Here is a 72,089-nt window from a genome sequence, read left to right as displayed (position 1 = left end):
TTGCGGAATGATTGTAAACATTTCAGAGTCTTATTGCGAAAACACTGTACTCAAACCCGTTGAGTCATTTTTTGTTTGTTGCAGTTTGAAACTGTCTGAATTAAAGTCTTTCACCCGCCAGCTACTTCTTCAAATTTCAGAACAAATCATAGTCTGAGAGACGCAAGTCTGGAGAACAGTGGGATGTGAAACGAGGGGGAACACTATTTCTATTCATTTAGCGACCACAACTGCTCAGGTGGCCTGTCTCAGGTGGGGCTGGTGCGTTATCGTGATGAAACACACAAACCACTAGATTTCCTCGATTTAAGCGAATGCAAAACAAAAAGAAATAGACCGATCTGGCAGAAACTTGGTGCGCGTTCTTCCAAGAGATGCTATTAACTAAACAAAACTTCGATATACGCCAGTACTGCCATTTCTCCGGCATTGCACGAACTTTTTAAACGGCTCTCGTATGTGCCTATATTGGTTTTGGTTTTTGTATGTACGGTACTTCTAAAGTCAAATTCGACCGAATCTTTAATTTTTTGGGCTATATCGGTAGTTCAAGTATGAACTCTGAGTAAACATCACCCTTGATATGGCTTTTTTCTCATTACTGAATAGGATAAATTATACAAAGCAACGCTTTATGAGGATCTCAGTGAAAAAAGTAAGAATAATAAGGTTTTGGAAACCAATTTACCTACTTCTTTGCTGAGCAGGCTATGAATGCTTCAACTAAATATCATAACATATAGACGTGACGTTTCCTGCTTTAAAAACAAATGCCTAAATACCTTTTTTCCTAAAGATATATCCTGACTCTCATTTGCTACATTTGCATGACACTGATTGAAAAAAAAATCTCAGAAAAGTAAGTCTTTAAAATTAAAAAAAAAATTTAATACTAAATTTAAAATTTTAAAGTCGTTTTTCTCGTTATATTCGCCTTTGGAATCTTGACAATCTTGCCCCAAACGTGCGCTATGTTTTACGTCAGAAGATTACAGTACCAACAGAAATTTGAATACAATTTGCCTTACGAAACAACATAGAGGGTAATTACAAAAATTATTTTGTGTCAATAATAAAATTTGTTGCTATATTATACTTACGTTTTCTACGCTGGTATTTGGCATAAGCAACTTACCCTGGAAATAGAATACGATTCCATCTTCATCGTTCCAAAATGTTCTTTATTACTCAAACTTAAATAGAATTCTAAAAAAGAAAACCTCAAAAATTGCATATCGGATTAATATTTAAAGATGCAATCCTTTTAATCTGGATTAGGCTATGTTATACTTAGCCAAGCTTTAAATTTATCCAGTTTGCTTTCAGGTTAATAAATACATATTAACATATACTGGGGTATTCATACAAAAAAATGGAATAAGTTGCCCCTTTCAAATACATACAAAAATATGCAAAGTGCGTACCAACGTGAAGGAAAGACATCTACATACCTGTACATACCTGTCGAGTTTAAGCGTTTGCCCTCCTATCAGCTTCTTTATTGCCTTTGGCGGATTTGCTAATAAAATCAGTCCCGCACGTTGAAGCATAAAATGAAAAAAAATGCACAGCAAGGAACTGAGCAGATTTCGCGATTATCTGAGAACAACCGAACATACATACATAAAAGTGTATGCTAATGTGGATGTAAAGGAGTATGTACAAGTACATCTAACTCTATGAAGCAGATAAAAAAATGGCGGAAGAAGATGCGGTCTAGGTTACTTTGTGGACAAGGCGCACGGGCACATATACATATGCACATATATATGTTAATATATGGTTTCTTATAAGCGTTTGCATCTGTGTGCGTGTGACTATTGGGACTTTGACATTGCTTAAAGACTCTGCAGGTGGGTCGCCCCCAAATGCTGTTCATTTCGTTAAGCAGGCTATGGGTGTATATACATATTTATACAGGGTTACTGGGATATTTAAAGAGATTATTAACTAAGTCGTTCTCGATTAATTTGGGTATACGGTATGATGTCCAAATCTTCGGTACCTATGGTACCAGGGAGGAACAAAGGGACACAACAGAGTTAAAAACGCCTGTTGGAAAAAGTTTTAAATTCACGGTTTTTCATCAATTGTTTCCTACATCACTTCATTAAAACTATTCTGTAAATTATTTTTAATACTATTTTGTCTTCTTAGCTATCCAAAAGTGAAAATACAAGATAGCGCAAAATTAATCATCAAATTTAGCTTTTGAATAACTCTTTTAAATAAATAAAACAAAAATTATTTTGTGTAATCGGAATCTTTTATCTTTTGACCTTAACGCGCTCTATTGCTTGTTTACTTATATGCAGCAGCTCTCTATTTCACAAGTGTCAAATATGACTATCATTCGACGCCATTTGCAATAATTATAAATTTTCCGTTAGGGTGATTAATTTTGTACCACCTGTTATTTAAATTAAATAAGTAACCCATAGGCAGTTTGGTGCTCAACTAGTGGAGGGTCAATCCGAAAAAAAACTACCGTAGTCTTGTTTACGAGAAAATGGAAATTGGATGGGCTTAGTCCTCCAGCACTGAAAGTTGTGACACTTAGTCTTGCTGACGAAGTTAAATATCTAGGAGTAATCTTGGATAAGAAACTGGCTTGGAAGACACATATTTCGCTGAAGGTGGTTCGCGCATTAAAGATTTTTCAGCAATGCCGCAGTGCCTTTGGTGAAACTTGGGGTCTGAAACCTGCTGTGTTATTGCCGATATACACTAAGTGCTGTGTAACACCCATCATACCTTATGCCTCTGTGGTTTGGTGACGATGAACCATGGTTAAGTACACGCGTTAGGATATATACAAACTGCTAAAAAGTGTATATTAAAGCCTTACAGGAGCCAATAGCCCAACCTCCGGCGATGCCCCAAACTCTATGATTGATTTGCTCCCCTTGGATCTTAAGATACAACAGGAAGCAATAAAAACAATGTTTAGACTCCATAAATATGGTTTCTGGCACAAGAACGGAACTTCGGGACTCAGAGAAATTTTGAAGATGTTATCTGAACAGTACATCCACTGTTGTTGATACCTAAGGACGGCCTTATACCCATAGTTTCATTTAAAAGGAAATTTGATGTAAAATTTACAGTAATCTATAGCCGCCGCAGCCGAATGGGTCGGTGCGTGATTACCATTCGGAATTCACAGAGAGAACGTTGGTTCGAATCTCGGTGAAACCAAAATTAATAAAACCATTTTTCTGGTAGCGGTCGCCCCTCGGCTGGCAATGGCAAATCTCCGAGTGTATTTCTGCCATGAAAAAGCTTCTCATAAAAATATCTGCCGTTCGGAGTCGTCTTGAAACTGTAGGTCTCTCCATTTGTGGAACAACATCAAGACGCACACCACAAATAGGAGGAGGAGCTCGGCCAAATACTCAAAACGGGTGTACGCGCCAATTATATATAGGTATATAAATATATATATACGTTTTCCTTTAACTCCTTGAGGAGCATAGGACGTCAACAATTCCAGATCGCCAGCGAGTACGGTTTAGCGCTGCTATAACCCTCAGCCCATGATAAAGAAAGAGTTGCCACTTCGGATTCGGTTGATCTTCGCCAGGTTTTTCAAAGCCTTCCAACTGAACGTCCTGCTTGTTGGAACGGGTTCCACCTTAACGATAGTTTAGCCACGTTGTTGTCGTCTTTTCGAAGTGTGTGACCAGTCCATTGCCATTTCCTTCTCCGTACTTCACAGGCAATCTTGACCTGATTGGTAATCCTAGGCCACTCAAAGTTGCTCAGAAGATTCGTAGTAAGCCGCGAAGGCAGCGGTTAATGAAAATTTGAAGGCGTGTTGTGATTGTCACTGAAACCTTCCAAGTAATGCACTCATATCACAATACACATTTAACGGATGCATCGAATATTTTCAGCTTGGTACCGACGCTTATGTTGTTGTTCTGCCATAGAGGCGCGAGAATACCAAATGCAGACTTCGCTTTGCATACTCTGTGTTCAACATCTATGTCAGAGCCTCCACTTATGTCGACAATACTCCCGAGGTAGCAAAACTTCTCCATGCTTTCGAGCTGCTGCCCATCGACGTCCAATGACTCAGAGATGGTACTGTTGAGATACAAGGCTTTAGTTTTATTGGCGTTGATTTGAAGTACAGTCGAACGAACATGCCGTTGCACGGACGTTGTCATAGCCTTAAGAACAGAAAGCTTGGGTGACAGTAAGCAGGTGTCATCGGCATAGGCCAGGTATCTCAACATGGTGCTATCAAGCTTCCATTGAACGTTACATCGACCACCAACAGGAATTCAGTAATGCAGAGTGCATTCAGAGAAATGTGATGGATATTTTCTTTACCGTGTGCTTCAGGAATGAAATGGGTTCTGGAACTGAATGGTACTGAACCGACAGTAATAAGTATCATTACGTTATGGAAGGAATAGCAACTGACTTCCAAACGGAAAGTTTTCCAATTCTGAACGTAGCAGGGTGGATAATTGAGAGGAGATGGATAATTGAGAGCGGAGAATGGATAATTGAGAGGGGGAAACAGATTAGAGTCTTTAGTGATAGTCTGGCTTAGTGGTAGTCAGGCCCTGCAAAGCAAACCTCAAAGACTGTTCAGGAATCCAAAAAGAAGCTTAATTTTGTTGCAAGACGTAATCATAGGATTATGGCCTATATGGGTTCCGAGACAAAACGATGTACAAAAAAATAAAAGCGCCGACGAATTGGCCAACTGCGGATCAGAGCCCATAATCGGTATCAGCTCTACAGGAATCATGAAGTGGATCAGCGATTATTTATGCAATTTACATATAGAGCGATGGTCCGGTCTAGAACGCTGCAGAACGGCAAAGGGTTTTGTGACAAACCTGAACAGAAGACTGTCAAACTTTCTACTAAAACTTAGAGGGAAAGACGTTCGGTTGATGGTCGGTATCATTACAGGACACAACCCATGGGGTCAGCATATGACCACCATTGGGATCATTGAGGATCTAATGAGCCTGTCATGCTTAGAGGAGGCGGATAGCACTGAGCACTTTTTATGAGTGTCCTGCTGTTGCTAGAGCAGTGCTACGAATTTTGGGTTCCGATGTCATGAGAGTGAGTAATATTCACTCTCTGCAGGATATTTTCAGATTTTCCCAAGAATCTGGAATGTAACTTATCTCTGTCTCTATTCTATCCTATCTCTTTCTTTCTGTTACATCTCCCCTTTCATCCTTGACTCTTACTTCCCCAAGCTTTGAATACAATGGGGTTTTAGCCTGAGTGCTTTAGGAGTTACTAATCTCTTGGTACTTCTTGGCTCGCCTTTTTCAAACAATAAAAAATTACAATTTGTACATAAAGAAGTTTTTCTCGATATGACCGCACCTGTTCCTAATACAAATTCTAAATAATAAAATCCTTAAGAAAGACTTGTGCGGGAAAGTCGCAACCCTGTATAGAGTGTGATTGTGTGCAAGTGCTTTTTTGCTTAATAAATAACTTTGGCTGTCAGCAAAAAGATTTTACGTAAGATTTTATTTTGTAAGCAACGAATTTTATTACCTCGACGAGGGTAGATAAACAGACGCTGTGAAAAAGGTAAACACCAAATTGCCGAAAATCTTCCCACACGCATATGTAGATACATATCTATATCTATGTATGTATGTATATTATGTTAAGTGCGCATCCAAGCAAGCTTTAGGTGGAATTATTAAAAAAAGCACAATAGTTACCGTTATCTAACTTCTAATTTTTACTGTCTTTTCCATAAAATTACTTTCTACCATTAGAACAAAGCCATTTGAAAATCTTCTGTGCTAAAACAGCAGCAAACAATGAAGGTTATTTTATTATATCAAAGGGTGGAGTTCAGTATCAATTTAAAAATTTGCTATCCATGGTTTGGTTTAGTTAAGCAACTGTAATTTGCCTTATTTTATGCTGCTTGCTCTCAACCCTCAGAATTTGTTTTGAGAGAAGTCAAAGAATGGTTGTTATTATTTTAATAGACGATATTTTCTACTGCAATGCAATTGGTTAAATTATATAGAAACTTTCAAAAGACGCGCCTAGATGCTGTTTTAAAATAAATATGTAAAATTTCAGATTCTTTCAAGTTTCACTATTTTTACTCAAACTATGCCTCATAAATGAAAAATTAATAGGACTATGAATAAGTTCGTGCGGGTTTTTTTCGAAATTTGAAACTTTATTGACGTAAAATGGTTACAAATTTAATATTCAAAATATTGTCCATCGCTTACTACTACTTTTTCCCATCTTTCTGGCAATTCACGGATTCCCTTTGTGAAAAATTCGGTCGGTTTTGCCGCAATCCACGAATCGATCCATTTTTTGACTTCATCGTAATTACGGAAGTGCTGGTCAGCCAGGCCATGTTGCATCGATCGGAAGAGATAGTAATCGGATGGCGCAAGGTCTGGACTATACGGCGGGTGGGGTAGGACATCCCATTTAAGCGTTTCTAAGTATGTTTTGACCACTTGTGCAACATGTGGCCGAGCATTGTCATGTTGCAAAATAACTTTGTCGTGTCTATCGGCGTATTGCGGCCGTTTTTCTCGCAGTGCTCGGCTCAAACACATCAATTGTCGTCGGTAGACATCCCCCGTAATCGTTTCATTCGGTTTCAGTAGCTCATAATACACAACACCCAGCTGGTCCCACCAGATACACAGCATAACCTTCAGGCCATGAATATTCTGCGCCGACGTCGATGTTGAAGCATGGCCAGGGTATCCATACGTTGCCCGACGTTTTGGATTGTCGTAATGGACCCACTTTTCATCGCCAGTCACAATTCGATGCAAAAAACCCTTTCTTTTGTGCCGTTGAAGCAGTTGTTCGCATGCCATAAAACGGCGTTCAACGTCTCTTGGCTTCAATTCATACGGCACCCAATGGCCTACCTTTCGGATCATTCCCATGGCTTTTAAACGTTTGGAAATGGTTGATTGATCAACTCCCAAAGTTTTTGCAACCTCTTCTTGCGTTTGAGCCGGATCTTGATCGAGCAATTCCTCCAATTCGGTATCCATGAACTTTGGCGGCGCACCCTCGCGTTCTTCGTCTTCCAAGCCAAAATCACCACTTTTAAAGCGTGCAAACCACTTCTGGCACGTTCGCTCAGATAGAGCATGCTCACCATAAACTTCCACCAAGATACGATGACTTTCGGCTGCTTTTTTCTTCATATTAAAATAATGAAGAAGAATTCCCCGCAAAAACACATTATTTGGCACGAAATTCGACATTTTCAAGTGTGGTAAAAATATTGTTGTTTACGCTTCAAATAAAAAACTTATACTGACGTTTGTGCCTTACGACAGTAGCTCTCCAATGAATGTTTGGAAATGTGGATCGATGGAATAATAATCAAGTTACGCCATCTGTTGTAAAACCGCACGAACTTATAAATAGACCTATTACTTCACTCGAATCTCCACCACGAACACATCTACAGGCTGTCATACAAGAATTAAAATTCCCAAGGACTCACTCATACATTAACGCACGGAGTTCAGCAATCTCAATCTGAATTTTATGTATCAGTTCTGGAATCGTTGCTGGCATTTTCACATAGACTTCACTTTTCAAAAAACTTCACAAAAAGTAGTCTAGTGCTGTTAGAGCGCCTGGCCACTAAGTGGCCAGTGTATATCACCAATTCGTGAAATTAATCAGCCGTGAAACTTAGATCCCAATAATGCAATGCCTTCCGTGTTCTGTGGCTTGCAGCTTCATCCTTTGGAAAATAAACATCGTCTTTGCCTATTCCTTCAAGCTCAGATCACAAAAAATCTTCAATCAGTTGTCTGTCCATTGACAGAGACTACTCTTTCATTTTCATTGTCAAAGAAAAAACGGGTCAATTAAACAGTTCAATTTAGCGCATTTAATGAAATTTAAAAAATTAATAGAGGATTTTCTTTTCCTCAGATGCGGCAATTTTGCTAGTTGTCAAATCCATCCAGTATGAAACGAGCTTCATCACCGTTTTCTACGGTTACGCATTCATGAATCGACTGAATTTACATAAAAAATTGCATTTGCATCCTTGTAAAATTCAACTTACATAAGAAGTGAGGCCAACAGATTATATCAATGAAGAAATTTTGTGAATTAGTTCTTTGAGCACCATTGAGCGTAACCGTTGAGAACGTCGGCATATTGGATATCGATGTTGAAAGTTGTTCAGCACTGCCAGTCCTTTTTCTATTCTCGACAGAACCAGTTTCTTGAAATTTTTGCACCAACCTTTGAGTTGTCAGCCCATGCGGCCGAATATTGCTATCAAAATAATCACAAGTTTTACTGTTTATGTTGTTCTTAAAGATCGATCATTTTCATAAGTTTCAATAATTTTAAAGCGCGGCTTTATCGTATAAAATCTTACATCTGTCTACTTGGCAAATGTGAAAGATCACATAAAAAAGGTGCTGTCTAGAAACTATTCACTACTGGCATCTAGACACCACTTTTGAAAGATCCATCATATGTATGTATCTGAACGCAATGAAACTCGTTACATATTAACTGCTATACATATTAATGGAACTCTTTTGTTCATTGCTACAGCAGCCGGTTTTTTCTAATTTTTCCTTAATCAATTCGTGAGTTTTAAAAATAAATGTATTCTTCTTCAACTTATCCATTCCTGGATGCTGCCAGTCACATCTATTAATTAAAATACAAACACCAGTTTAATATTTAAATGAACCTGAATACCTACATAAATTATAATAATTTTCAATATAATTTGAAACCCCTTCTATATTTTGGGCAGTGTAAATGAGTACTCCAATACACCTCAGTCCTGTTCATTTGCGATTTTTTCTGAGCCAGACCATCTGCTGTCGTCCTATGTGACGCTTAAATTCTACTTTTCCTTCGATTACAATTTGTAGTAGTTTATATTGAGTACCTCGAATGATGTGTTCCAAAAATGACCTTTTGCGGTGCATGATAGTTAGCAGCACCTCTTGTTCTTTCTCACGTCGTCTTAGAACTTCTTTATTTGTGATATGATCAGCCCTTGGGCTTTTAAGTAAATAGCACCACAGCTCAAAGGTTCTTACTTAAGATCCATGCTTTCACTCCATACAATAGTAAATGCCATACATAGCATTCAATGTCATGTAACCGCAGTTTTATTCTCAATTCTCGGTGGTGACCGGGTACTGAAATTGCGATCTGCTCAATCCATAAAAGTTACTTTTTTGCAAGTCATCCAAATCATCAACCAAAAGCGTTGTATCGTTAGCGTATCTTATTTTTCTAATATATCAGCCATTACCTAGAACACCTTTATTTAAATCTCTAATGGCCTCTCTAAAATTGTATTCTAAGTAAATGTTAAACAGCAATGAGAATAATATATATCCTTGTTTTACTCCTCGCATTTGTTGTAAAATTGTTGGCGCGCACATCGGCGGTTCCAACACACATTTTTATACATCGAATATATTTTCTCTGAAAACATAATTTTTTCAATATTTACATCAGTGTGCTATGCTGTTCTTTAGCAAAAGTCTTTCCGTAGTCCACAAAGCACATGAAAATGTCCTTATTAACGCCTTCACAATTTTGCACATGAACCGAATGGTGAACAACCCATTACTAATTCACACTTCTTGTAGATTTTGCCATCAATAACAGAATATCTTAATAATGGTTCATCGGGCTAATGAGACTGAAATCTTTGCATTGTTTGGCCCCGGAACTCTTTGGCAGGGCTATTCAAGTAGATTTAAACCTCATTATAAATTTTATTGCATAAATTCTCCTGAATACTTTTAATTTGCTCGCCAATTATTTTTAGCACTTCCACTGGCAGATTGTCTGACGCCGTTTAATTACTTGCATTTAGTAAAATAGAAAACCAGCCGCAATATAACATATTGTAATAAAATATCCAGCCGGATGCAAAATATCTTAGCAATGCATAAAAATATAGCCAGCATTGATAGCATAAATTATTACTAAGTGAGAGTAGATTTGCGATCAATTTTCATAAGCTACTCCAACAAATCAAACCAAATTCATGAGCCAGCATAACAAAGTTATTTGATGTCGATCAAAAATTTCTCTGCGACCTCTAGGGTGTGTAAATCATGTAAAGTATGGTGCAAAAACGAGTATCGGTCATACAAGAATGGAAAACCCCCAATTTCAATTTTTTTAGTTTGATTAATTAAAAAAAGTTTTACAATCGAAAATTTATGTATTTATAAATGAGATAAAAAAATTCTCACGCTTACACGCCAAACTTCATTGGCTGATTTTTGCATTAGACAAAAATTGTATGGAATTTAGTATTGTGTTCAACGGTTGCTCATCGAATCATACAATTGAAATACCAGCCATAGCCACTATTAATAATTCGTATCCCTGCAAAATCCATAAAAATTATAAACATGTAACTATTTTTTTTTTGTAAAAATATAATTCGTACTACAACGAAACAACATTTAACGCAAAGTTTCTAGTTTTTGACCAGAATTACTATTTCGATCAAAAATTTCTCTGCGACCTCTAGGGTGTGTAAATCATGTAAAGTATGGTGCAAAAACGAGTATCGGTCATACAAGAATGGAAAACCCCCAATTTCAATTTTTTTAGTTTGATTAATTAAAAAAAGTTTTACAATCGAAAATTTATGTATTTATAAATGAGATAAAAAAATTCTCACGCTTACACGCCAAACTTCATTGGCTGATTTTTGCATTAGACAAAAATTGTATGGAATTTAGTATTGTGTTCAACGGTTACTCATCGAATCATAGAGTTGAAATACCAGCCATAGCCACTATTAATAATTCGTATCCCTGCAAAATCCATGAAAATTATAAACATGTAACTTTTTTTTTTTTTTTTTAAATATAATTCGTACTACAACGAAACAATATTTAACGCAAAGTTTCTAGTTTTTGACCAGAATTACTATTTCGATCAAAAATTTCTCTGCGACCTCTAGGGTGTGTAAATCATGTAAAGTATGGTGCAAAAACGAGTATCGGTCATACAAGAATGGAAAACCCCCAATTTCAATTTTTTTAGTTTGATTAATTAAAAAAAGTTTTACAATCGAAAATTTATGTATTTATAAATGATATAAAAAAATTCTCACGCTTACACGCCAAACTTCATTGGCTGATTTTTGCATTAGACAAAAATTGTATGGAATTTAGTATTGTATTCAACGGTTGCTCATCGAATCATACAATTGAAATACCAGCCAATAGACAAAAATTGTATGGAATTTAGTATTGTGTTCAACGGTTGCTCATCGAATCATAGAGTTGAAATACCAGCCATAGCCACTATTAATAATTCGTATCCCTGCAGAATCCATGAAAATTATAACATGTAACTATTTTTTTTTTTTGTAAAAATATAGTTCGTACTACAACAAAACAACATTTAACGCGAAGTTTCAACTTTTTGACCAGAATTTTAATAATTTTTGGACAGGCAGGCGTAATTTTCTCACTGAAGCAATAAAGTGGCATCGTCTTCCTCTTATGTATGTAAATATATAGACAAATTTGTTAGATTTGAAATGACAAGACCGGAATACAAATCTAACCAACAAAAAAGTGAGTTGTATTATCTAAGCGCATAAATTATTTCTAACCTTAAAATTACCTTTCATCAACTGTCTAATAAAGATGGATTTCACTTCATTTTAAACTTAACCTCAAATTTTAAAGGGCTTAACAACAAACTTTTAAACAACGAGTTTTAAATTAATATACTTATGTATTCAAATATTTTATTCTCACTTATGATTCTGCCAAAACCTTTACGCTCTGCGCCTTTCTGATTTCAAGTAAGTGTTAGAAAAAAAGTGCTCAATGAGCCGATCATCTCATAAATTTTGTAATTTATTTCGAGTAGCACTCTGCGCTTAATTGATTACTCAAAATTTTAGTTAATTGTAAATCGCGTCACTTAATTAATAAAAAAATGTTAGCTTTTGGGTAAACAAGAAGTAAATTTACAAGAATAATTAGATTTTAGATTAACTAAAAAGCCAATTAAACATGCTTTGAATAAAATTACACTGTGCAACAATTTGAGGGTCATTGTCTGAGGCAGAATAATTCCCTTCCCTGGATGAAAGACCTAGGTGAGTAGGTAGATAAGTGAAATGCTTGAAGTATATACCAATCTGGCACTTCCCAATTAGCACTAAAGCGCCGTTTTGTTACCATTACGAGACCTCCAACAAGCTGATATCTACAGCCAACCAGAGCTGTTGATGTAATGGAGAAGATTGATGGAATTTAGCTTAGAGCACTGTTCCATGATGTCGAGGAAAGGAGGACCCAGTGACCTTAATTGTCTAGCTGCCGAACCCGCGCATTAACAGGGAAACATGAATGTCTAAGACTCATATAACAAAACCTCAAAATCATTTTGCCTTCTTTAGTCAAATTTCTTTGCTATGGCCATTTTAAATTTGCAATATTTTACGTAGTTTTGTTTTTTAATAAATTAAAAAAAATCTAAAACACATATCAGAGGGAAATATTTTGTTAAGGTGGGTATAGTAAAATTTAACGAAAAATAATTTTGTAGAGTATTTTAAATTTCATGAACTTTAAATTTACTCTTTCATGAAAGGATCTAGAGGGCTAAAATGTTCTAGAAAATTTATTTATTTATTTAATATATGGAGAATAACAATAAACTATTATTTTACAACAAAAAGGAGCACTAGCTGCCAGGGCTTACGGCTCACTGCTCTAATAAGTTTATTTTTTGACTAGAAAAGTTAAGCTATTAGAGAGTTAATTTTCTGGAAAAGATTATTAGGACCTATCGACACATAAAATTTCAATAAATTTTTCGGTTCGACAAGAAAAATATAATTTATAGTTTGATAGTATAGTCTCTCTAAACATCAATAAACTTGTTCCAAGAATATTCCAACTTATTAATATAATTCGATCTATGAAGTGAAAATCTGGAAGGGCTGCAAAATACGCTACCATAGCTAGTATAAACTCATCATTTGATGAAGCGCGCTTTTCAGCATTCATTTTTTTTAGGTCTGGAAACAGATGGACGCAAAACTGATGCTGCAACAATTCGAACTTTATGGACTCTTGTGACACACTGCATTGCCCTGATGAAAAAGAGTTTTTCTTTTGCACACTGGGTCCTTTTCAAGAATTTTTCCCTTCAACCGGTCCAAAAAAATGATTCTAACATCTTTTTAGCCAATCTCTGGACACGAACTCGTTTCGGAGCCGAAGAACCCGGTTTACACCACCACCACCCTTTAGCCTATTGCTTTGATTTAGGATTATGGTGTTAGACCCAAGTCTCAATCTTAGTGAATTGAATTGAAATGAATTGACGGACAAAATTCACTTTATCCTTTCGAGAACGCTCTAAATTGTGCTGAGAAACTCGCATTGGAATGTGTTTTTGTTCCATTGTTAACAAATGGGGCACCCATTACACACATCTTTCTGAAACCCAATACTAAAAATATTGTTTACACTGCCCAATAAGATGCCTCGATGATTTTCCAATACGACTTTTAGCGATCAGAGAAGCATGCAAATCCCTAGAACTCTACAAGGAAGTTGGTGCAAGAGTAGCTATCTTCTCAGACAGTCAAGCAGCTATAAAGGCCTTAGACTCCAACTACAATACATTTCATCCAAACTGGTCCTACAGTGTAGAGAGGAGCTGAAACTGCTCAGCCATTGGCTTGAAATTACCCTGATATGGGTTCCCGGTCATAGGAACATACGGGGCAATGAGATAGCGGATGAGCTAGCAAGAAAGGGCTCGACACTAGACATAGCAGAGGCGGTGGCAGTCTCCACCCCACTGAACACACTAAAAGCATCCATTGCTTCACACTATCATACTTTAGCCGAAAGAAGTTGGAAGCAAATACCTACAGGTATTACAACAAAAAACACATGGCCGTCATACAAAATCCAAAGGACGAATGACCTGCTAGGATGTTCTCGGCCAAACATTTCACGTATCACTGCAACCCTTACAGGACATTGGAAAGTAGGGGATCATGCAGCTAGACTCAATCTACCCTTCAATCCTATCTGTAGATGCTGTCAAGCGGAAGGGGCGAAGGAAAGTCTGTTCCACTATTTATGTGAATGTCCGTGACTAGCCAGGGCACGACTCCGATCCTTCGGTAAGCCTTTCCTACAGCAAGTTAAGGAGATCTCAGACATCGAGATAAAGGATTTGCTGCTATACTTGGACCTGACTAAATGGATCTGACTTGGAAACAAAAAAAAAAAAAACAAAAACATCATCTTCACACGAGATAGTGGTAGTAAAACGGTGCTGGTCACTAATTAGGGGCATTTCAGCTTAGAAATGTTCAACCACCTCAACAACAACAACAACAACTTAATGGCTTATAAACAAAGAATGAATCGACAGATTGAAGTGGAACTTCACATACGTTCATATGAAGAGTGTACCAACATAAAAAAAAAGTTTAGGCTAGTAGCAACGCCATCTCTCATCGAACCGCGAACTCATTGAAGAAACCTAGTATATAATATTTTCATTGCTTTTTTTGATTGTTCTTTGATTTTTGAAGCATGGTTTTCACATTTTTTTCTGTTATTTAAAAGTAGCCTTCGTGTAGACATTAAAATTTTAAATTAAGATGATTCAAGAAAAACTCGTTTTGGGTCATCAAACCTTTCGTTAGTCGAATAGTTGATTAAATTATTACCCGAATAATCGCATAAATGTACAGCATTAAATTACTGTCTTTTGAGCATAAAGGGGAAATAAATATGTATCTATCTATCAACCCGTCCACCTATCTCTTATACTCACTCGCATTCCTTCATCACAGCTGTTCGCTTATTATGACTGACATTTAATATGCTTAAACGATGCCATTTGATGAAATTCGACAATTTTATTAACTTCTTTTATAAAATTTGCTTACACACTGTGTCATTTTACCGTCTTTGTTGTTGTTTTATCATTGTAATATACGAGTACGCCGCGGCATTTCACGTAATGCGATTATTTGAATAGTAAAGTCTGAAGCCGTAGTGACGTTGATCATAAAATACTGAAAATACATACGTACATATGCATGCAAATAATATGCACTTCTCCGCATTCTACTACAGTTAATATACATACCCAATTCATATTTACATGTATGCAAGTAAGTATGTAAGTTTGTCGACATGTCACGCACTATGTTAATAAAATGCAATTTTTGCATTACTGATTTTTTTATACTACTTTTACAAGCAAATTTTCATGCCTGCCACTGCCACATTCTTACTCATTCACTTTCTTCATTTTATATGCATGTGTGTGTGTGTGCATGTATGGCTATATCCATGTATGTATAGTGCATTTATTGACATTTAAATGGCATTTGCACTTGCATTTTTTCTTGTCTCTTCCTCCTCGCATGCCTCAGCAGTTCTTGCCTCTTCCTCGCATTATTGACTGTACAAGAAGCCCTCGAGTGCAATTGACAACCAGAATATGATTCAATGCGTATTATTAATATTTCCATTTGGTGTCGACACACAGAAAATCCATTACAACTAGGAATGCAATCGTCTACTTACAAATACATGCATATGTACCTATGTATGTGTGTAACTATGTCTGTATGCGTATCAATATGCGTTTAAGTGCATACGTCCTTTTAAGTATATAAATTCGTATGTGCATGTAAGGAATCTTCCGCCAGCGATGCGTATATATTTTAGAGGACGTACGTTCAGTTGGCTTTAACTGAACTTAACAGTCTGGGATGCTAAAAATTTTGGGGCGACAAAGAAATGAGCTTTTAAGTATTTCTGAATGAGCTTGAATCAAGTATTTCTGGCATTATCGCTCGCCAGTTCGCTGCGAAACGTGTCATCGAAGTCAATCATCCCAGTTCGCTGGCAACAGCGGTGCAGTCAACATCCCTCCTCGCGTGAAAGCTGTTTTAAAAGTGTGTTAGGATTTTGCAGTGGCGAAAATGCAGCGATCGTTGGAGCAACGTTACTCGATAAAATTTTGCGTAAAGCTAAACAAAACGAGTACCGGAACCATTGGGCTACTCAAGGAGGCTTACGGGGACCAATCTCTGTCCAGTGCCTAGGTAAAACGGTGGCACAAGTCGTTCAAGGAAGGCCGGGAGGACGTCGAAGACGAACAGCGATCTGGAAGGCCTTCGACGACGCAAACAAACGAAGATGTGAACCGGGTTCGTGAATTTTTGACCATTGACCGTCGTGTTAGTCTACGTGAGATCAGTGCAGAGTTAAATTTAACATATTACAATGTGCGGGAAATCGTGACCTCGTCAACAATTGGACCCTTCATCACGACAATGCGCCGGCGCACACCGCCTTCCTCTACACCTCTGCATTGGCCTAGATGGGGGGTTCCGGTGCTTCCCCACCCTCCCTACAGCCCAGACCTGTCCCCTCCGGACTTCTTCTTGTTCCCGCGCCTGAAAAGAAAGCTGAAGGGGAGGCGTTTCGACTCCATCGAGGTGATCCAAAAAACTGTGACAGCCGAATTGAACGCGATTCCGGCGGATGAGTTTAAAAAATGTTTCCTGCAGTGGAAGGACCGCTACCAGCGATGTATTGACGCTTAAGGGGTTATATACCTTGTGTTTTTCAAAAAAATCAAAATAAATTTTATTTCTTTATCGTAAAGTACAATCCCTTGAGAACATTTTCCAAAAATTTCATAGAGATCTGAGCAATAGATCGAAAGTTACAGCGTTTTAAATTGTGCGTCGTCACGTCCTGAGCGTACGGCCTCATGCGGCGCTTGAAACTTTAAACGCGATTATCTCAAAAACGTGTTTTTCCAAAAATGCTTTTGCGGTGGACGCGATTGCAAAAAAAGTATTCAACCGATTTTTATAATTTTTTTTTAAATTGTTCGTAATTGATGTCGCCTCTTAGTGAACGATCAACTTTTTATGTATAAATTTTTATTTTGCAGATATGAATTTTTTAATGCCAATTTTAGGACTGTAGAAGTGGAGTTTTTTAAAAACATGTTCCTATTTTCACAAAAATCAAAATATTTAATATATTGATCGTTCACTAAGAAGATATAACCCTATACTAATGAAATCTTTTCGATTTTTTGATTTCAGTTGACTTGGTGGACTTGAATCGCGTCCACCGCAAGCCTCTTCCAAAAAAAGGGTCTTGGGGGAAAACGCCATAACTCCGCCATTTTTAAATATTTTTACACAAACAAAGCCTTTTTTTTCTTTAAACATTGTAATATCCAATAATAAAAACTTTTATACAATAAAATTATTGCTACATATCTTTAAAAAAAACCCAACTTTCGCTAATTTCACCGGACCACAAGGTATATAACCCCTTAAGGGTCCTATTTTGAAGAATATTAGTTGTATAAGCCAAAAGGTTCAATAAACCTGCTTAAAAAATAAGGCTCATTACTTTTCAATCAAACCCTGTATTAAATGGCCTATAAAACTACTTTCTCAAAATTTTTCTGAAAATTCTTCTCTTCTAAAATTTAAATTTTGTTGAAAATTTTTTGACTTTTTTTTTTTGTAGCGCTCCTATGAATTTTCTCCACATAACAAAAATATCGGGCGTCGTTACATGAAAGAAAATGCATAACATCGTCAAAAACACATATATCAAAAATCAGTGAAAATTTTGAGCCACCTTAAAAGCTGGCTCTCTATTATACAAAATTAAATAAAAATTATGATTCAATAATTTTAAGTTTGAGTTTTTTCTTTAATTTTAGTTATTTTAATTTTACTTTGTTTTATTTAAAGTTTGAAACTTAAAACTTTATAGCTTTTATTGTGTTATGAACTAAATTTTTATTAAAAAATAAAAAAAAAAGTAAAAAGCAACTAAATAGTGAAAATGTTGCAATATGTCAAGCGGCTATTATTTATAAAAAACACAGGTATATATCTAAATTAACTTTAGCTGATTACCAGGCTGCCTGCGCATGCATTGGTATTTACCAGCAACGGCACAAAAGTGCCTCTTACACACATAATCCGTTATTGCATGTGCAGCACCTAGATTTGTGTAGGTATGATAAGTAGATATTTAATGCTAAACAGGACTTTTTAAATTGAGCCTCCACGTCTTAACGCGCGCACTTTAAACCTAAATTACACACGCACACAAATGTCCACCTCATTCTGCTTATTTAAAGATTTTCTACTAGTAGCTTCGTAAAATTCACAACTTGCAAAAATTTCATCAACAGTTGTGCTCTGGATATAGTATTTCTTAATCCCTCATCTAACTTACTTTCGCTTAGTTGTTATTCCCTCTTAGCAAGCATATGTGCATGTGTATGTATAAGTAGGTTTCCTTCACCGGCTGCCACATAAAAAGCAAGCTCTGCAATGCCACTTAAATAAATGCAATTCCATTCAATTTCATTGAATAACTTCGCTGTGGCGCCTTGTACTTTTGCAGATGTTCGCCTAATATATTGTTTTTAGCCAGATTGTCAGTGCAAATATACACACACACACTTACATACCTCGCAATGGCTTAAGAGTGAATAAAAATATCACCTTGGCGCGTTGTACCAAGCAATCAAAGCTGCGTAAATATTTATTTGTATTTACGTATATGTACATAGGTGTGTATGTGCCTGAACTCATAGCCCAAAATAAAGGCAAAGAGGCAGAAAATGAAAGTACTAAACAAAATTATTACCAAATGCGTTGAAACTCCACGTGTTCGGTTTTATGCATAACATATGGATATGTGCCTCAGAGAGTGTGTACATGTGAGACGGCCTTGCTTACTTACTTACTTAAGGCAGTAAGGCAGCCATAGGCGTAGTGAAAATATATTGTTTGGACTGGCTGAGGTTAGGTTATATTAGTTGAGCTGCTATTAAGAAAAAGCCTGCGCTCTGTGCCACAAAAGTCGACTGTGTGCGCAGAAGAGATTTCTCCTGTTCAATATCTAAACCACTAAGCCAGATATTTAGTAAATTCTGTCAGTTCCTCCAGCGAGACTGTACCTAATTTCTCCAGATATGCAAAAACAAGGTATCTCAGGAATCTTAAGCGCATTTTTTTGAAGTACGGAACAGTCGCACGGTAAGCGGTAAGAGCTTATCTCGTCTTATTCTCTACAGTTCCTAAAGAAATCCCTGCACGGAGCTCCAATCCTGACGGTCATACAGTCAATACTCTAGTGACAAATACTCCCTTGAAAAGCCGTGAATAGAATTAATTTTTGAGAGAGTAAAGGGGGCTGACTTCTTCGTTTGTCAGGTGTTACCCGAATTGAGCGCGGTACTCTGAGAGTATAAAGATTGGTCCACCTGCTGCTGATGACTGATTAAAGCTTTCTCATTGTGAAAACAAGATGCCTAACGAGTCCTAGAATTAAAACAAAGCAAGGGATGTGCTCAATAGAAAAGCTGAAAAATCGGGTCTGTCATTTAATCAAGGCTTCAGTACCCTTAAGTTAAGCTTTCTCTAATTATAAGCAACTGGGCACACAAAAATCTCAATGGTGATAATGTAAGTTAGACATACTCCACAAAATAGGAAGTAATAAACCTTGGAATCTATATTCCGAAGAAACCAATTAACCTTTTTCGCTCAAACGATCGCATAGCCGCGATCTTCCAAACAAACTTAGTAGCGCATTTTAGATAAGTAGTAAAAAAACTATTATATATCTCGAATAAACTATTGGAATATAGAAATTTGATTATTACATAATATTTATACATACCATTAGTCTTTATGACCAAAATCAATCTAGGAGAGAGAAAGAAGTCTTCCTGAAGAGCTCTATATATAGATATTAAGGGATTTCCCAACGCTGCTGGCCTTAGCTCCTCTAGTTTCTAACCCTACAGAAGAGATAAGGTTGTAAAGTATCATATTACGGGTAAGAGTGTTCTCTCGCTAGTTCTCTCGTTTATACCAGAAATGTTTAGCTGTCTTCGAGTATCACAGATTTCTGTGATCTAGTCTCAGTTCCAGCGGCTACGTTGGCTGGGTCATGTCATCCGAATGGATACAAACGCTCCGGCTCTGAAAGTATTCGATACGGTACCAGCTGGTGGTAGTAGAGAAAGAGAAAAGCCTCCTCTGCGTTGGATAGATCAGGTGGAGAAGGACTTGGCTTCACTTGATGTGCCCAATTAGCGCCGGTTGAACTCGGCCAAAATCGCGTAAGCGGTTATCGCGCCAATTAAGAAGAAGAAGAAGTCTCAGGTTCTGGGAGCAATTTTAACACAGAAAATCTTAGTAGAGAAGATTCTGCGTATAAATAAAACACTGCATGTGCTTGTCTAGCCATTTTTACAGAAGACTTAAAGCTTTATAACAGTGTATTTAGAAGATGCAGTCTGCTCGCGTAGTCCATCCCTCTCGCAGTAGATTGCGAACTGCTCTTACCTGACACCACTCATCAACTCCAAGCCGAACTGCTAAGAAGAGTTTTCATATTTCTTGATGTTAGGCAGCAGTATTGCGGCCCCGGAGCCGAAGTCGGTTGGTGCGTGATACCATTCAAAAAACCTAGAAAAGTTTGTGACTTCTCGCAAAGCTCAGTCCTAAGTCTTACTTTCGATTACCAAATTCCTGCGACGCTTCCCAGGCAAGCTGCAAAGCTTTCAGTATGTAATAACAAGTAAATATGGAGATAACAAAACACATAAAAGTCTGCCTGGGTAAAATGGCAAATAAGAAAATTTCGTAGAAGATGGTCTTGCAAGGCAAGGTACAACTCAGCTACTTATTCCTGGAGAAGAACACATTGTTATATCGCATTAAATTACTCTGCTGCATAGATCCAGCTGAATTTGAGTATTAACTTGGGTTACGTCAACTAAGAGGGCATCGTTCTATGGCGAATTATTGGCAAAGAACTGCCACTTTAAAAACCCTTGTAAGCAAAAAGTCCACCGGAATCAAGTTCTTCGATATTGATGCTCGATTCGCGTCACGTCTCCCAGAGATAAGCGTATCCTCAAATCGTCCATAATTTAATTTTCTTACTGAATAATAAACAACAAATTTGACAGACGTGGCCACGATCACAACCTCGTAATAAGAGAGGGCAATTTTAGGCAAGCTGATGAAAGATGAAACCACAAGAGAAACACTTTCTAAGCCAAGCTCAAGCGAACATTGAAATGTGTACTTTGGAAAAGGAAGGGCAAATCTGCTATGGTCTAGGTTCTTACAAAATATTGCTTTATGCGAAAACAAGCAGAAAGACCCGGTATGCCCCTTCGAAGATGCTGCAGAAGCTGCGAGAAGAATGAAGGTGAACCGATTTCTCTGTATGTTCTCCACGCTGAAGGCAAATAAAAGTAAATTTCAGTATTTGGCAACAAAGGGTCACCTCAACCACCACTTTTACCATTCGGAAATGCATACGAAACACTTATTGACAGAAAACGTTTTTTTTTCTAATGACGGTCGCTCCTCGGCAGACAATAGCTAACCACAGAGTGTATTTCTGCCATGCAAAAAACCCTCTGCCGTTCGGCTTAAAACTGCAGGTCCATCCAGTTTTCATCGATTACCATGGCGTGGTACATCAGGAGTTCTTAACAAAAGGTCACAATATGAAAAAACCGCCCGGAATTGTGGAAAAAAATGCGTGGCTTTTGCATCAGGTAATGCAGCTGGCTCACTGATCTTTGCTTGTGAAAGATTATTTGGTCGAAAATAACACCGTTATCATGCCACAGCCACCGTGTTCACCAGATTTGGCCCCTTATGACCTTTTCTTGTTCCCAAGATTGAAGAGACCCATGAAAGGACGACGATTGAGGAGCTACAAACCGGATCGTTGAGAGAGCTAAATGACATACCAAAAAGTGCATATCAGAACTGCTTCGAGGATTAGAAAAAACGCTGGCATAAGTTTATTATATCTACTTTGAAGGAGATAAAATAAAAATTGATGAATAAATAAATATTTTTTGAGAAAAATTAAAATTCACCTTATTTTTTGAACACCCCTCGTATATATATATATATACATATATATTTTGTGATATGAGAGGACGGGCATTTATTTTTAAAAGGAAAATTGGTGAAATGCATGCATTACTCAGCCCACTTAACTCAACTATGTAAGTTACTTCTAACCTACTCATATTTAAAAGTTTTTTTTTTTTTTATTTATTAAAAATTGGAAAAGTAATGAATTGCTATCACAATGAATTTAAAGCATTAGCGGCTAGATTATTTAAAAGTTATATAAGGATAATTTATTTAATTTAAATAATCAACAATGTAATATCTCCATATAACTTGAAAAGTTACGTGGATCTTACTATGAAGCTTTCAAGAATTACTGGGCGTATCCTCAGGTGTTGAGAAAAAAAAAGAAAAAATTCTTAGGGTGGATGTTTCTCAGAAACAGAACACATTTCAAGCAGAATATATAATTTGTATCCCTAAATTTGTTTCAGCTTATTATACCCAAAAAAATACAAAATAAAAATGTATAAAAAATAAAAAAGAAGCGAAGATATCTCACTTTAAAAAACCCTATACCAAAATTTTCAATATTGAAAGAATCCCCAATAATTGATTTTATTTTCAATACTTTTTCAGTCTACTTTTTATAACTCTCAAGCCTGCATCATGGCTCACTAACCTCATTATGTTCCACCTCTGATGTATTTAGCTGAATACTCGCATGCTCGTAAACCACTGTTATGCAATTGTTCTTTTTGTACTTGTATGTATAAGTATTTATATGTATTTGCCTAATAAGATTTACGGAGGTGTAGATAAGGTTTCAATGTACCACTTATTTCAATAAGGAAACAATAAATATAAACATTTAGGAAATTAAATTGTCTTGAAGCAGAGCGCTACATTTACCAATACTTATATGGTATGTGTACGAGTATGTAGCATTTGTTACATACATATCTACGCATGTATCTGCCATGCAAAGTAATCCACAAGCTCTGAACTGGTAAGCTTTTGGTAAATTAAGAATGATGACTGCTTTAGGTTCCTTCAACTTTATTTCGATATTAACAAGTGGAGAATTTCAAACGCCGAGCAAGTATAAGTTGCTGGATCCCTTTTACTATAGCCTCGAATTATATTATATTATATTAAATAATATTCGCAATTGCTCAATGTATAATGAAATGTCAAGCGGCATTAGTTAGAAGTATAAATTGCCAAATGAACTGTCCAAATGAACTGAACAAAAATTTGTCCAAGACGTCCTAAGACACACATTTTATTATATTTTTATAGGTAGTAAAAGCATAGCCCTTTTAAAATGAAAACCGTCTCTGCCAATAAAAGTTGTTCGTAGGTAAACTTTCTACCTGAAATAAAATCAAATTCATATTCAATAACTAGCATTTATAACTAAAAGCTGTGAGTGAATTGAAATAAAAGGCCTTAAGAAGTATGAGTGGTGCGATTTGCATCATTATCAAATGGAAATTGGCTGCATAATTTTCATTTTTTTGGTAATCCATAAAATGCGCGATTTGATGCATTCATTCATTCAGTCATAATAATATCGATATTTCACAGACTCACGCACACACACGTAACTTATAATGCGGATGCTCAGGCGGACAATGATTTAGCGCAAAACTCGAAATTGAATTTCCAACTGAGCGCATTGCATTGCTTTGAGATTGCTTTGGAACGGACAATATGAAATTGATTTTCAATGAATGATGAGTGCAGAGGCTCGAAAGTAATAACTTTGTATTGTGAAGAAAGAAGAACTGTAACGCATTTGATTTTGCACTAGCATCTAAAGGGTGTGGCATAGGATGGTTTGATTTTTCTCAAATGATTAATAACAGTTTTGAATAGTCAATTACCCGTACGACTTTAATAAAATTCAACTGCAACATGAAGCAGTTGTTATAAATAAAGAGTAGATCGCCGGATTATTTTTAAAAATGCTTTGAACAACAACGTTCACTATACCGGGTGCATGCGGTAGTTGAGGGCATGCATTTAGCATAATATACAGGGTGCTCCATCTTTTATGTCGGTATGCAAATGCTGAATAACTTTGTCATTTACCAACCGATCGACTTCAGCATACATGTTTTCGATACGCCAATTCAGTACAATTTCAACCACGGATCACTTATAACTGCATGGAAAATAGTCGTTCTATTGTTCTAACTCAACGCGCATATCGTAAAAAGTATCGCGGCAAACAGGCACCGTCTGACAATAGGTACTATTCGTCGTTTGGTGTCGAATTATTTTGAGCACGGGACAGTAGGAGATCGTCAACATGCCGTTCATCAACGTCCAAGACGTTCCAATGAACTTGTTGAAGCAGTGAGGGAGAGCGTTGCCCAGAAGCCAACAGTGTCGTATCGTCGTCGCGCTCAGCATTTTGCCGTCAGTGAAACCACAGTGCGGCGCGTTTTAAAGAATGATTTAAACTTGGTTGCGTATAAAGTGCAATTGACACAAAGAATATTGCCAACAGGCCATTCACGTCGCTTGGAATACGGCCAAACAGTCGCTTGAATGGTTAACACTGAACCCGGGACGTTTAGTATCAAAAAGTGGCGACATCGACTGGCCCCCCAGATCACCTGACTTCACCTCCCCGGACTACTTTTTGTGGGGTTATCTGAAAAGTGAGGTTTACGCCAACAAGCCGCAGGCTATTGACCAGCTTAAGACAGACATTCGTGCCGAAATCGACGCTATAAAAGCCGAAATGCTTGACAAGGGGATGACAACCGCAGAAAAAAGATCGCAGTTTGTGATTGCTTGATTGATATTGTATTCAAAAAATAGGTTTGATGAATTGTAAATAACAAAATAAAAATACCTAACTTATACAAATCAGTTGTTTATTTTCAAAGTTAGTCAATGTTTTCATAGTCTAGTGGTTATATTGTACCTTCCTGAAACAGATACCTACATTTGGAAAATAGATGCCTATATTTGCTAAAATAGAAACATTTGGCGTAACGTAGTTCCAGAGATTTCATATTACCGGCAAAGTCACCTAAGATACTTAGAACATTACTATTAAGCCAATTCTGAATAATATTGTTATACGAGCATGGCATGATGTCCAAAACTTAACCATTTTCGATATATTTGATTTGCTGTAGCATATGCCTTCAATTGTCTCGGTTTCGTGCCCGTGTCCTCCATGCCTGAAATCCCAATAAGCCTTCGTCTTCTTTTACACCGTCGATCCATCTGAGGGGCGGGCGACTAATTCTTCTCTGTCTGTGGCATTTACCGAAGAGTATTTGTTGAGGTAGGTAATCCATGTAAGCCCGCAACATGTGACCTGCCCATTTCAATCTGTTGATCATGATTGTGGTTATCACACATGGGTGCGCATATATTTTTTCGAGTTCATGATTGTAGCGTTTCCGCCACTCGCCTTATCTCATATCGCGCCAAAAATTTTTCTCAGAACTTTCCTCTCGATAATCAGTAGTTTGAGTTTATCTACATCTCTGAGTGTCCACGTTTCACTACCATATAGCAAATGTAAATAATAAGTGAGCGATACAGTGAAATCTTTGTTTTTCTGTCTAGGAGGCACTCACAGCGAAGAATAGCATCGTTTGGCCATAAGGATACTGTAGCCGATTTCTGCAGAAATTTTGTTGTCATGATTAATGATTACTCCAAGGTATTTAAATTCCTTCACTACTTCAAAACCATAGTCACCGATTTTTAGTATTTGTGGGTGTGTCTGACAGAGTCCGATGTTATTGAAACTAGCGCTTTAGTTTTGGCTTCGTTTATTTCTAAACCCATACATTTTGCTGCTCTTTCAATACTTGCGAAGGTTTCTTTCAAAATCGGCAGCGAGGATGCGATTATGCCTATGTCGTCCACGTAAGTCAGCACCGATTTAAGCAATATAGTTCCCTTTGTGTTTACGACCGAGTCCCTGATAACCTTTTCAAGGGCAATATTAAAGAGAAGACCCGTTCAGGGTGTCTTACTATCATACGTTTCTTACATTCTGCATGGTCGAGCGTGTGAAAGGTATTAACTTATCGGGAATACCTAATTCTGCCATGGCTGAGAAGATTTGGTTCCTAATTATGCTGTCGTAAGCTGCTTTGAAGTCTATGAAAAGATGATACGTCGTCAAGTCGTATTCGCGAGGCTTTTCTAAACTCTGCCTTAGAACAAAAACTTTCCCTCTTAAAAACCAGCCTGGTAGCTACCAATGATGCGTTGGGCCGGTAATTTTCACAATATTTTCAACATGTTTTCTTTTTTTATGTAGAGGGCAAATTATTCTAATATAATTCCCACATCTTTTGCATGCGTTCTTCATTCTAGATTTTGCAAGCCAACTGATATATGTACACATAAGTTTTCAAACTAACTGAGAAGGTTTTCATTACTCATGTGTTTAAAGAGTTCTGCTGAGATCTCGTCAAAACCACAGGATTTGTTGTTTATCTTATAGCAGTGAGGAGTCTTCGATTCGCCACTTCTGTTATGCCTATCTCTTGGCTCAGCTCACTTGATGAAAAATTTGCATGTGAAAGCAACAACAAAGTTATCAAGCAATATTCGCCGCTAGCGAATACAATTATAAACTGACATGTTGAAAAGGTTTTTAGAGGTGTACTCTTTAGCAGACCGTTATTCGGCTCTGAACAAAATTAACAGAATCAGCTGATAGGGAGGCGTCACTTGGGATGTGTTTACAAAAAATTTTTATTGTATTGGTCATTGCCGTCTGAACAGCAACTGATTGGACGAGTGTGTGAATATGTGTGAAATTATTGCGCAGTATTCGACTGAATCTCCCAAGAGACGTACGAGCCGAAATTCTCCTCACAATTTTCTTTTTCACCATAGTTAATGAGCGTCCTCGGTAGTCTAGCGTAAGGGCACTAGCCTACCATCCCAGAGGTTGTCGGTTCGAATCCCACGTAAAGCACGGTCCTCGCACTTTTCCAAACTTACCAACTTTCCTAGTTACTCATAAAAAAAATGTACAAAATAAAAAAAAAATAAAAAAATAAAAAATAATAATAATAATTTCATTCCTCAACCCCAACAGCCTTATCCTTCCAATCCTTACTCCCGCACAAAGTCAGCGCATTACTTGCATTGTGGCTGCTAAAACAAGCAGACAAAAATAAAAAAAGGTTCAGGTACTCATAGCAACAGTGGCGCCAGCAAGAGGAAGCGGGCAATCGCTCTAATAGCGCAGATACACCAAATTTGGCGAGGTCCTTAACCATCTGTGTGATCCTTCTGCCAGAAAAATGTGACAGACAGATATCGCTTCATGCAGGTGGACATTGCGACTACTTAGGACTGGTAGCGACAGGCTAATCACCTACCCTGTCAGAAAGCAAAATAGATTAACGAAACCAACGCAAGACTGAGTCTTGTTGAGACCCTATGCTCCCGAGTGGAGTGAAAAAAAAAAATTAGCAAAACTGTTAAACCGATCATCCTTGATAAAATCGCGTCCAAATAGAGAGACTTTAGTTGCTTCAACATTGTGAATTCGCCTTTGGTGTTACCCGTCGTGTTTATATACCTTGCAATTGTGAGTTTTTAGCTTAAAGTCAACAATAACATTGACGAGAGCAAGCCAAAGGGTGTTGACAGATCACGAGCACCACAAGTACCGAGTTGAGCCAAGGTTTCCCTTTTTGAACGCGGTCTTAGTAATACTTATTAAGGGCTTCCAACAACATGTAATATCTATTTGGCAGTATTTTTCCAGTGCTACCCACAATGTTTACTTATTGTACCAGTTGCTTCATCTATTCAGGAGGCCTAGTATCCCATTAAATGAACATATCGCACCCTAAATACAAAAGGGTCACAACTCAAAATGTACTTCTGCTCAAATATGAACGAGACGTTATCAATAAAACGGTCCGCGGATGACATATGGCAAAAATAAATTTTTTATTTTTTGGTAGGACTGTTATAAGCTTACATGGCAAATTTCAGCGTGATATGTCACATAGTTTGTTTTCTGTGCTACTGTAAACAAGTCAAGCTCGAGTGTGGAAAATTTTGAGTTGTGCCCCCTTTGTATTTAGGGTGCGATATGTATTTACTTTTACTTAGGGAGGCATAGTAAATTGAAATTTTGTATCTATTTTCCACATTTTGATTTTTTGGATTATGTCACTCTTGCAGTAAATGAGCGATATGCACATACACATATATAAGTTCAAACAATACACATTAAAAACACCAGTGCGCATTAAAGGCATTTCCTGATATTCTATGCGCCCTGATTGCACCAATTTTATCAATACTTGTAGATTGTAGATGACAAGGAAGTTTATTACATACTGATGATTATTGTATACACACATGTATGTATGACTGCGTATGTATGTAGAATACGCGCATAAGATCATTATTATAATTTCTCAATGCGCTTTAGCGATGCATATGAAATGTATAAATTATATGCAGATGCAATTTTTCGGAACATTTTCATTCAGTTGATAAAAAATATCAAGCAGCTGCAGCAACAACGACTAAAAAAGAGAACAACTGATAGCAACAACAAATGCAGGCAGGCAAATTCAAAACTTTTGCGAAATTTTCAGCACAACTCAACGAACGAAAATTATGTAAATATGATGGCGCCGCAAAATGTTCACCATGCACCATCATCTGCTGGTGGTGTTGGGAAAGGATGCGGGCTTCATCTCTTTTTCCTCCTTAAACTCGACCTATGCACGTATGTATGTATGTGTGTGTGTATGTATGTATGCCACAACCTGCCCTAACCGAAAACTCAAACAAAATTTTGGTACAGCAAGGAGCATATTGCTGTAATTTCGCTGAAAATTTCTAACAAAATAAGGAAAATCAACGAATTGTGGGAAAAGTTTCACCACACTTTTTAGTGATTGAGTTTTTGGTACGAAGCAGCGCATATTTAATATGAATTTATGTAAAATTATTAGAGGAAACATCATCTAAGGATTCTCGTTGACTTTTATTGAGATAAAAATTAAGCGAAAATTTGGATATATTCACTAAACCTGCGAATGTAGATATGTATGTAGGTGTGCATATTTGAAGTATACTTATATGAATTCATTTATAGGTAACGAAAGGGTTGCAGAAGGATTTGTGTAGCGTCTTTAAATGTTAAAGAATTTCTAAAGTTCATAGCGAGGCAAAGAGTTTTTTGAAAAGCAAATGTAAATAGTGGCCATAAAAGGCATTCAATTAGAAATAAATAAATACTGGGCATAAATCACTCATGTGGCATGCTGATCTTTATCCATCTGGAACAGAGTCTTGGCTGAAAAATGCCATTCAAAATGCCGAATAATACAGATTAGGTCTTTCATACATCAAAATCTTTGCCAAAACTACACCGATAGCTTTTCCCTGCAAAAAATGAGAAGGCGGAAGTTAATCGGAGAATCGAGTTTATGGAATGACTTGCGGACGTAAATGCACTGTTGCTCAAGTGGGCTGGTGCGTGAGTACCTTTCGGAAGTGCGTAGGTTCGAATCTCGGTGAAACACCAAAATTAAAGAAAAGCATTTTTCTAATAGCGGTCCCCCCTCGACAGGCAATGACAAACCTCCGAATGTGTTTTTGCCATGAAAAAGTTTCTCATAAAAAGCATTTGTCGTTCGAATTCGGCTTAAACTGCAGGTCCCTCTATTTGTGGAACAACATCAAGACGTACACGGCAAGACAACACGTCCATTATTATTATATTCTTTTTATTTGTATCCTTCGGCAACTTTAATTATCGGCATCATCTCGTTCATTTTTGTTTTTTAGTAAAATATTTCCTCCGAGCTTTCTTTCACTTTGGAAATAAATAATAAGGTGTTAAATATAGACTAAAAGGAGGGCAATTAAATATTTCGAAGCCAGACTTGTGCAAAGCTGCCATCGCTACCCCTTGTAAACAGTCGAGCCGTCAAGCAAAGGAATCACTTTTAGAGCCCTCCTTTTTATGACATCTTTCGCTTTTTCGAGCAGTGTGCATATTCTTTCTTGTACGTGCCCTTCTTTTTGTCAGTTCTTCAGAAAGTCTGTCTTTTATCAGTTTCTCTGAAAATTTGGCAACACATCTTTCGTTATAGTCGTCAAATAAGACGCCTTCTGAGTTCAAAAAAGCAGTGGCCCTATGAGCTTCTTAGGGGCTGCTGCAGCCTTGGTTATAGCGATTGGCACTTGTTTCGACTCCAGTAACAATTCGATTCTTATGTTCAACCCTTTCCTCCACACAGATTCATAATTAAGTCATGTTGTGCGAAAGGATTCATAAAGTATTGATATTAGCAGATGCAAGGCCTCCTCTGAGTAGGATAGATCAAGTTGAGGAGATGTTGGACTTACTTCAATTAGATGTTTACAATTGACGAAAGAAAAAACGAGTGTAGCTCAAGTTGGCCAAAAATCGCTTAGGCGGATATACTCTCATACAGAAATAAGAATAAGTTCGGAGTGAACCATTACAATTCGGCTCCACGTTGCTCCATCATCAGCTTTTGCCTGTCGATTCGTAAGATACGTATTGTGTTACGGGCGGCACCTTCCATATATTTTTTTTTTTTTGGTTTTTTCTTCGTCGATGACAAGTCCTACCATCCTAACAGAAGTAGCAAGTACAGTGCTCAGACAACATTAAGTCCATTGTACTGCACTCGGGTTAGCTTTTTTAATTTTCTTTAAATCTACCCGACCTACGAAGAAATCCGACTAGATCTTGTGGTGCCAAGGAGTCATGGTGGTCACTTCTTAACACATCAGTGCCAAAGACCTCAAGCCTGATTCAACCGAAGGCTGGGCAAACGCACAGAAAGTGACCCGCCGTCTCATCCTGCTCTCCATATGCTGAGCAGTGTGCACTGCATCTCAGACAGTGCCTGTCATGTGCCTCGCACATAGAAAGTGGCCCGTCATCAGCTGCCTACAGTTCCTTCTGCTTAAGGACAGAAGGATCTGCGACAGTCGATCGGACATGACAGGTAGGGCAGTTTTGTCCATCTACAACTTCTCTCAGCCTGCCAGGCTCTCTTTTGGGTTAAAGTAACCAGTTTGCTAATCGTGGTTTTAATGGCTGCAGAAGGGAGTGGCAGAACGGTCTGCGAGCCAAAGAAGATGGTTTCAGAGCGCATCCTAGTTAAAGAGCCAAAAGTCTCGTTACCCGCGATACCCACGTGTCTCGGGGCCCTTGTTAGGATGAGGCTATTATGTCTACCGACATAGTTCAGCCTGGGTTCACAACTCCCAATTACCCTTGAAGTGGTTGGAGGCTGCCAAGGCAGTTTTGCTGTCGCTGCAGACACATATAGATCTGCCTCTCCATCAGTTTTCCACAACAAAGTTCATCGCTTGTTGAATAGCATACACCTCCGCTTGAAGCACAGATGCGTGCATTCCAAGAACAAAGTTTAGTTTCGTCCCGCTCAATTCCATGGTGTGAGGTTGCTTTAAAGCTGTGGCACCATTTCACAAAGCTCGAGTAAACCAAGAATGACTAAAAAACAACGTTCCGAACTTCATAACGTCCATACAATGGCTCTCAAATTCACCAGACGCGAATCTGATGAATTGTTCTCTTTGGAACATTTTGGAGACCAAGGACCGAACTAGGCAAGTCACATTTGGGCAGCTTACGACTCGTTTCTGGACCGTCTCAAGGACATAGTCAAGGCAAAAGGTGGTAATATCGAGCAAAAGTAAATTGATTCTTAATTTTGTATTATTTTCACAAATTTTTTTAATTGAATTGAATGAAAGTAAAACTATATTTATGGTATTTTTAATTGGTTAAACTGCCTGTAATCAGACGTACTAGTTTAAATAGTACGCCTACCTGAGTAACGTCAAATGCTTGTTTAAATATATAAAAAGACAGCATAGCATAATTTTGTATTTGTAGCATTTTTGAAATATTTGGGATAGTGAAAAGAGTTGGTCAATCGGTGATCGCTCTGCTCTGAAGTCGCACTACAGTCGGTGATCATTTTTTCACCCTATTCGTTTAACTTATTTATGGAGTATTTGAATATATTTTATAGTTATATCCAGCAGAGAGATTCCTTTGTAGCTTCACCGTAGCCGTAGTTTTAATTGCTCATAATCACTTGAAAGGGGGAAGCAAACCATAAAAACTTAGCAACAATTCATCTACTCACCTAAATATCATAAATGTAACTAAATCAGTTTTATATTCCATGCTACTGGGTATATAAATGTGACTAAGTAGGAAATCATTTAGTAAACAGGTAACGTCCTTGGGCGTCGCTAATTAGCTACAGGTAGAAAATATTACAGTCATTTTATATGTTATTATTTTAATTATCCTGTCCTTTGGGGATCCTGAAATATTATTACGCAAATATACACAATTTACATGCAGAATGCGGCAAAAAACCAAATCTGAAAAATTATCTATCGCATGCCGCATACCAGCTAATAGTCATGCGTAGCGCCACAAGCGTCTACTAAAGTTTACGCTAATTATGCTGGTGGTGGGAGGCAGTAGGAATATTCATAAAAACTAACAGCATTACAAAACAAGCAATTAGCAGCATACAACAAATAGGAAACAAACATATCATTTTGTCCGATCTAAGCATGGCAACGGAAGCAAGATAAATATTTGTGCTTGTATGTATGTATAATCAACCAAACACGAAAAGTGAATTCACTGCTAACTGCTAAAGGTAGAATAAATTGGAAGGACTATTTGTCTTTTAGGGAAAAAGCTCAAAAAATTGCTTCAAGCTCCTTGGCATTTATAACAGCAGCAGGCGCGATTCAAGTGTGTCAAATGCCGACTTTTATTCGAAGTGGGCACCAAACGAAACCGCAAGAGGAAAGGTCAAAAAGAAATGTCAAAGCAATTACTACTTGCATACATACATATATGTACACACATACATACATATACGTATGCAAGTAGCATAGACATTAGAAATTCTACGCAACAACGCGATAGTAACATAATTTAAATAAATTTAACAGCGACAAGTGCGCTTCGACTCCTAGTCTCTACGCTGCTAACGTTCATTCAACATTAGAAATGATAATTCCGTTATGCTGTAGTATCGGGATTTCGGGATGCTGTCACTCTGATTATTTTTAAGTTACGCAAATCCCGTTTTAACTTGATATTATTAACGTCATAATTTTTTTTTTTTAACAGCAGTTTCAAGTGGCCAGTGCGCTCATAACGACTCCTAGTCTCTAAATTTTGAGCATTCATTCCTTATTAGAGAGGGCAATACCGTGATGACTTAATCACGGGATGGATTTCGGGTTCCCGTTTTTTCGGTAATTTTCAAGCAACGAAAATCTCGAGATAAATTTATTTTAATACCATGAAAATTTATTTTTTAAAAAGCATAAGACCAGTGTTATTATAATTAAAATAAACAAGTAAAATTCTTGGCGTTAGTTTATCATTTGTTGTACTGTTTGTAGTAATTTGTGTTGGATCCTCCTTTCACTATAACTTGTTTGAAGTCGTCGAGGCACCGAACGAAAGTATTGGCCATACATTTTCGATGGGGTCAACCCCTTAAACTAAGATTTAGTATCAACGACGCTGGGCCAAAATCGTTTACAAGCTCGCGCAGTTTTTTTAATCATCTAGTTTTAACCCCCACTTTGCGCACATAATATTCACTTCTGGCCTGATCACCGTACGCAGGCCAGGGTCAAGGCTGCAGGCACGCCATTCTCAAATTGATATTTCTTTCGGTGCCAAAAACTCTTTAGTTTCTTTGGAGGCATAAACGACTGAAATTATCATCAAAAGAAGTAATACCATAATTAATACAAATATTTATAGGCTCTTTGTCTTTGGCTGCCCAAACCATGGCAGAAACCCCTCCGAAATTACCAGCCATTCCCTCCTCCATTTTCTTCCGTTCATCACGCCAGTACATTTGGGAATCATCCGGTCCGCGCAGATTGAATCTTTCTTCACCGGAAAAAAATACTCCAAACAAATTGTTACTTTGCTGCAAATGTCAATCTGACCTGCTTGTGTTGTGTGGTTAACTTAGATTTAGGTACTCATTTTGCATATTCTAGACTGAAATCAGCTTGCAAAATTTGTTACACACGACAGGTAGTAACTTCCAAATTCAGAGTATGTGTAATTTCAGCATTTTAATTTATTTATAGTTAAACGTATGATTTCCCGAACATCCCTAGCGCCAAAACTTTGGTTTTCTACTGCTTCTCTTGGCACACCCGTAGTTTTCTTTCAAATGGAAGTAAAGCACAATCACAGTTTTGCTTCTTTTTAATTTCAAAGCAATATCTCGCATTACAAGTCCTCTCTCTCCATTCTAAATTTCGCCCCTGCTCAAATTCAGACAAAGCTTTTCCGCGCGGCTTATTTTTTTATTTATAAAGCAAAACGACCACATTCATATTAGAACAAGATAAAGCACTCAAAATCATTTATAATATGATAATTTTAACGTAATAACTTACATTATACATTTTTATATTAAAAGCAAATGCCTGTGGCCCTATAAATACTCGAAGTGTAACCAATTAAAAAGGCCATAAATTTAGCTTGGAAAATTACTTTTATTCAATTCAAACTAAAAAATGTGTGTAAATAATACAAAATTAAGAATAAATTTACTTTTGCTCGATATGACCACCTTTTGCCGTGACTATGGCCTTGAGGCGGTCCAGAAACGAATCGCAAGCTGCCCGAATGTAACTTACAGGTATTTTGGCACATTCGCGGACAATGGCTTTTTCAGCGTCTCGAGACTAGTGAATCTTTTAGTTCGGACCTTGCTCTCCAAAATGGCTCCAAGAGAATAATCCATCGAATTCGCATCAGGAGAATTTAAGAGCCATTATGTGGGCGTTATGAAGTACGGAACTTTGTTTTTAGCCATTCCTGTTTCACTCGAGCTTTGTGAGATAGTGCCGGGTCCTATTGAAATGTCCATGGTCTGCCACCGAAATGTTTGTCAGCTTACGGCTTCAAAGCAACCTCCAGGATACTTTCCCGATAATATTTCGCATTTACCTCGACGCCAGGCTCGATGAAAACGATTGGGGAGCGCCCATCTGCAGTCACAGCGGCCAAACTATTACCTGTGGCGGGTGCTGCCTCCTGGTGGCCAATCGATGACTCAAATTCTCGTATGAACGGTCGGTCAAATAAACCCTATCGTTTTGGAAGTTTACGAATTGCTCAATTTGAAAAATTTTCTCGTCAGAAAATTCGAATGTTCGGAATTTGACCGCTTTCGGTCAATCGAAGCAACTCCTTCGCTCTTTCAAGTCTAACTTGTTGCTGCTTTGGGGTGAGATCATGCGCCTTTTGGATCTTGTAAAGCTTGACTTTGAGGTCATTTTTCAGTATGCGGTGGATGCTACGGTCAGATATTTTCAGTTCTTTCGCTATTTGATTGGCACTTCGTTGGGATCTTGTAAGACTTGTCTTCGAGATCATTTTTCAGTATGCGGCGGATGCTAGGGTCAAATATTTTCAGTTCTTTCGCCATTTGATTGGCACTTCGTCGGGGATTTCGCTCAAGTCGCCTCTTCACTTTTTGAACCATTTCACATGACGTTGCAGCCTTTTGATGACCACCTCCATGACGTTTCGCGATGGTACCAGTATCTTTGTAACAAGTAATGGGGCGATAAACATAAACTTTATTTACTTTAAGGTGCTCGAGCTCACGAACAATCGCTGGTTGTGATTTTCCAGCCAAATATTTATAATGCAATCACACTATTATATTTGAAATCCATTACAGATTTTCGCGTTTACTCTCGACAAAAAGCTTCTGCGCGCTAGTAAAGAATCAACTACGCGAGCGGTCTGAAGTTGGTTACAATTCGAGTGCCGGACCCTGATATTATGTGACTATATTAATTATTATTTGGATATGGTGTGATATACAGATATTAACAACCACGAAATATTTCTTAAAAATGAAAAAGAGTAAGACCATTATCAAGACCATTCAAATAAATCATACCAAGAAGAAGTAGAAAAGTACCGCGGGCGAATACAATTGTTGATATTCTCGAAAAATGAACATTATAAAACGTTCTATTAGACTTCTTTAGATGATTTTAAAATCGATGTTTCGGATCTTTACCCAAAAAGGCCAAAAATATACGGAAATGTTGACCTACGTCCATTATACACCACCACTAGACCAGTAACGGAAGAAAAACATAAAGATATTACGTCTTTACTACCATACATCCCTCCAATTTTTCCGAATCCTTTTAAGAAGCTTAGAAACTCGAAACGTTAAAAATGGATTACTTTTTTAAAATAATTAATAGATGTTCATGAGTTATTTCAATAAAGTTATTGTTTCAAATGAAACTCATAGTTCTTTATTGCTTTAAGGGGGGCAGCTCATCCAGACAACGAGATTTTCAATAATTTTTTGCGAAAAATTGCGAGTATTTATTAACTTAAAATATATTACATATTAATATTCATGCTTAAATGAATATACAAATTTTTTTTTAAATAAAAACGTGGCTCCTTTAATTTGCGCAGTGGAATGTACAGCCTCTTGTAATCAACCGAAATCAACCAGACAAAAAATTTCATTAAAATAAGTTATTCCGCTTTGCCCTTACCTATTTTTACCAAAAAAATTAAATTTTGTTTTTTATAAAAAAATTGATCAAAAAAATATTTTTAGTGACAATTAATAGATAATTTTAGGTACATACAAAGGTCAATATGTTAAAGAATATCCCTGTAAAATTTTATATTGATTTCTTAATTACTTTTTGAGTTATATTCGACAGCGCGGAAAAAATGTATTTCGAGAAAAACGCGAATAAAGTTTTCATTCTTATTCATCTTGCGTTCACTGACTTTATAAGAACTTCTTAGACTTTCTATTATGCTTAAACATTGAAAAGATATTCTTTAGTTTGTAAATGAATTAAGCAACCAAAATGGAAAATTTGAAAGTGCTGAAGGAGCTCTCCCCTTAAGGGGGGAAGCTGGTCTAGAGCGCAAAAAATGGGCATATTTTATGAATTTATTTTGACTCAACAAAGGAATCAATCGAAAATCTGTGAAATAGGTTTAATAATATAGCTTTCATGGTACAAATACAAAATTTTTCGTCTGAATTAATTTCAAAATGGCCGCTGTCCAGCAGTTCTCCTAAGGCGCCTTTTTTTCTAGTGGGTCCATTGCCGAAGACGTAAACTCCTTAATTTTTGTCCTGGATCAAAAAATAAAATTTTTTTAGTTTCTATATAACAACAGAAAGAGACGTACGTAGGATTTTTTCGATATTTTGTTTTTTCGCGAAATGGTGCACGTTTGAACAAAAAGTTACAATTTGCACTATAAAGAACGACATAAAATTGTTGATTAAAAAAAAATATGTAATATAAATAAAAAATCCTACGTACGTCTCCGGAGAAAGGTATTTCGAATGTATTGTCAAAATTTCGTAAGAATCGGTAAAGATTTGTTCGAGTTATGTCTTCGGCCAGTTTAAGTGATTTCGAGAAAAACGCGTTTAAAGTTGTAAGTAGCGTTCGAGGCATACCTGCGAGGCACTGCCGTCGAATGAAAAATTTGGGCATTTAGACATTTTTGCTGGCATCCCTCATTTGGTATATTATTTCTAAGACCCTAAAGCACCTTTTAAGACAAAAAAAAATTTTTCGATTTTTTCAAAATTCTAGACCAGCTTCCCCCCTTAAGACAGTTATAGGCTGGGCATTTAGACAAAACTTTAAAATTTGTCCGATGTGGTATCATATAGGAGGAGGGGAAGGGAAAAGGAGAAGGGAAGGAACCAGATAGGTGGAAGAAAAAGGAAGAAGGGGCTTAGACTATAGGATGACGACGAACAGTGGGAATTTCCATTTATATTAACCGATTCAAGGTACTGATAAATTTCACCAGATGTGTGATATTTAAACCGGCAATATCCGCCGATGTATCATACAAGTGTCAGTTATAAGACAATCAGTTAATTTTGAAAATGATCTAAGTCAATTTTTAACTTAAAAAAAAATTCATATTCATAGTAAATTTCAGCTAATTAAGACTAATAAAATTCTAAAAGTTTCATGAAAAAACATTTTTTAATTTATTCACATGCTATTCATTAAATATCTCGAAATATGAAATATATGCCTTAGGTTTTTATGACTTTCATAATTATGGACATAGAATAATTCTTGAAGGCAATATTAATACTAATCATATAAGAATTTGGTCTAATAACATTTCGAAAAAGGCTTTATAGGGGGCTTTGTAAGCGAATTTCGTCTAGTACTGTGCTGCACCCAGTTCGTCCAACTCTTCAACTGAATGACTGTAAAAAATGAAATGAAATTTCTTCCTTAGGTCTAAAAATCAAAGCCCTTTAGAGCTGAATTGGCCTTCTTCCATACCCTAATACTTCTTATACTAATATTGGATTACTTTGAAGGTCACCCAAAATTGTTTGTGGGAATTTCATACTTACAACTACCGCAAGGTCATCAATTAGCGGTATTTCCGTGAGAACTCGTTTCTTTTGAGCATTTTGTGATATAATATTTACTCACTTGCGATTGATTCTCTTATAGAAAATTATATCAGTTGCTTCATTACTCTTAATTAAAAAGACTTAGAGATCTAAGGTATTTTGCTTTGATATGAAATATATCAACTCCAGCAACTTACAATACAGTTGAGAGTAAGGACTTAACAATTCATCCCTCTTAGCCTAAAGAGGCTATCATTAAGGGCATTCTTTGCTTAGTAAAGTCGTGAAAACGAATCCAAAAATAAATGTATAGCATTTAATTTCATTTATTAAGTTTAAATATAAATTTTCTTGAACACGAAGAGGAGGTCTTTCCTTACATTTATAAAGTACAACACGTTTTATAATAAGGGAGTATTTATAATAGTAGTAGTAGCAGTTACAGATCAGAACCTACAAGTAAGTTTACATTCAATTTTCAATATTTACTTAAATAATCACTAGTATCGCGTTTACTTTACTCTTCATCGGTCTTAACAATTTCTTGTCGTTCTTCTTCTACTGATGCTTGCTCCACTACTTCTGTTTCGGTTTCGATCTCTGCTGCCATATTTTGTTCTTCCGGAAATGGTATTTCCCTCAGCTGTCTCACCATATCCTCTAAACTGTCCCCAATTGCCTGATTATTCTGTTTCAGTTCTTTGCTGCTCGCAGCCTCTGCACGAATCGCCGCATTCAATACCAACCCGGAAGATTGTTTTGGTATAGCGCCTTGTTGAGCGGCGATTTGACTAGGTATTGTGGTAACTGTTACGTGATCCGTCAATTCTTCAGAAACAATACTGGAACATGCCACATTGTTGAGTGTTGGCAAAAGCGATGAAGCTACTGCAGTTGCCTCCATACCCACCGCACACTCATCCTCCTCAGCATCATCCTTAACATTCGTAGTGGCACTCGAAGCCACTTCATCATCAGATTTCTTCACCACACCTGTTTGACGATTTTGTTCTCGCGCAGCTATACGATTGATCATCTCCGTGCCACGCGCCGATGTGCCCGCCAATCGGTTAAGCAACTCTTTGCCTTCTTCTTCCAATATACGCAGACGTTCCATACGATTTGAGGATATTTGTTCAATATTCCCCAAGCGTTGTCCAATGCCCATAAATGGCGCAGAAGGTTGAGACATATTTGGAGCCTGCGTCGCGGAGGCGGCAAGGGTATCCACTCCATGTGTTGGCACATCGCAGTGCTGTTCATGTAACGCCTCCAATTTATGACCGAGTTTCTGGCCTCGTTCATTATTGCGTGAAAGTATGTTCAATAGCTCCTTGCTGTCGTTTTCCAAACGCTGTAGACGAGCAGAACGACGTGCCGTATAGGCCTCTTCATTGGCGGTCAGTGGATTTGGCTGAATTTGCGCCCCGGGCTCCTGCACTTCGTCGGTGTTTTCAGCTACAGGTTTTTTCTCTTCAACATGCTCAGTCTTCCGTTCATTTTCATTGGTTACACATTTACGCGGCCTTTCTTCCGATTTGCTGGACTCTTCTTCGGTATTGCTCTCGAAGCTGCCCTCTCGACTTGGTGCGCGTCGTAAGCGATCCAATGAACAACGCAAATAATGACCGCGATCACTCGTGCGTTTGATGCGCGACAGTAATTGACGACTCTCTTCCTCGAGACGCTCCAACCGTTCCGAACGTTTGCGCGTATACTCCTCCTCACGCGGTGTAAGTGAGCCGGTCACAGGCACTGAACTGGCACGTGTCATGCGATCGACACGTTTCTTTTTAATCAAATCATTCAACGGTACCGCGTACTGTACTGGCGCGATCTCATCCTGAAAGCTACGTAGTTGTACCTCTAAACGCTCACGATTGTCGGATGTCTCGAGTACTTGTTGAATCAACGATTTGCATTGCTCTTCGAGTCTTTGTATGCGTTCAGTACGTTCTCCTCGCATGCCATCCGCACCGACCACTTCGGCAGCTCCCGCTGTCCCCGTAGCTTCTCTTCTACTGCGGTGTCTGTTGCGTGTAAGACCACTTTTTGGTATGGCACCGCTACTAGATGCAGTCGTTACACCTGCCAAATCTTCTACACATCCAATGGCACCATCGTCCCCACTGGCATTATTCTCTTCATCGTCATTGTCATACAAGTCGGCAACAGTATTATTATCAACGTCGCTATTCCGCCAACCACAAGTTGGTGGCGCACTATTCCAACGTAACACTATCTCGGCAGTATCATCGCCGGCACGTCCAGGCGAAGTGCTTTGCATGCGCTTTATCTTGCGTGTATGTTCAAACATTTCCTTCAACCTTTTACGCCTACAAGCAGCAGCCGCACCTCCAACTCCACCTGCACAACCACCACTACCACCACCACTTCCACTTCCACTAGTAGAAGTACTTTCTATGCCAACGGTTACGTCTCTACCAGCTGTCGCACCCATTTCCTCATCAGAGACCTGTCCTGAGTCACTGTAGCCACTCTCGGCTGAATTATTGGCATGTTCCAGTTTTCGCAATGCAAATTCGCGTCGTAAATCATTCCACTGCTCTTGACTCTCGTCGTTTTTGGCACGTGCTGCCGCCCATTTGCGCCGACAATACTCGAGCTCGTCTTTGAGTTCAGTTAGCAAGCGTCGCTTCTGCTGCAATTGATAGCGCAATATTTGCTCTTGTGTGTGCAATTGACGATGTTGACGTTGCATTTTGCCAACCAAATGCCAAGTTTTTGTCAACTCCAAACTAACAGCACTTAAACGCTTCTCTTGCTCGTTCAGTCGATATTCAAGATGGCAGTTTAACGTCTTCAAGCGATTAGTTTCTTTAACGAGGGATTTTTTCTCCAATATTAGATCCTATGGTTGGTATGTGGCAAGCATGGAAAAGAAAAATTAAAAAAAAAAATTAATAATTTATAGAACATAAAATTGGAATTTTAAAAAGTAGACAACAATTTGCATACGCTCTTCTACCAAATAACTGTTTGAATTTTATTTAAAGCAGTGAGTTTCGCTATTTCAACCTCTTAAGTGCTGCTGTCGAAGTGGCGAAAGAGTCAACAGATACATATAGAAGAATACTATCTACATATAACATAGACCAACAGCATTAAAGTAAAACTTCCAAATAGTTCTGCATTCTCCATGAAGCCTCCTTTTCTGCATTAAGGTAGGTAGGTTAAATGGTTAAAGTACCACTCTGGCACTAAACCTCCGTTTTGATACCATTATGAGACTTTCAACAGGCAGATATCTACAGCCAACCAGAGCTGTTGATGTAATGGAGAAATTTGATGGAATTCAGCTTGGAGCACTGCGCCAAGAAGACATGTTGTCCTTTTAAGATTCAGTTTTGGCCAAAGCGCTTTGAAGACCCTGCAGTTAGTAATCAGAGACCACCTTCTATTGGTTTCCGCGATTACGCTCAAGTCAATCGGAGTGTACAATTCGTTTCGAGGTCAAGCTCAGAGCCTTTCCTTAGACACTCATCCACTCATTGATTTCCCTCCACTCCAGAGTGGCAGGGGACCCAACAAAGTGTGGTGCTGTGTTGTTGGATAAGCGAGAGCGACCTTCTGTATTCTTTAACACATCGGGAATTGATGTGCGCTGAGGTCAATGCCTTGAACGCTGCCTGACTATAAACAAAAATGCTAAGGTTTGCAGGGGGTAAGACCATTAGTCTTATCGTCTTTGCTGCTTTGTCTATAGCGTAGATCACAGCTTGGAAGAATCTACACCGGTCTGGGAGTCTAAAGAAACAATTTAAGGATAATTGTTCTGAGTACACTCCGGATCCAGTGGCATTGTCCATCCTTGAGCCATCAGTATAAATATGGTGAACCACTATCATCTGATATAAGGACTTTGCTGGCGATTTAGTTATTACGGTTAGAAGCAAGTTTGACTCTCTAAGAACTCTGGGTACAGTTCTGAATTATCCGTGTCTGACAGTCTGTGGCAAGATGAAAAGAAAATTAGAATTCTCCAATAATTTCAAGGTGATCATCAGTGATCGCTCAACATGAAAAAGCAATGAAATATCTTTCAAACAGGACACACAGGGGTGGTTTACTAAGGGGTCCAAAATGAAAGACGGCAGTGACGGAGCCTGAGTTGTCGGATAACATTTCAAGAAGGAAATTGCAATGGGAAAAAACATTTTCAGTCAAACTCAAACAGCTTTAAACTCGCTAGATAGCTTCTCATTTCAATCAAGGTTGGTCTAGGAATGTTTTAAAATGCCCGAAACTCTAGCATCAAGAAACTTTGTTACTCTGATGTGGGTACCGGCACATGAAGGGCACGAAGGGAATCAAATTGCGGACACTTTAGTGAAAAAGGTTGCAATCACTCCCTTCATTGGTCTTGAACCTTTCTGAACAGCTGCAAGAAGACAAGACCAGAAAAATTCTATCGAGATCAAATTTTTTATCAGAAACCCCTATATTAGCGCGAACCCCCTTCGTTATGTATTTGAAGAAGCTTCTCATTAGTCATTCACCTTTCAGCCTTGATTTAGCACCTAATGAGTTCCCAAACATCAAGAATGTGAAGCCAGCGTTTTTCAAAGATTAAAGAATAAGTTGAAGCCGTTAAACAGCTCGGTTTTGGAGGTATTCACTTCTCAGTGGGAAAAGTGCTTTCAAAATTGGTTCAGGCGAATGCAGAAGTGTATTGCCTTCGACTGAGGTTTTTTTTAAGAACAATAAAACTATTTTCCTTATTATTTACTGTGTTTTTATTATTGGCCACACAATATAAAAGGCAACCCTCGTATTAGAAATAACTTTTTATATATTTTGATATTTTGTGGTGTTTGCCCCAGGATTCCAGTGAGGACTGCCACGTATAAGCCCACTTGACTGTGAACTCTCACTTTGCATATTTTTGTATTGAAATTATCGGTTATGGAGAAAAGTTTGACTTAAATTCAACCTACTCACAGAAGAAGCGATAGACTTAAGCTATTAATTCAGAATCTGTAGACGAGTACCATATTTTTTTAATACTGCAAAAAAAAAATTACTGAATTCTAACCAAAAAATTTCCAAAATATTCTAAATCAGTTTTAAATTTCATCTTCTATAGAAAGCTTAAAAGTTTTCGATGAAAACCAAAAAGTGAATCATTTTAAATCTTGCGGGTTATGAAATTACTTATTAAGTGAAGCAAATTTTTGAAGAAGACAATTAAGGCGTTTTTCCTTTTGAAAAAATATGTCAAGGATTCAAACTTTTTCTTCCATATTACTGTAAATTTTTTCGGAATTTTTAATATTTTCAGTAGTGGATTTTCACAGTTTCTTTGCGTTGCGCGTCCACATAATTCTGCACTACCTGAATTTTCACTTATGGCTACTATCAAATAACCCAGAAACAGTCGCTCCTAATGGTACACTCAGTACACCTCTATATGCACTTTCGAAATCGATTGACTCACGGTGCAATATCGCACATACTTTCATAAAATTTATTGCCCGCTTTTATGTTGCATTTAAATATAAAGTGATCCATTAAAAGTAGCAAACCTCTTCTTAATAACGTCACCAACTTTTATATAATACTCTTTAAGTATTCAACCGCATTATTATCGTTAGCTCGTTTATGTGCTGCGGCAGAAACCACAAACGGTCGAAAGTTCCAACCAACTAATGAAAACAGAGCATTCGAATTTACTCAAGTCTGTCAAAAATAATCAACCTGAAAAGCGGAACTTTGAGCGGTTCATAAAACTGTTTAAGTGAAAAATGTTAAAACTTGCGCAACACGTCGTTAAGTGCATCGGCCACTTTACGAAACTCCACAGCGTTGCACCATAGCATTTACTAAGCGGAAGTGGCTGCTAACAAGCTTGACTGATGTGTCATTCCCCCATACCTGAAAATGCCATGAGCAGTACGCACGTTGCACTCACCTTTAACTTAATATATGTCTTGCTGACGCTCAGTTCCGCCTTTGGTCCATTGGCCGTCTCAACGGATTTGTAACAATCCTCACTAGCGCCATTCTCCTCAAATTGCACCCGCTCGATTTTGTGGTGACTTAAGAGCTCCATTAGCACTTTCCAAACTTTCGGCAAGTTACCAATAATTTCTTGTGTCGTTGCAACTTTACTCATAACTTCTGGTTCGTGGATTTTCAATGTGCAAGATTCCGTTGCGTTGCTGTCTGCTGCGGCAGTGGTGGCTGGTAATTTCATCCGGTTGCCAACACTTTTGCGATGATGTTTTCTACCGCAGTAGGCGACTAAAGTAGCAGTGGAAACAGTAGCGCCAGCTTTTACAGTCTTGTTGTTGGTATTGTTGTGGTCTGTCGCAGCAGTGTCCAGTTCAGTCGCGGAGCACGACGAGGCTTCATCTCCATTCAAATTATGTTCTATTGCTGCGTCAACACTGTCAACCGCGTTCGGTGCAACTCCATCCACTCCATCCACCCCGTACTCATCTTCACCTGCGCTGCCGTCCACGAATGTAGGAGTTGGACTGCGATTACGCTCAGCAGCCTTGCCACTTATCGCCGCTTGTTCGACTAATTCGAATAATAATTTTGGCAACGTTGCACCATCAGTGCAGTTTGCTTCTTTAGTTGCCATGTCGTTGAGCAGCCCGCGGTTCTCCTCCAGCATCATTGTAAGTCGATCAATATCCAAGCTATTCTCATCGTTGAAGCCCATCACCATCTGGCTAAAAAGCTGCAAATATAGAAGAGTGTGATTAATTGATTGCAATAGCAAATAGGGAAAGACAACCAGCAGCAGCACAAACTACGAAGAGGAGCTGGCGAATGTGTGTAACTGCATGTATTTAAGCGAGTAGTGCAGTGTGTTCTCCGCCTCAGGCTTGTGGGAATATGTGCAGGCCTCTTGTAATTAAGCATAAATATTTTCACTTCATCATTGGCAATAGATTGTCAAGAAATACAGGTTGTCGGCAAGCAAATATAAGTTTAATTAATTTAGTATTTTGGGTAAAAGTTAGAATGTTATATTTTAATATATTGCATCGTGCGACAGTAAAAAGTATAGAGGAAAAATTTCACATTCGCATGAAAGCTTAGATTTTATACGGTAATGCTGCGTACTTAGTTTTTCATTTTCTTAAAGGACTTTAAAAAGCACTTCGCCAAAGCGTTATTTTGCACTGATTTGCTGTAGACATTTAAATGCTACTCGCAAGACAATGGGGATCCCACTATTGGACTTTCAGCTATTAATATATTACAATATACTCGTATAAGAAAAAATCTGAGGAAATGTTTTTCAAAAATGACAAAAATATGTTAATACAAATTCAGTCTTTTTCAAAACATTCTTTTAAAAAGTATATTTGATCCTAAAAAATTAAAAAACTTTTCACAAAGTTGTTCAAAATAATCAAACATATTTCACATAAAAACAATTTTCTAACAAGTAGAGGGTTTTTCAATAAGAGCGGGTAGATGTTGAAATGGAATGAAATAGCGTTTGCTATGTGGCACGTAGCTCCGTCCTGCTGGAACTAGATGTCGTCTAGGTCCATATGGTTCAATATGGGCCATAAGAAATTGGAAGGGCCACCACGTCTACCGAAAAATGGGCGCAACGTTTGCGTTAATGAACACTCATTTTGATAATAAAGTTTTATCATTTGAACGTGCTGTTCAATCGTGTAACTTGCCATTATGATTTGTAATAAGCAACTGAATAATAAACAAAAGATTTGACAGATGTCACCAAAACAAAAAGACTGCCACAGGGCGCCGAAATCGACCCGCGCCAATAGAAAGACCCTATATATTTTATTTCCAGTGTATTTTACTTTTTTACATCAAAATATCATTTTCTTCAACAAAGTAGATATATTTTAAAAGAATATAATTTTTCCAATTTTTTTTAGTTATATTTTAAGAAGAACTGAAGATATTTCACAGCAAACCATTGTTCACAAAAATGTTCAACAAAAAATATATATTTTTTTTTGAATTTTTTAAAAAACATTTTCAAAAAAAAATGTGTTAAATTTATTAAAAAGAACCGAAAATATCTCACTTAAAAATAATTATAAAAAAATTTTGATGAAACAAATATTATATTTTACTTCCAAAATTTTTTTTTTTTATTTTTTTCTATTCTAAAAAACAAAAAATAGGAAATTCTGAAAATAGTACAAAAAATATTGGACTGTTAAAAAACCTATTTTCATAAATTTTCAACAAAATAATAATTTTGTCCAAACTTTTTTTTAATATATTTCGTCCAAAAAATTAAAAAAAAAATTCACAAAACTTTTAAAAAGAACTGAAGATATTTCACTCAAAAGAAAAAAATTCAAAGATTTTGGCGACACTAAAGACATGTCACTGCAAAAAACGTCCCCAAAAATGTTTAACAAAAAATATTACTTTTCCCAGAAAAGTATATTTCATCCCAAAAAATTTAAAAATACGCTTAAATTTGTTGAAAAGAGCCGAAGATAAAGCACTTAAAAAAAATATATTACAAAAAAATTTGACGAAACAAAAATTTTTTATCCAAAAAAAAAAATATTTTAAAGTATACTTTTTATTCTAAAAAACTAATAACAAAAACTTATGAAAATGTTAAGAAAAACGCAGATATATCACTGTACTTTCAACAAAATAATAATTTTTTTGAATTTTTGTTTTTAACGCATATTTTATCCTAAAAATTAAAAAAAAAAGTTCATGAAACTGTTTAGAATAATCGACTATATTTCACCTAAAGCAAAAAAGTCCAAAAGATTTTGACGAAAAAAATTTAATATACTCCAAAATGTGTTTTTAAGTAAATTCGTGCATATTTTACCCATAATTTCACTTTTGTACGCGGATTAAAAAATAAAATGGAGTCTTCAAACGCATATTTTGTATTTTTTTATAAAAGTGGTAAAATGCAACAACTGCTACTGCAGAAATAAACACTGTTCACTGAGAGGATACCGTGAGTGTAAGGACTGCACAAAAGTGGTTTTCAAAATTCCGAAGTGGCAACTGCGACGTGGAGGATGCCCCGCGCACTGGGCGTCTTGAAGTCTTTAACTCCGACGCCTTGCACGAACTCGTGGAAGCTGAGTCAAATTTGGCAGTCGATATGACAGCTCAGAGGTTAAATTCATCGCATGGAACAGTTCACAGCCACCTGGTTCAGTTGGGAAAGGTTTCGAAGCTGGAAAAATGGGTTCCGCATAGACTTTCGTCGCCAACTTTCAGCAGAGAGTGAATGTGTGTTCTCAGCTGCTGCAACGTCTTGAAAATGAAAGTTTTTTGAACCGTATGGTTACTGGTGATGAAAAATGGGTCCTTTACAATAATCTTGTTCGCAAACGCCAATGGTTAGATAAAGATGAAACACCAGAACTGACCCCTAGAGATGGTCTTCACCCCAAGAAGATTCTCTTGTCTATTTGGTGGGATATGACCGATATTGTTTATTATAAACTTCTGGAACCAAACCAGACGATAACTGCTGATTATTATTTCCATCAGCTATCAAACCTGAATGAGGCACTTAATAAAAATCGACCGTCTTTAGTGAATAGATGCAAAGTTTTAATTCACCACGACAACGCAAGACCTCATACCGCAAGCCAAACATTAGGCAAGCTGGAAGAGCTCGGATGGCAGCTAATGCCACATCCACCATACTCTCCAGATATTGCACCTTGTGATTATCACCTTTTCCGTGGACCTCAATCCCATATGAGCAACAAGAACTACTCCTCAAAAGCTATAAAAGGGATATCGAAGCGTATTTTGGCTCCAAGGACAAACAATTTTTTGAGCAGGGAATTAAAAATTTGCCTAAACGTTGGGAAGACATTGTAAATAATGAAGGAAAATATATTATTGATTAATAAATACTTTATACATCTTTTTTATTAATTTTAAAACCACCTTTAAAAAAACGCACGAACTTATGGACTGACCAGATACTAAATACAAAGTATATTATATGCTAAAAAATGAAAACAAAAATTCATAAAATTAAAAAAAAAACGTTGTTTTTTTTACTGTTAAATAAAATATATGAGGAGGTGCTTTCCAAAAATGACAACAAAAATTTTAACAAAAAAATATATGTATATTTGATCCAAAAACAAAAATTTGTAAAAATTAAACAAAACATGTTTCACTGCAAAAAGTTTTGAAAAAAAAAATTTGGAAAAAAGTATATTTTATCCTGTAAAATCAAAAAAAACTATAGAAATGCCAAAAAGCAGCGAAGATTTTGCACTTTAAAACCCGCTATACCAAAATATTCAACACTAAATAAATCTCAAAATTATAAAGAAATTTAAAAAATTCTTTGCAGTTTCCTTCTTATCAAACTTACAAATAAATAATAATGAAAATAAACTTCGATAAGAAGAATCGATGAGAAGGTTGAATAACTTGACAAGAATTGCTCACTTTCAAATAAATTTTTTCGAAATATTTTTCAGAGTAAATAAATCAATCCCAATATTAAGAAAAGCACTGCTGGTCACTGGAAAGTCTATTGAATGTTGACCAAAGGTAACTACGAGGATGCTCTTCGGTGTATCTTCGTTTCATACGAAAATTAAATGGATTAAAAAATTGCATCCCAGACAGTTTCTGAAGACTCTGATTAAAAAATGTTTAATTATGATTAAAATTTATTGATTTTGTTTAAAAATTCTGTGCAAACTTGGAAGTTTTTAACAAAATTTCACCTACAAAGGCTCCTGTGTTGTGAGTTCAACATTTATTTACCCTAGAACTGGTGATAGTTCGGTTCTAAGTCTATGAGTACGCTATGTATTTTGAAAATATGAGTAAGTTTCTTTTACAATTATATAACTAAATAACGATTTTTATTAAACAAGTAGTCAAAAACAGTAAATTTTTTTTGGCAAGCTAATTTATTTGGAAAATAGCTACCAAAGTGAGCACTAAGAGGATTAAAATTGAAGTACTCCATAATGATTTTGCCAACTAAAAAAATAATAAGAAATTTTACATTTCCTAATTGCTACTAAAATTTATACACCTACGCACCCTCTAGTCATACGAGTATATGATTTTAAGCAAATTCAATCAACTCAATGACACTCAAGTGAATTTTCGACACTTCGATAAATTCTGCTGTAAATGCAGGAATAGATCGACGTTTTCTAGCATTTTGGTTTACCAAAACTTCTTATCAAGAAAAACATGAACGTATGTACATCATTACGGGCATTCACATGAGATATTTACACACACACACATACACACACATCACCATCCTTGTGTGCACTGCAAATGTGTGAGTAAAGACACAAAGCAAACAATTTCCAAGTTTACAATTGACTTGAAATCCGCTTACGAGCGTTTACCATACACATGCATAGTTCCACCATTCCCACAACCACACACTCAATCAGCTATACGCACACATGCACACATATCTTGAACGCATACTTGTACGCACCGTATTGACAGCGCCCATTTCCTCTTTGAGAGCTTTCTTTTCGAATTTGTGTTCGTTGCATTCTTCGCGCAATGTTGCCAATTCGTTATTTGCGCTTTCAATTTCCTTCATCAATGTTTGATTATGCTCTTCAAAGTTTTTTGTTCTGCAAATAGAAAAAAAAAGAAAATGAGAATTTCTTCAGAAATTTTACTCGAACTCACATAAACTCATGTAGTAATTTGACAAGTTGCATTGTGTAAAAAAGAGCTTGTGAATGTTTGCATTTTTTGTTGCAATTAAATGGGAAAAATTTACCAAATGTAAACATTTTACTTAAACGACAAATGAAAAGTGGAGTGTAAATGACAGAATAAGCGCGTATATACATACTTGTGTGTGTATGTATAGGTAAATACAAAATTTGCTTTTATAATAACATTTTGCGCCAATGTAATTGCTAGCGCTTGATTTGCTTCAGGTGCAAAGAGGCACATTGTGCTACGTTGCGTATGAGTGATATTTAAAATGTACTTCGGTTCCATTGAGAAATAGAGAAAGACTGAATTCAAATGAATAATACCACTTCTCAATTATTACTTTCTTAATTTTCGATGGCTTAAAGGAAATAAATCAAGTCAAAAATACAGTTATTGGATGAAACCAGAAATACCACAGATTCAAGAAACTCCAATATAAGTTCCGCTCGTTACATTGTTATTTTCGCTGCATATTAACCCGTAGATGGTAGGATCATTTTGAACTAAATTGAGTATGCATAACTTTTAACTATATAGAGTACAAAATCACCCAAAGATATGAAAAAACCTGAGATGTTACAATAATAAAAATTTGTTGAGCTTTTTTTCAATTTGCACGAAGTTTCACACTTGGACTTATATGATTTTTCTAGTAAATCTACTATGTATCTTCGAAAAGAAATCATTAAAATTAAATAAAAAAGAAATATTAGTTTTGGGAAAAAATCCATTCTTTTTGAGTAAAATTTGTACGCAAATGGTTTAAAACTATTTTATGGTCGATCTTTAGATCCTAGGCGATGCCACGATTACTAACATGCCAACTTCGATTAATTATATTTTAAACAAAATTAACAAGAATGAGCTAAAATAAAAACGATGGGAGCTTTGTTCTGATAACTTCGAGTTTATTTATAACAAATAGTCTGGCCTCGATAAACTGTTTTGCGCGATTTAAAAGCTTTTCGAAAGAGTGTGTCAGGTCATTGGCCGGAATGCCTTTCAAGATGTCGGTAGAAGCCTTTTGGATAGCCTGGACGCAAAACCTTTTCCTTTCATAACCAAATGCAATATTTTGAGTAGGTAGAAGTCACAGGGAGTCATATCAGGTGAATACGGTGAATGATTGATGGTTAAAATGCGATTTCTAGTCAAAATATCAGTGACAAAAGTGGATCGATGAGATGGTGCATTATCATGCAATAAGCGCCAGCTTCCTTCTTCGCGGTATTCAGGGCGAGTTCGAGGAATGCGATGCAACAAACACTTCAAAATGTCAAGATAGAAAATTGCATTGACGATTTGGCCCATTGGCACAAACTTCTTGTGGACAATTCCCTTGGAATCGTAAAAACAGATGAGCATCTACTTGATTTTTGACTTCTCCAAACGCGATTTTTTGTGTGGTGGCTCGTCTGGAGCCTTTCATTCGGCACTTTGACGCTTAGCTTCAGGTTCAGGTTGGAAATACCACGTTTCATCACCAGTTACAATGTTGTGAAGGAAGTTCTCGTCTTTTCTGGCCTCATTAATGAGGTCTTTCGAATGTTGAATTCTGAGCAATTTATGGTCCTCAGTTAACTTGTGCGGAATGAAACATGCATAGACCTTTCGTAAGCCCAAATGATCAGTTAAAATGCGATAAATCGATGTTTTGAAGATATTCAACTCCGATTCCACGAATTTCAACGATGATTTCGCTTCATTTTTTTTAAATTTACAAAAAATTTCGATAGAGTTTTCGGTGATTACTGATTTTGGACGGCCCGTATGTTCATTGTCATTTATGTCCTCACAGCTATCTCTGAAACGTGTAAACCACTCATGAACTCTGGCACGAGGTAGACAATCCTCGTCATAATTTTTTTTCATCAATTCAAATGTTTCGGTAAACATTTTAGCTCTTTATCCGAAACTCATTTTTGTACCGATGACACAAACATACTGACACTTTAGACATAATATCTTCGCTTCCACTGAACCGAATGTTTAAAAGCTTTCACTGGGAGTCAGCTAAGGTGATAACTTCCAACGCACTAACTTATTAAAAAGATGGCGCCATCAAAAACATTTTTATGACGCCAGTCTTGCTTATTTTGGACTTCACCTTGTACAAGTGGTGAGTACGGTTTCTTGCTCTGGGACAAAACAAATTGAATATTCGGCAATTCCTATCTCTTTCGATAAATAAACTGTAAAATTACACTTAGATACAGCTATTTAGTTTTTTTTCTAAATCACCTCCTCACCTCCACATAAAAACTTCATTCATCTAAAATCATTTCAATTAGCAAATCTAAACAACTTTATTGCCCTTCATATTGTTTTCTCATCGTTTTTAAATGAATTTTCAGTCAAGCGAAAATCGTGTATATAGAAAAATCCCGCAAGCCTAATAAAATACCGAAAATGCATGTGTGCATATATGCGTTCTCAAAATTAATAACCAATAGAAGGACAAAGAAAAAAGCAAAAAATAAACACCACAACCCGTTGCCACAAAAAAAATTTTAATAGGCTACGTGGCTGCCGAGCAGGCCTAAATATGCAACAACGCATACAGGTTCCGCACATGTTGACGAACAAAGTTGAGCAACGTTAACAAGTTTACTTTATTTATGTTGTGAGTAAAAATTTGCTAAACAAAAACTTCGCGTGCACACTACACCCGGCACTTCATCGCGCTGTAATATGGGAATCGCCAAACTTTATTGAGACAAACATGGCGCAAAGGCACTACAAAACAGTGTGAAAATTTCCTAAAACAAGCAAATAAAATAGGATAAAAGAGCAAAAGTAGTAAATTGGATGAGTGTCAAATAAATGATATCACTCAACTGTAAATGAATTAAATGGTTGGGAGCATAGGGGTAATGGTAAAAAATATCGGTTATTGCTTTTACATGTTTGAACATCTAAGGAAATAAGAGGTTTTCAATCGTACTCTGCTCCATCTTCCTCTACAAATGCGAGTACCAACAATTTTTCACAACAGCAATGCCCTCAAATGTTTCCGTTGCATACCAAGGGGCGACTGCTGTTAGAAAACATTTTCATGTTCGCAGTGAGCACAAACAAACTTAGCTTTGACGACCGGCACGATCTTTTAATGAATGATCAAATATGTGTATCGAATTTAATGCCAGCAAGTTTTGAACTCAGAATCCATCATTCTAAAAGTATATAAATATATCGACTGGCTTACTTATTACAGAGCTTTGGTTAGCATTCGCTTCACTGTTCGTTAGTAGTAGCAGTAACATAGAGAGCAACAACTGTTGCCAACAGCATGTACAAGTCAGCCAGTCTACTAGTTGACACCAAAACAAATACAATATGTAAAACAAATTTTCTTTTGAATATGTTTTTGTTTTTTTTTTACTTTTCCGCATGGAACTGCTAAAATGTGTATTCATTTTTTTGCTTTTGTTTATCTTAGTCTCGTGTATTCTTTTGTTTATATTTCATAATTTTCTCATTGCTGTTGCCAAAATGAAATAACGAAAGTTTCTCTTTTCCCTCTTGACTTAAGAACAAAAACTATTTGCTAAAGCACGTGCTCATATGCTTACATGTATAGGTTCGAGTGTAAATGTTTGTACACGCAAACCAACATACATACATATGCATATTTGTATATTGTAGGGTGAGAGTCTACTCGACTTTTAGTTTCTTTAGGTTACTCGAAAATTGTACTCATATTTACTTTTAGACATTTTGGCTTACTTTGGCTCTTTTTTTCCTCTGAGCTTATTTGGAGTGAAAGACGATAAATTTGAAAATTAATTTTTTTGCATCAGTTTTACTGATTTTACAAACTCAAATAACGGTAAAACATGACAAACCTAATGATGTTAGTAGTTTCGAGACACAAAAATTTTAAACTTAATTGATTTTATTATTATTATGAAACAGAAATACAGCCTAATTGTCTGCGGTCCAAAAGGGTCCATCTGCTCATTGTTTTGAGAAAAGTAAGTGGTAAAAATCCAAAGGGACATGTTTTTGGGTACTTTTACACCCACTTTTCTCAATCTGTTCTTAAATTAAAGTTTGTATCGCGCACTGCAGGAACTGTAGTATGCCAGTCTCGAAAAACAAGAAATGAAGTGTTTGGAATAAAGTAGGGTTAACCCAAGCTTTAGTTTAAGTATGGGCTAAAAATGGGCACTTTTTTTATATCAGAATCGTATTCAACATACAAAAATAAAGCGGTAACTAGAAAAAAAGTATGTAGACCTGTTTTTTCAAATACTGTTACTTTTTGGGAGTCTACATTGGGTATTTGAAAAATGTTAGTTTGTGGAAAAAGAAAACTAAAATTTTCTGCGTAAAATTTAAAACTTTATTTCAGACATTTGGGATGGTCCGATTTGGACAAATATGCAACGTTTTGTTGTATAATTTGTAGCCAATTTAAATGTAGCTTCATAGTGCCTCTCTCATAGAAGTCTTGTTCTTTATTGGCGAAAAATTCTAGTAATCGTTTTCCACAACCCATTTCTTATCACTCTGAAGTTTTGCATTGAGAGAAAAAGGGAGCCATCGCTTGGTACCAGATCCGGCTTATATGGTGGATGCATTAAAACTTCCCAACCAAGCTCTCGGAGATGTAAGCGAGTCATTACAGACGAGTGCGGCCTTGCGTTATTCTGACGGAACACAACACCTCTTCTGTTGGACAATTCTGGCCATTTCTGATCAATCGCTATCTTCAAACGGTCCAGTTGTTGACGGTAGATTTAGTGTTTGTCAATACGGAAGAGGCTCATAATCAATGATTCCTTTTAAGTCCCACGAAATACACAATAGAACCTTCCTGCCTGTTGGTCCTGGTTGGGCCACGGTTTGAACTGTTTCATCATGCTTTGATCGTTCGATCGTTACCATCCCGTTAAGAAATGGGTCGATTTCATTTCGTTTGGCCAAGGCATCCCAGATGGAAATTCGATCCAAAATGTTTTTTGATGTTAATTGGTGTGGCACCCAAACATCGAGCTTCTGTTTTAATCCAGCATTGCGCAAATGTCTTAAAATTGTTTTATGGTCGATGTTTAGTTCCCTGCCGATGCCCCGACTACTACCACGCCCTTCAATTTCGATTATTTCTGTGATTTTAACGACATTATCGACATTTTCTCTAACATCAAAAATGCCGATATTTTAGGCACCATTTAAAATTTCAGCGGCCTCGCTTACATTTTCGCCTTTATCAAAAAAAAAATGTAAAATGTACCGAATTTTCTCTTTGTTGACTTCTGATTCTGATTGTTAACACCCTGCAACTCGCAACTGAATGGAACAAACATAAAACAGTAAATGAATTTTTTAGTGTGAAATGTCACCTTGACAGCGAGCATAAACTTTATCTTGTTTGATCAATACCGAGAAGAAAATGGATTCCTTTTCCCCCAAAGATACTAGTGAAATAACTAAATTTTTAATTTAAACTCAAGTTGATCTTAAAACTGAATATTTTTGTATATTAAAAATAATTCGAAAATATCGAAAAAAACTGGTGCCCCAGAACTACTTAAAAATTCTGCTTTGATTCTCAAATGCAGTAAATTTAGAGAGATTTAAAAAATATCTGAGATAACTTCATTTTAAAATATTTCACTTTCAGTTTAATGCTTATTCTTCTTTCTTCGAAGTTACTTATAAAACTCTTGCATCTATCTATCTTAAAGTGTGTAACCATCCTGTTTGTTGATTAATTAATAAATAAAAAAAATTAATCAAATAAATCTAATTGTTTTTTGAATACTGCCTTTTCCTAACAAATACATTAAAAAATACGAATAAGTCGAAAGAAAACTGACTTAAATATTCTGTCACGATCACCCTACGAATTGACGTATTGTGCAATACTATGCATACATACACATATATGTGCATATACATATACAGCCTTACAGTTTTTATTATTGTTGGCCTACTTTGTTGTTGCGTGGCTGCTAAAACATATATGTATATCTGCTATGTATTTAAAGCAAATTGCATTAAAAATAATGAAAACAAAATTGACTTCTTCTACAAATGAAGTTAATAAAAAATAAATGGTAAGAAAAATCATGAATTTACATAGAAGAAAATAATTAAATGTTATCTAAGTTGGATTTTGTATTTCCTATTTTTTCACTTTACTTATATTTGTTTCCATTCCACTTACTTTTGCTGCTCAGCTGCCAATTCATCTCGTTTAATCGAAATCAACCTCTGCAAATTCTCTTGCTCTGCCAAAGCGATCCGCTGTCGTTCTTCGTATAGTTGACGCAATTGTCGTATGTTGCCTAATTGGCGTTCGTATTCCTGCCGCAAGCTGCTCGACATGATTTTCATTTCACGTTCGCCGAATGCTGTCTCAATTTCGTCTAGTTTATTTTTTAGCTGGAAAACCAAAGAACAAAAACAAATTAAAAATATTTCAAATTAAAACTTTTGTTAATTGATTGGTTACAACAATTTTAAATTATTTTGAAACAATACCAAAAGCACTTAGATTTCTGTACCTTAAATATCTATGTAAAAATATGCATACATAGCAATGAGCATTACAGAAGCAAATTAATATTATTATCTAAACTTTTTTAACATTCTCTCATTTCTGGCTCTGCAACCGTTTTCCGATTTGGTTGTCTATGAGCGAAAAATGTGTTGCCAAATGCGGCGTTATTTTGAAAAATTTTAAAAATTATTCATCAGAATTGTAATATAGTAATTTTGAACTTGACGCCTTTATTGATGAAATAAAGAAATAAATGTAAAAATAAATAAAAAATTAAATAAAAAAATAAGAAAAAAATAAATAATAAAAATTAAAAAAAGGTAAAAAAATATATAATAAAGATAGGAAAAAAGTTTTATGTCTGGGCAATAAATAAATTCTAATGAATTCTGGCGACTCATGCATACCCAATCGAAACAATCAAAACACATTTTCAACGGATGCTCATTGTCCTGATCAGAGCAGCGGCTGAGTTTATTTTTCGATCTTCTTAGGTACCTCGCGCAGGATTTCATAAGTCTTGCATAGGATAGTTCTCGCAAAAAAGTTCGTAATGCTTTCTACATACAATTTTACTTCACTTGCACCGCGCGAAAAATTTGAAAGCAAGGAACTCTTTCTACGATGTTTTAGCAATTTTGTGTGAAGTGACTCAAGTGTTCTTGATATTTTCGTCAATTCTTCTCATTTGAAGGCTAACTATAATATAATAAGAAGAAATTTTGCAAAAGGTTAATAATTTTGAAATTTATTCGGTGTTGAAATTTTGGAATACGTAGTTTGTAAAGTGAAACATCACTGTTATGATTTTTTTTAGTGTTTAAGGAAAAAATATGTAATTGTGTAATAATGTTTAAGAATAAAATTGTATACAATAATATATAAAATTTTTTTTTGGAAAAAAAATAAATTTAAATTGAATTTAGCTTAAATTTAAAAAAAAAAAATTTGGAAAAAAATTAAATTTTTTTTGAAAAATTTTTTGTTTGGTAAAATTATTGAGAAAATTTTCTTTTTCTTTTTCTGAAAGCGACCACCTTAGATCCTGTTCCAAATAATCGAGGCTATGCTCAATAATGCCTGCAACTTTTCCAGTTTTGCCCTTTTTGTTTTTTTTTTTTGCGCTTACACCCTTCTTTTTCCTAAACCTATTCGGCTACTACGGCTGCCAATTATGTTCAAATACCTAATTACAACAAATCGATGTTAATTTTTATTAATTTCTTTGTACTTTTTGCAAAACTGGAATACTCGTACTCTACTTCAAAATTGTTCCAGTTTACTTCTAATTACACTCAGGCCTACGAATATATCAGTTTTTAAAAGAACTGACGACAATGTCCAAAATACTTAAACCACTTGACATGGAATTGCCCCGTTTTATAAAGGCATTGGCATAATCGAAAGATTTAAAATTCTGGCGCAAAGCAAAAGAATGGAGTAACTGAATATGAATGAAACAACAGAATATGAATATCTTAGGTATTCATAGCCACAAGAATCTTGTGCATGCTATGCAGATACGTATCAAGTATGAAAAAGTTTAAAGAGAAAATATAAATAAATAAATATCTTATTGATGGTAAATACTCATTTTCTGAACTCACTCATAATTATTAATCGAATCAAAGTTCAAATTGATAACAATATCGAAATAAAAGTATTGATTTGTCTTCCTCTGTGCACATGAAAATTCCATTAATGCTAAGCTCATGCAAGTATTTTTTACAAAAATTCGTAAATATTAAAGCACAATAATTAATCTGTGACAAAATATCTCCTCCGCTCAATATTCTTCTTTTTCGATATACCCTTCAACGCATTTCGATCTTACTTCCTTCCTACACTCTTACAATCTTGTTTTAACTACATCTAGTGCAAGTTCCATTGATATTAAGTTCAGTCGTGTAAACTTCCATGAATTCATATCTAACGGCTTAGACTGTAGATGTATCATAAATTCCTATAGATTTGTCACACTCTAGAAAGCTTTTATGCCAACTCATTAAAGAGCGTGGCGCAGTATATGCCATTGAACCAATTCTACAACGTATTTTTGGAATCTAAACAGAACATACTAACAAACATCTATCCAGTTGAGCGCATATATGTGGATCGTATTGACGACGTAGTACGAGTACATGCGCGTGTGAAGCGACACTTCGCCTTTTTACACAAGCACGATCGGCAAGCCACACGTGTACTGCCGATTAGTACAAGCGAGCTCCATCCATGTACATATGCACATATCATAAGCAAGCAAACAAGGTGATAGCACGCTTTTGCTTCAATACTTACACTTCATAAAATGTATAGCATATGTCTTAGGGACATATGTATGTATTTTGAAATACTTTAACCAAAACACAAGTGCATTATCCATTGCCAAAAACACAATTAGCTTTTGCCAATAAATTTATGGTTTAACTAAATTTTGCCCAACCAAGCAAGAGATCAGCTTTTAAAAGAGAAAACTTTTGAAAGAAATGCTACTTATAGGTATAGATGTTACTGTGATATACTGATTTGAAGAGTAAAATTGAAATGAATATACAATAATTTATGTATTGTAGGGGTGTAGGGCAGATCGCCTCCGCGTGGTGCACCCTGGGTACCGCTAAATGATCTGCGGCCTCAACGGCCTCCTGAACGATGACGACCCCCCATCGCTTTTTCGGATTTGGACAAATTCTTTTTCACTACTTTTCGACTTTTTCTGACCCCTGTGCTGGTAGTCGCGGCATTCTGTCACCTGAGTATGCTGAGGTGAAACTCAGCAGAAATGGCTGATGGGCTAATGACGTGACTGCCCCCGTCCCGTTAAAACCCTGGCAGGCCTCGGAGTACGTTCCAAATCCGTAGCCATTGGGTTGGCGGTGTAGGTGCGGTTGAGACGACTCCCCTCTTTGTGTCCGGTCTGGCTCTGAACGCATGCCCCATAAGGACATGCGTCAACCCTCGCATGGCCTCCCTGCTATGGCACAGACAACCATGGGACCATTTAAGGACGACTACACACTACGGGTTTGGATAGCGGCTTCGAGTGGGGACCCAACAACAACAACAATGAACAATAACAATAACAAAAACAGAAACACAACAATGAACAATAACAATAACAAAAACAGAAACACAACAACAACAAACAATAACAACACAATAACCCTGCAGAAAGCTTCAGGGGGTAGCGAGAGTTCGGAACCGAACCCCAAAACCACCTCTCTCAGGACTGGAGGAGGGAAATCACCTCCCAAAAAACCTACGCCCCGGGGGGTAGTCTCTAGTGGGGGTAAGGCGTCGGAATCGACGTGTAGGGCAGTGACCAAGGGGGACACCGGGAAAAAATTCGGAACCGACTTTCTCCATAAATCCGGGGGTTAAAGGTGGGAACCCACCTTTAATAGGTAGAGGATCACAGACGGAACCGTCTGCGACTCATAGAGCAGTGGCGCTGGATGGGGTAGCCAGCACCAGCAAAGGACTTTCACCTAGCTTTCCGGGGACTTCGGGGGTATCTCTTCGAGGACCCTCCGTTAAGCCTAAACGGCAGCCTGGCCAGAGTAAGCGGTCCTTCTCTGACCTTCGTATGGCTACCAGGATCCTGGAGCGCTACGGTGGCCAGAATGACCCTCAGTTATCTGAGAAGCATTCTCAGGCGCTTGAGTGGGCCAGGAAGGTGGTCAGAGGAGGGCAGCGGAAAGGGAGTGGAAGCGAGTGCGCCACACCTGGGCTCGGGAGTAAAAAGGCAACGCTCCCAGGAGGAGGATGTCTCCCAAGAGAAGAAACCCAAGATAACATAGTCATCGTTCATAATCCGCACGCTCCTAACCTTCACATCACCACCTCTCCCAGCCCTCTCCCTGCACCTCATCGGTCCTTCCCCTCTCCTCACTTCCTTGACAATGGTATCACAAAGGACGAATCTCTCTTCGTCCAAGTGTGCCCACTCCCTGGGCAACCATACTAACCTAACCTATGTATAGAAAATAGACAAATCGTAAAAGCTGACATGCATAAGAGCGCCTAGGATAAGTCAGGTTACAGCGGTTACCATTACCATGAAGCTGCAGAGGAGCCTACTTAAGCGTGACTGAAGAGTCCTCCTCTAATTCGCAATTTGGTGAAACCACATCGTTTTTTTTTTCTTATAAACGTGAAATACAGTCTGCTGATTCTAAGTATTACAGGCATCTAAAGAAGTAAGAGTTACACAGCGACGCCGCGTTCTGGAAAAAGTTGAACTGGAACGCAGAGGAAGCTTTCAACACTCTCTTCCTCCTCCTCGCTCCTGCGGCTATAACAGAAGTCATTAGAGGCAAACATCATATGTTTCCCATGTGCTACCGGTGATGATGAAAGTCTCCTAAGCAGCAAGAGAACCTATCGTGGAAACAAGGAAAATATAAAATTGGGGGAACTAAACTCAATTATTTACTATACTTTAAAAACCTAAAAACCTTCGCAGATATTGAAATTGCAACTGGGAGAATTGACCTTAAAATCAACGAAATATATAATCGTGAAATCCTTTACCTACTTAGGCTTCAAACTGAGTAGAGATAATTCAACAAGTCTCACCATCGATGAGAGAATCCAAGCAGCTAACAAATCGTACGCATCACTAACGAAACCCTTCAAATCGAAACTACTAAACAGGCAATGCAAATTAATTCTGAAAAAAACCATCATTAGACCAGTTTAATGTTATATAGCTGAATCGTGGACGCCCATTGAAGCAGATAAAGCAAAACGGCAAATCTTCGAGTCTTCAAACGAAAAATACTCAGAAAAATTTTTAGAGCAATCAAAGATTACGGCGAGTGGCGTATGCTCGGCGAGATACACTAGCTTATAAATGGCGAAAATGTTATACATTTCATTAAAGCACATCGACGATGATGATTTTAAAACCCCACTGAAAATGATACTCACGCTATGAAAGAACAAAAGGTGATGCTAGTTAATTTTTTATATAACATAAAATTCAGATATTGCAATAAACTTTTGCCTTTACTTCGATTTCTCGGAAATTAGGTATGTCAAGGTAAACGATTTTCTCTGTAACTTTTGTGTACTAGGTATTTATACTGATCAAATGGCAATCTTTTGAAGATCAAAACTAATGTGATCCATGTGTGATCAAAATTCGAGAGTAGTCTTTCATTCTTGCGCCAGCTGATTCTAATAAGAAATGCTATGTTCATTGTTGACATAACTTAACGACAGATGCATTGCATCTCAATTCATAGATTTACGTTAATTGTTTCGTAACGACTAAGAAGACACTCTTCCCTCATCTGTAGTGAACAGGCGTAGAGCTGCCTAATCGGAGGTTGCTAAAAGGAAAGGGTTTTCTGGACCTAGAGAAGCTTTCCCTTTTATATTTCTTACACAACTCAAGGTAGTACATATAGGCAAGTGTGATTCACCTATGAATTTGAAGGTGCCTTTGTGAGCAGTATTTCTCGTAATGCTGGTATCCTAATAAACGAGGCCCCTGTTACAATTTAGTAAATATCAAAAGTGATGATTACTTGATAACAGATGGTACTATCACACGTCGTGAAGTCGTTCCCCACAAATCTCATTCGATTTAGGTAAATACTTATCTAACTTAAAATATTAAATTTAAAAGTGCCTTTGTTTAGGCTGATCTCATCAATATTGCCGGCATGCGACAGCAATTGCTCGTTCCTAAAAAAGATGATGAGGTATATTCCACATTGTGACAGCGTGGCAAACTTAGAGGCCAAACATTTCATATGCGTTATATGTGACCAATCACTAACAAAGTCATTGTCTATTACATTTGTAAATTGTGGCGATGAGTGAGCTGCCAACAGCCCCATGAGTAATACTAATTTATTTTATTTATTTATTTTTAATTATTTAATTGTACATTTTATTGCTGATACACTTGTACACATATTCTGGCAAATCATAAAGAGCACACGTAGCAGTACATACATACATACATAGTACATATATAAATGTTTTTCATGTGATACACGGCGTATGAGTGATATTTGTAAATGATGCCTGTAATTACTTCAGGTAATAAAATAAATTAGTAAATTTTAAAATGAAAATGAAGGTTATTGGAAAAAAGAAACATTGAAAAGGTTATTTTTTTAGAAGTTTAAGCAAGAGCAAGTATACTTATCGAAGATTTTCCAATAAAAATCATATAGGCGCCATCAATGCATAGCTTCTGGCACTCAGTATAGAAATACTGATGCTTTTAATTCAAAATTCATTTCGTTGAACTTTAAAAAAATTTCGAAATAATTGCATTAAAAAGTAAACAGGATTTAAACAACATACATCATACCCTTTTTACATACATATATATTATATAGAAAAAGTCTTATATGAGTAAATGGATTTTTTTAAATACTAAAATTTCCAATCGATTGAGATCAACATTCGATATTCGATTGGCTGCAAAGAAACACATCCATCGATTGCGCGAGTTTTCATATTATATGGTAGAATTATAATTATTTGTGAGTATAATAGAGTCCATTGCCATATACACATGTATGTGTAAATGCATATGTACGTGTGAAGACTTCTTATTTAAGCTTTTCTCCAAGGTACAGAGCTCCACAAAAATAGCATCGATCACTTAGAGACCTAAGATGCATCTTAGTGGTTGTTATTTTGGCATTACTCTGGTGATCCTGTAAAAGAAAATGGAGGAATCATTCCAGGTACCAAACAATATGATTCACAAATATTCGCAATAAAATGTACGAAAGCTCACTTTGCAACATATTAGTAAGATAGCTTATAGGTTGTATATTTGTAATAATAAAATATTTTTTATTCGAAATTAAGAAGATAATTTTCATTTTTTTTTTTCACTATGAGATCGTCTGGAGTTTGTCACCATACAGCAACAATCAAACAAATATCAATTAATTTTTCTGGCATTTGAGAGCTTATAAAGTGGCATTGCTTTTCGATACTATTTATAAGTACAATAATAATGGGTTTATCTGTGTAAGAAGGGTGAAATGAAATAGCTTTACAAAAATAGTTCAGAGGTGTCAAATAATATTATGAAGAAGTCCAGTGTTCAGATTTTGAGAATAACGATTTCACCGAGCACATAAAAACAAAAAATTAAAAAAAATAAACATCTGGTGCTTATCTATAATCACACGAAACAGATAACACCAAGATAAAAAATTTTATCGCGAACATCCCGTCAGTTCCACAGTACGGCTGCGAAACTTAAACTTATAACTTTACAGTTACAAACATGCAACGTCTATAAGGCTTTATAAATCGCTGCCAGCGGGCAATGTTTTCATTATCTGGTCCTACACCATACGAAACAGCAGACTGTGGAGTAGTACCAATCAAACTTCCACTCAAATGGAAGTTCTGAAAAGGAAATGGGCCTGGCTTGAACACATTCTTAGAAAAAGTTGAAGATTGATTGGAATCCACAAGGAAACCGACGAAGAGGTATACCCTTGCTGACCTGGAGGGGGAAGGAAGATAAAGTAACCCAACAACGTTCGTGACCCTCCTACCCTCGAGGGAAGAGTAGGAACGGGACGTGGTAAGACAGGGCGAGTCCATCCATGTAAACACAGATGGCTCAAAGCTCGATGGCAGGATGGGCGGAGGAGTATATTCCGAGCATCTGGGGATCTCCTTCAGTTTTCGGCTTGCCAACTACTGTAGTGTCTTTTAGGCTGAACTGATGGCAATAATGAAAGCCGTGACACTGGTACCAGGCGGCGATAAAATCCCTCTTAAAACAGTCGGCAACCTCCAAGGTAGCCATGAAATGCCGCGCATCCCTTAATGAGATGGCTGAGTCATTTCACCTAAGGATAGCATGGGACATTGAGGGGAACTGCAAAGCCGATTAACTAGCAAAAATCGGTACCAAATTGTCTGATGAGTACATAGACAATGATATAGGGATACCCTTGCAAACATGTAGACTACGTATCAGCGAGGAAATTGTAAGAGTAGCGAATGAAAGAGGGCGTAACGAAGCCACTTACAAAATAGCCCGACAGATGTGGCCGACTCTCAATGCTAAACGCACAGAACTTCTACTAAGAAGAGATAAGCATAGCCTTATCACACTGATTTCAGTTATTACGGGGCACTGCCTAATCGGTAGGCACGCCCAGAGAATGGGTGTGCAAACACATGACTTCTGCAGAAGTTCTCTAGACGAGAAAGAGGAAGAGTCGCCATTTTGGGCGGACATTTCTTTAACGAATTAGAAGACCTCGGACCTGTTGAAATTAAGGATTTTGCAAAACTGGACAAGGAAATTCTTCTTTAAGGAAGCGTGAAATACATTTATATCTACAATACAGACACGCCTCATGTAGCCTCAGAGCAACTTGAGAAAATCGCAAGAATTTCTATCTCTAAGTAGAAGAGAAACATCGCTACTTCTGAGGCTACTTAAATGTCACACTCTAATAGGGAGACACCCAAAACGACTAAGGAGTATCCTGCAATGAATTTTTCAGAAACTGCTATGACAAAGAGCCAGCATTTTTTCAGTTTTTTCGACTCAACTGACTAGTTTAACGAGCAATGGGGGCTTCAGAGACATGAAAGTCTCGATTGTGGATCCATGTGTGCCAAAAAACCTAATTTTCAGCAGCCACCTAAAGCTTACCCAGCCTGATTGTAATGTAAATTAAGGCCCTTGCCTCATTTGAAATGGTGTTTTTGAGTGTTTCTTTAAAAGCGTGTAAAACGGAAACGAAAAAAGAATTTTGAATTTTGTTTTCAGTACCCGTATTTTCTTTTTTCATCCATAAAAAATAAGGTAAAAAATAAAAATTCGTTTTAACCGTACGAGGTTGGTTTAAAATGTTGTCAGCCTTCAAAAAATGCTTCTACTGAACCGATTTTAATGAAAGAAAAATTTAAAAGGCGTATGGCTCCTGGTAACGCCCAAGCATGCATGTTCTGCAGCTTATATGTGTGCGTGTCGGGTGCTTGACGCTAATATCTAAAATTTTTGATTTTCATCATGCAAAAGCCGACAACAAGTATGTGTGACACGAAGCAAGTACGAGTGTCACCCGACACGCACACATATAAGCCTGCTGGACATGCATGCTTGAGCGTCACCAGGGGCTAGTAGCATTGATGTCGGTCAAAAAACGGTTTTGAGGGTCAAAAAACAGTTTTTCATCTATGAACATCCACCATTTTGTCAAATTTTATATTGTTTTTAAGATCGTATTTCACACGATAACGACATTCATACTCATGAAATCCATGTCGCCAGCGACATACCTTTTTTTGGAATACCGTTTTTTGAAGGCTGACAACTTTTTGAACGAACCTCGTCTGGCCAAAAAAAAAATTATTTTTTAACAATGGATCAAGAAATTAAATACGAGTACTGAAAGCAAACACAATTTTTTTTTCGTTTCCGTAAGCCTCAAAGAACACCATTCCAAATGAGGCGAAGGCCTTAATATTAAAATAATTTTTGAAAAAATTTAAATCTCTCAATTTTCAATGATAGCACTGAGCAATATTAAAAGTTATCCAGAAAAACTATCCCAGCAGGCAATATTACTATAAGTCTACAGTTACACCATGTGACAAAAATGAACTTTTTTATTATCCGCAAAAAATGTCATATGAGCTTTTTTCGCTTTCTCATCAATTAAGTTTTATGAAGGACTTTAAATTCCTAAAAGGAAACAGATTTTTTTCCATTTTTGTGCAACAGCAAGAAGATCGAATAGGTCATTGCCCGCTGTGCTAAAGCAAATTTATTTTAAAATATTTTTATTTTATTTTATTAATTTTTTATTAATAAATAAGCAACAGAACATACACAAAAAAAAAAGAAAAAAATAAATACCAGATTTTCCAGTATATGGATATGCATATTCGTTGTAGTCGATTAAATTTGAGCATGACTACTATTCGTTATAACTAGGGATAGAAACCCACTGTGGGCTTGAAACACCGCGATAGAAATGGTTTTTTTCTAATAGCAGCCACCTCTTGGCAGGCAATGGCAAACCTCTGCGAGTATTTTTAGCATGTAAAAGCTTCTCATAAAAAACCATCTGCCGTTCGGAGGTGGCATAAAATTGTAATATAGGTGCCTCCAATTGTGGAACAACACCACAAATTAGAAGAGGAGCGCAGCCAAACATCTAAGAAATGATATACGCACCCATAGAGAGAGAGAGAGAGAGAGAGAGAGAGAGAGAGAAATTCATCTCCAGAGAAATATATTAATTATGCTGTCTAATGCTATGCAAGTCTCATCGTGAAATCCTCCGAGCCCTAAACCACATTTAAATACAAAAAAGTGCTTGTTTTGTTAAAAAAGCCTCCCAGCTCTCCAGATAATTGATTAGGTAGACCGCATTTATACACCTCTACAACGCTTCGCTTATTCCTGCGCTTCATATGCATATGTAAGTATGCACACAACCAAAATAAAGCATTCCTTAATGCTAACTCACCTGCACGCACTGCTCCTCCTTCACGCTCAGCATCTGCTTGCAACAAGCAATGACATCCTTCAGAGTGCCAACTTGTTTTTGTACAACACCCAACTCAGTACGCAACGATAAATTCTCCGCATTAGCCATCTGGAGTGCGAGCTGCGCATTAGCCAACTCAATGTTGGCATGACGACCGCGACTCTGGGGATCTTCATCGTCGGCATCGGGTTCAGCACTGGCGCCACCAATGGCACCCTCCTCTTCCGCCACCGACACATCCACATCGGTACTCAACAGCTCGACAGCATCGTTACGTCGCAAACGCCGTGTTAGCTCTTGCTCTTCGGCCAATTGTCTGCGCAATGTGGCGATTTCATCACGTAAATCTTGCACGGCCGTCTGGCGAGCCAGCCGTTTGATGCGCAATTCCTCCTTAAATTCTTCGAGTGTTTGTTCGCGTACTGCAGCGGCAGCTGCTGCTGCAGTTGATGCATTGTTGGGTGCGGGTGAGTCATGTGAGTCGAGCGTGCGATAAGTTGCGTTGCTGTTTTCCAATGTTTCGCCGCCTGTTCGGGCTTTCTTACAGCCTGATGCTTCATCGTTGCCTTCGGCAATTGCTTGATCAACACTGCATTCAATTGCATTTGTATTGTTCGCTATAAATGTCGCATTTACATTTTCGCCACGCTTTAACAATGAGGCAAAATCTGCCGATAGTTCATTGTTGTTACTGCTGGCGTTGCTGTTGTTGTTGTTTTGGTTGATATTTTCACTTTCACTTTGCGTATCAACATTTGGCACGAGATCTAAAATCAAATCACCATTCTCCACCTCCCACCACCAGGCGTCGTCGTCGTGTGGTGGCGGCGGTTGAGCTGCTGCTGTTCTAGATTGATTGGCGAATGTTGTAGGTACGTGTTGATGTTGTTGTTGTTGTTGTTGTTGTTGTTGTGTTTCTTGTTGTGCAGTAAGTTCGCTTTGTTCCTCCATTTCGTTGAACGGAAATCGTATATTATCCCGGGTGGGTTAAGGCTTTGACAATTCCCCTAGTGCTATTCGTCAATAGTTAAATAAATTAAAAGTTTTGGTTCCTGCCGGTGTTCACAATGTACCGCTTGTTTGGGCGTTCGACTTCCTACTGCTCAATGTTGTGACTGATCAATAGCAAAGACTACAAATTTCGTCTTGCGACACAAAAGACTAAACTGAGTGAATGTCCCGTGTGATTGGCTCGTCAATGGGTTACCACACAATTATTTATGCAACGAGTAACTGCGAACTTTGCCGTGTGCGTCTTAGCCTTTTAAAAGTCTCTGCAACTGCGTTTTAAATTTTATAAATCTACATACATACATATGTATGTAACGGTGTATATGCTCTTAAACAAAAATCAGGACTCTCGCTGACACAAATTCAGTTGCGAAATTTTCACCGATCACATGAAGAAAAAACAACACTTTAAAGTAATTAAATAATCTTGGGTATATTCACGTACGTGTACACTTCCACTCGTATATATATGTAGGTATGTATATCTCTGTATGTCTCTACATATGGCAGAATATTCACAGTTTTTGTTGCTTGCGGTTTCACAATCACTTCACTGCTCTTAATTTTTTATTTCTTGATTTTTACCTATATAGGTACATATTTTATTTTTATTTCAAGTTCATATATAAATATATATGCATATATACATACATATATGCGTATTAATTATGTACTATTGTGTCTATAAAAAATACTCCACTTTACTTCCTCATAGCAAACAAATTCTATACTCCAAATTCCATTCGTAAATTAGAATCACAAATATTTCTGTATGACTTCCATTCTTTTCAAAATTACAATTATTTTTTCACAGTTTTATTCAACTTAGCTGTGAGTATAATGTGTACATAGAAAAATTCAGTTTTGAGTTCGTTGCAACTTAACGGCAGCAGTTCTCTTGAAAAACTGACAGCGCGTGCTATTTTTAAAAAAGATACTCGTACCAGAAAAGAAAATTTCATGCTTTTCACAACGAGTCTGTACGATCTAAGCGAACGAATTCATATGATTTTGTTTATTTTTTTTTATTTTTTTTTTGATTTTACATTTTCTTTTCCCCTTCATTTTCACGTGAAAGCTTGCATTTCTTTGTATTGTTATTATTTTCGATGTTAGCTTTTTCTTAAATTTGTGTTCCTCATAAGATTTGAGAAGGTTGAATTTTTCTGAACATCAGAACATTTTAGTGTCGTAAGCAAAATGCTAACGAATTTTCTTAGAAATGATTACAAGTTTTACTGCTAGTAAATGTCTGTTAAAAAAATATCGGGAATTGTTGATTTAAAAAGCGGGCGTTACACATATGTATGCCGCAATTTTTTTGCTGGAATGTTGGTACTCTATAGAGTCGCAGAGTTTGAGCGTGATCTGTGAATTCGCTTGTTTTTGGCATTTTGCTCTGCGATTTTCTCTATGGATAAAAATAAAATGTATCACAAATTTTGTATTTGAACAGGTTTTCGAGTGCCGCAACGTTGAAAATGTTGCAGAAAGCGTATGGCGAGTGTGGTTTATCAAAAACACTGGTCTACGAGTGGTATAAGGTTTTTTCAGAGGGCCGAGAAGTCGTCGAAGATTCGCCCCGATCTGGTCGCCCATCAACGTCTTCAACGGATGAAAAAGTCGCCAAAGTTAAGGAAATGGTGCTGGAAAACCATCTTTTAAGTTTGAGGGAGGTAGCTCGTGACCTTAACGTGTCTTACAAATCAATTCGCAACATTTTACACCATCAATTGGGCATGGGACGCGTGGCTGCTTGACTCGTTCCAAGAGAGTTGAATTTCTTTCAAAAATTCATCGGAAGAAGATGGCTGAAGACATGCTTGAGTAAGTAAATTCGGACGCTACGTTTATCCAGAGCTTTGAGTTTGACGTGCAAACCAGTCAACAGGCGGCTGAATGGCGCTATCCACATGAGCCGAAACCAAAAAACCACCTCGAAAATGAAAGTCCTGCGTCTCGTTTTCTTTGATTAGCATAGTGTGCTCGATTTGTGGAAAAAAAAACTCATGGACCTAGCACCATGACAACGCACCGTCTCACAAGGCTCATATTGTGAACACTTTTTTGAGCAAAAACTCGACAAATATCATCGAACAATCAGCCCTCTGTAATTTTTTTTCCTTTTCCCAAAACTTAAATTACTTAAATTACTCCGCGGGCACCGCTTTGAGTCGATAGAGGCCATTAAGGAGAATTAACTGAAGGAGCTGACTAAGATCTCTTAAACGCGTTTAGAAGGTGCTTTGATGACTGGACTAATGGTTGGCATATGTGTATTGCTTCGAATGGAGCCGATTTTGAAGGCGACCAAATAAATTTTGATGATTAAACAATTATTTTGCGTTTTATTGAACAATTCCCTGTACGTTTTGACAGAATGTAAATTCCAAACCTGAAATGTCATCAATATTAGTGTGGAATGGTTTGCTAAAAGCTCGAAATCTTGCTCTTGTTAAACCCAGACAATTGCAAAGATAGTGAGCAGGAACATCTTTCTCCCCCACTTCTATTCTATTCTACAGCTTCGGCATACCACCTTGATTAGCAAGTTCCGGGAATATTTTCAGAAAATTCTAAATACAAGTTTATTCGTCAAAACTGATATTATCGCCTTCAAAGTTTTCCCCATCAACTGCAACGCGTTTATGACAGCGTTTGGTTCAGCTCTCGAAACATTTCAAGAACTCTTTTTTCGGTATAGCCATCTGAGCCGCCTTCGATCTGTCCATAACTTCCTTTCGGTGGTTAAAACGATTTCCCGTAGTGGTTTTTTGACTTGATCAAAAAGAAAAAATTCGTAGCGCGCCATATCAAGAGAATTCGATCGCTTTTGAATGGTATTCGTTTTATTCCCGGGCAAAAATTCACAAATAATGATGGCGCTGTACGACGGTGCGTTATCTGAAGTTGTTTTCCTCTCAAAACCTTTCTTTTTTGGCGAATTACTTCATTTTATAGCGCAATAATAATACTCTTTATATGTACTTGAATAATGGCTCACCTTCTGGTAGTGTACAGAAACTCGTGGTGTACAATACCGTTAGAATCCACAAAAACCGTGAGCATCGCTTTCCTTTCGACTGAAAACGACGTGGTTTCTTTGTGTTTTGTTCATTCGGAGTTCTTCACTCACTCGACTGATGTGACACGTCTCGTCTCCAGTAATGATGTCTTTAATCAATGTTGGGTCGGATTCAGCCTTGGGAATCATGTCCTCAACCTTCTCAAAGATATATCATGACTTTTTTGCATGAAATTCAGATCCTTGGGACAAACTTTTCACCAACATGACGCAAACTTAAATCATTAACTGCAATATTCTGAATGGATCCATAAGAAACGTACAAGTCCTCTGCCAGCTCTCTGATGGTTAATTTGCGGTTAATTCATGCAGTAAAAACTCGTTGTTGCAAATTGAAATTCTTTTTTAAAACTGTAAAAAATCGAAAACGCATGCAGAGGTAGACAGCTTAACTTTTAGCAATGTAAAGCAATGGCGATGTTAATCACAGATGTGGCAATCAAACAAATAAGAACGGAATTCAAATCGGTTGACTACAGCGTCACCTGAGAATTGTTCCGGGATCTGTTTGATCAGGGTAGTATATTGTTGAGTTGTATTTGAAACTACGCCACGGCTAGTCTTGAGATGTTGGGTAGACCGTACCCAAGCAGTTTTTTGGCCTTTGATATAGTAAAGTCGAGCCATGTCTTCCTGGACATTGACTGTTTGGCCGTCCCTTCCATTGTCTACTTAAAACACTGTAATAATTAGACTCTAGTTCCGCCTCAGCCCTTTTCTGCATATGAGCTCATATATGGTATTGCAGATTTGATTAAATGATATTGTATTTCCAAATAAAGTATTATAAAAAACTATTTTGATCAAT

At 37.0% G+C, this 72,089-nt stretch overlaps 2 protein-coding genes across 2 annotated transcripts; one reads left to right on the top strand and one right to left on the bottom strand.

The window, feature by feature from the left end:
• Window positions 1-38,789: 38,789 nt before the first annotated feature.
• On the bottom strand, window positions 38,790-69,129 carry LOC128862871 (uncharacterized). Its single transcript, XM_054101653.1, has 5 exons — window positions 67,165-69,129; window positions 56,342-56,559; window positions 49,931-50,075; window positions 44,414-45,190; window positions 38,790-41,353 (listed from the first exon to the last, which is right to left on the bottom strand). Exons 1-5 carry the CDS (start codon window positions 68,134-68,136, stop codon window positions 38,999-39,001), a joined length of 4,467 nt encoding a protein of 1,488 aa, XP_053957628.1. The 5' UTR covers window positions 68,137-69,129; the 3' UTR covers window positions 38,790-38,998.
• Window positions 69,130-69,352: 223 nt separating this feature from the next.
• LOC128864539 (protein GVQW3-like) lies at window positions 69,353-70,501 on the top strand. Its single transcript, XM_054104245.1, has 2 exons — window positions 69,353-69,527; window positions 69,653-70,501. Exons 1-2 carry the CDS (start codon window positions 69,445-69,447, stop codon window positions 69,954-69,956), a joined length of 387 nt encoding a protein of 128 aa, XP_053960220.1. The 5' UTR covers window positions 69,353-69,444; the 3' UTR covers window positions 69,957-70,501.
• Window positions 70,502-72,089: the final 1,588 nt, after the last annotated feature.

This window comes from Anastrepha ludens, chromosome 5 (genome assembly GCF_028408465.1).
Source record: "Anastrepha ludens isolate Willacy chromosome 5, idAnaLude1.1, whole genome shotgun sequence".
Taxonomy (NCBI): Eukaryota; Metazoa; Arthropoda; class Insecta; order Diptera; family Tephritidae; genus Anastrepha; species Anastrepha ludens.
Note: the sequence above shows the minus strand (reverse complement) of the source record. Positions and strands in the feature narration are given on the sequence as shown.

Bases quoted from the DNA above. Each gene is read 5' to 3' on its own strand.
- LOC128862871 (XM_054101653.1), bottom strand. From the start codon at position 68,136: ATGGAGGAACAAAGCGAACTTACTGCACAACAAGAAACACAACAACAA. The intron at 50,076-56,341 runs GTAAGTGGAATG...TTCTATTTGCAG, and splicing joins TTGGCAGCTGAGCAGCAAAA to AACAAAAAACTTTGAAGAGC. The intron at 41,354-44,413 runs GTGAGTGCAACG...TACCAACCATAG, and splicing joins AGACATATATTAAGTTAAAG to GATCTAATATTGGAGAAAAA.
- LOC128864539 (XM_054104245.1), top strand. From the start codon at position 69,445: ATGTCTGTTAAAAAAATATCGGGAATTGTTGATTTAAAAAGCGGGCGT. The intron at 69,528-69,652 runs GTTGGTACTCTA...GTATTTGAACAG, and splicing joins CGCAATTTTTTTGCTGGAAT to GTTTTCGAGTGCCGCAACGT.